The sequence below is a fragment of the Euprymna scolopes genome, chromosome 15 (assembly GCF_053919585.1).
Source record: "Euprymna scolopes isolate OS-2025 chromosome 15, ASM5391958v1, whole genome shotgun sequence".
Classification (NCBI taxonomy): domain Eukaryota; kingdom Metazoa; phylum Mollusca; class Cephalopoda; order Sepiida; family Sepiolidae; genus Euprymna; species Euprymna scolopes.
In genome coordinates, this window is record NC_136496.1 from 27,532,422 (window position 1) to 27,604,510 (window position 72,089).

A 72,089-nucleotide genomic window follows, 5' to 3' on the forward strand; every position below is an offset into this window, starting at 1 on the left:
ACTTGTCACTAAGAAAATCAAATTTTATGACGAAATGAGGTATAGGAATTTGATCAGTAATGTAGAATAAATAAAATGGAGACAACTCAATTCGAACTATCGAGATCAAAATCAGCCTTATAATTGATAAATTTAGTCTTAAAAATCACTAAAAATAGATTATCATATCTGAAATAGTATCCAAAAATGATAATAAACGATAAGGTAGGAAATGAATTATTTGTGAAAAACTGTTCCTATAAGGTTAAAAACAGTTCGATAAAGTTACATGTTGGATCAGACATATTGTGTCTCATGCTACTGGAAGTTACTCAGTTAAAACAATTTGTAGAATACAGAATTTATTCAGAAAACAAAAATAAACGTAACATATAATTTCAATTTTTTTTTAGAAATAACATTTAACTAGTAATTGTCTGTATTTTTGAGATGAGGTGTTTTCATCGATTGAGATTGTCGGACTGACTTCCTCATCTTGGTTGTTATTGTCACAACGTTTCGGCCGTTTTGCCCTCTGGCCTTCGTCAGGTGTTTTGTATCGAACTGGGGAACCGTTTGTTAGGAGTCTCGAACCCAACCCTTTATTATTATTACGGGGGTACCGTGTTCGGACTCGAGCTAGGCTTTGGGACATAGTTGCTGATTCTCTGTTTTCAATGTTACTTTTTCACTGCCTTCGTTCAGGATTGAACTCAGCACTGTAAACTTTTGATACAACGTCTAGGACCACTCGGCCATATGTCACTAGGAAATTTAACTATTTTTAAAACTTTTGAAATTACATTTCCGAAATTGGGACAAGATTTCTGAGAAATTGAAAACTTAATTACCTCCCCTATTAACTCTCCAATTCAAATTGGTAGATTTTGAAACCAAATCGCTAGATTTTACGATTGTCTTTTTCATGAAGAATTATTTTTCTGCCTTATTGTTTTTCATAATTTTTGGATATGCTACAATTTGAGACCCGACAATTATATAGGTATCATTTGCTTTACTTGAAATTCAATATTTTTTTTCATTATTATGATATAGAAGCACCTTTTTTATGAAGATTTCAAATAAATTCTCAAAGGAAGTGGAGTACTAAGAATTTGGTATATTAACTTAGCAGTAACAACTCGGTTCTTGTCTAGAATTCCCCCATATTAAACAAAGATAAAAAAAAATATGTATGATGTATGTACCCACAACAAAACGAAAATATCATATTCCAAAAATCATGTAAATTCATCAAGTTTTATTTTTATTTATTTACAGACTATTATCCTCATCTTCATTGTTGTTTCACCATGTTTTGACCAACTATTTCTCTGGCCTTCAGTTTTATTTTTATAAAAATCATTTTTAAGCAATTAATGAGAATTTGTAGACATAATTTTAGTAAGTTTGAATTATTGTTGAGTTATCGCCCCTTTTATATTTTTGTTATAAAAATGTCAGGCAAGATAATCATTTCTCACATACCTATAAGATTTTCTTTCCTTATTTAAAATTAACTATTTAATCAATTTAGGTGATTTTTGGAATATGATATTTTCACTCCGTTACAGGTGCATACATCATGCATTTGAGTTTTGCTTTGTAATATAGGGAGACTTTCAGATAAGAATCCAGAATTCTTGTTTTTCTTCTGATTGTCATATATTAGAAATATTGTATTTTTTCAAAATATGGATATTTCTAGGTGGTGAGAGATCTGCTACCTTGTGCTTGTTTATGCAAGGTTATTTTTCACACTAAATATATTCCATTAGAAAAATAATTTTCAAGGTGGGGGTCATATGGCACTCTAATGTGGTATGAAAAAAAAAAAAAAAAAATGTTTTCATTAATTTATGCTTGGGGGGGGGGGCAAAGGATTCATGGTATACTATTAATTTAACACAAATTGCTATTTTACATAAAGTTGTGTATGAAGATTAAGGGTTTATGCTTTTCCAAAGGCCATAAGCACATGAATTACCAAAACAGATTTAACAGAATCGAAACTATATACTAGACTCCACAGGCTGTTGCAGCATTCATCAGGTTATTCAGAACCTCAAGATATCTTGGTGGGATATTGGAATATTTAAAAAAATTAATTTATCATATTTTGCATGGATCGTCCATTTAAAAAAAAAAAAAAAATGTTAACATTTGCCAAAATACCACCAATAACAATGGCCAAGAACACATTGCCTGAAAGTACTTCTTTTAAACTCCTCGGCCTAACGTTTACAGGGAATATGAACTGGAATAGATACATTGAGAGCATTGCCAAGGCTGCTGCAAGGAAGGTTGGCTCCCTCTACCGTGCTAGTAAACTACTTACGCCTGACAGTATCCTATACCTCTATAAGGCAACCATTCGCCCATGTATGGAGTACTGTTGTCACATCTGGGCTGGTGCATCTGCTGCTTGTCTCTTGCTCCTGGACAGGGTTCAAAAGAGAGTCGCCAACCTGATAGGTCCTGAACTGTCATCTAGGCTTCAGCCTCTGTCCCATCGATGAGATGTTGCATCCCTCTGCCTGTTCTACAAATACTTTAATGGTGAATGCTCTGACGAACTGCAAACACTTGTACCTCCCCGACGTAACTACCCCCGACAAACCCGACAAGCTACTAAGTCTCATCCCTTTACAGTAGAGATCCCTAGATGCAAGAAAGCCTTTTACTCCAATAGTTTCTTCCCCAGAACTGCGGGTCTTTGGAACTCCCTTCCGGGATTCTGCTTTCCCAACTGCAATGATATGCAGAAGTTCAAGTGTAATGTTAACAAACATCTTTCTACTCATCTCCCTTCATAATGACCCCGCTAATTAAGTCCCTAATAGTAGCCCCCTGCTTCAAAGTAGCACTGTGCCTTGTTTGGGGTGAAAATTGAATTTTAAAAAAAAAAAAAAAAAAAAAAAAAAAAATGACGGACTGAATTATCTCCCCTGTTTTCAGCTAACTCTTCAAAATTACCCAAGATGATAAACCTGTAATTTATGATAAAATTGATTTTTAGTTTTACTTAAACTTCTACTCGATAGTTTTCCATAATTTTTGATAATTATTTTTGCCTGATATGTAAGTATATGAACGAGGGTTTTATTTGGAATGCGATTTTCATCGGTGTCTATATCTGATAAACACCAAATTCTCTACTCCTCTTTCATCTTCGATAAACTAATCATCGTTTGTTGTCACGTGATATTTTTAGAAGTTTCTATTCAATTATATGTTAATTAGAAACCCGTATCTTTTTTTATTCTTTGTGATTTTCGCTTTTGTACTGCTATGTAATATCTTCCTGCAAATAAATTCTAATGTTATAACTTGTGTTGACTTCCGTGATTACTTGACTGATGGGTTTATCAGTTGTTTTCTCAAGGAAAGAAAAAAATAAATTCAAACATTTCTAATCTTTACTTTGTCTGCATTTGGTGATTTTATCCTTGTGGGCACATCTCAAATCTAATATATAAAAAGGCTATATGTCTGTCTGTCTGTATTTTCAAACTCTTTCCTCAGAAACTAAAAGTCGCAGAGTGGCGCTAGGGGCCCCAAATGATTGGATTTTTTTATGGACCATTCTTTTATGGATCTTCAGCTGGTTAATAGATTTTAATGGGTTAAAATAGTTTTTAATGGGTTAAAATAGTTTTTAATGGGTTAAAATAGTTTTTAATGGGTTAAAATAGTTTTTAATGGGTTAAAATAGTTTTTAAGGGGTCAAAATTGGAAAAAAAAAAGAAAAAAAAACAATCATTATACATTTGTACATTTATCTTAGTTTATTTTTAATTTAATATGCGTGTCACGTTGGTACAGTGGTAACATCACCAGCTTTGAATGCTACAATTTTGCTTTCGGTTTCGATTCTAGCTGATGGCACCCAAATACTTTTGAAATCACGACTATTATAATATATACAAAATCTGGACAAATTCAAATATATTAAAGCATATTTTACGACCGAGCAAAGCCAGGCGCCTCCCCATAGTATATAAATATAAAACAAAACCTAACTTATTTGCAAGTTCAACGTTTCATCTTCACTCAAAATACTTTCACAGAATGATTGATCTGAAGCAATTAGATTAAAAGCACAAGTGCATCACTTGGAAATAAAATGACGTGAAAAGAATATTTTTGTTCCCCCTCGCAGACAAAACACGTCTTAAAATTGAAAATCTGGAATTTGTGTGGAGAGTTTATTTTATATCTTTTCGCACGGCACATAGTTGCTCAAAATCAAAAATGTGGCATGATTATGATGGCTTATACTCAACAAATTTTTGATCTACAGACTTGAAATTTCGTATATAAGGTATATACAAGTGGAAAACTAATTGGTTTTCATCCAGAAAAAAAAAAGGCTGTTAAGGGGGTCAAAATCAAAAAATTGGTATGTGAGGGTCATCAAATTTTTATCCGTTTGTTAACCGTTTCACGAATGTGCATGCATGAAGCATTCACATGACAGGTTACTTATGTTAAGAATAAGTAGTCTTGAAAACACTTAAAAGATCATGCCAAGCTGGCCTAATGGTTATCATACTTGACTTGCTGTTTTTAGGTTTTGATTTAAATCTCAGCTTGAGTATTTTTTTTTTTTTTGATTGCAAGAAGCGGGGACAAAGTGTGGACCCCAGCCTATAACCGGTAACTAAACATCCCCGGGGATCTCCACAACTTTCCACTTTTAATTAAAAACACAAGTATATCACTTAGAAATATTTTGTGTGTTCGTTCCCTCTTTTGGACAAAACAATTGAATATAGTGGGGCAGGTTATCTCAATATTCCATAAGAATCTTTCACTTAGTGATACGAGCACCAAGTGAAAGATTGTTTCAGCAGTCTACCCCATTAATATGTGCAATATGCACATGAAGACAAAACATTGATGCAAATAATTTAGATTTTACTTTTTTTTTATTTCCATTACATTGGAATAATTTCCATCATATATCTATAAGTAAAGATATTTAGGAATTTTTACTACCAAAGTTTTCAAAATCATAAAAATAAGATTTTTATTTTTTGTTAAACTTCTTAAAAAAAAAAAAAAAAAAAAAAAAAAAAAAAAGTATGAATATTGCATGAGTATTTTCTTTAAAAATAAACTTTCTAAAAACTAGAATATTTCAAAGAATATTATGAACATTTTTTTTTTTTTTTACAGGAATAATTATAGTTTTGAAAATCTTACAGGGAAAAACTTCCTTTAACTGCATTTTCCTGTTTTTTCTCATCACTACTGAGCATGATGCAATAGGTGACAATAATGGGCCGAATGCGGCAAGAAGTGATAGGAAGAGAGAAGATATTATTTATGCTCTGTTGTATTGTATCAAACATTGAGCTTCTGAATTAAGATTCAGATACGTGAAGAACAGAAAATATTTGCAAAGTCTACATATATTATTCAATTTAGGTAAACAAAATTACCATAACCCACTACAATAAATTAACTGTTTCAGTCTTAAAAGACATCGTCAAGTCATAAGAGACCTCTAGTCTTAGTCGAGGCTAGTCATTTAATGAAAACGGAAACCCGAATAAGACCAGAGATCTAATGTCGCCTAATGATGTCTTAAGACTGAAACAGTAAATTTATTGTAGTGGCTTATGGTAATTTTGTTTACCTAAATTGATTTAAATTATATCTTGCTCTTTTATAATTGAGCAGTATCAACAGCCTCATTGAAATTCAATGGATTTTATTTTGATTATGTTTAACCTGGAATAAATAATTTACTTTATATATATATATATATATATATATATATATATATATATAAAGCTGAACGTCTGAGTGTATGCCTGGTCACAAATAGGCTCCTATATGGTTGACTAATATAGAAAACTGATTACATACAATGATAGATGTATCGAGACACAGGAATGGGCATGTTTGATCTGGCATAATGATGATTCATTAAAATTGTGGGGTCTGCGTATGTGCTTGGTTCACAAAGTATGGAAATAAATAAACTTAAAAATTAAAAAAAAAAAAACGTTTACAACTGTTTTTGATATAGATGTACATAATACTTTGATAAGTATGTTTTAACTTAAATAGGGTTGGTATAATAAAATTGTGGGGTCTGCGTTCATGTCTGCCCTCCATAGAATGGAAATAGGCACAAACTTTAATAAAGACTTTTCATATCTATCTGCGTAAGTATACTTTGATAATTATGTTTCAGTTTGAAGAAATATGGTATAATAAAATTATGGGGTGTTCGTTCGCGCCTGACCTCCATAGAATGGAAATATGTCACAAAGTTTAACAAGGTTTTTTAATATAGATCCACAGAATATTGTGATAAGTGTTTCAGTGTGAACAGGTATGGTATAATAAATTATGGGGTGTATCTATTTTATTTTTACTTTCATCATATTTTGTTTTGGTTTCGATACCTCCGAATTCGAAGCTATCTCTTTACAACTCTTCCTTTTCATAACCTATCATACTTAAATAAATCAGAGTCCATTTTCTGTAGGCTGTTTTTGAACCCAGTCAATGACGGGTACTTTTGCTAGTATATATATATATTGGTTCTTGGCCTGAAGTCCCGCTATATTAAATACCCAAAAGTAAAGAAACATCTGATGTACATACCTGTCATAAAACGAAAATATCACATCCCAAAAATTATGTAAATTGATCAAATAGTTTTATTTTTATAAAGATCATTTTTTCAGCGATTAATAGGAATTTGTAGGCATTACAACATAAATCTGGTAAGTATGAATTATTGTTGAATTACCTCCCTTGTTTTTTTAAATTAATTTTTTTTTTCTTATAAAATAGCTGGTGAGTACCTATTTACAATGCCTCTCCACGGGACAGAGTTAGACACCAGGGTCGTTTTTTTAACGTGGAGAAAAATTGTCTCAGTCGTGAAGGATTTCTCCTCCACTGAAAGAGGACATAAAATAGTCGGTGAGAGTCACTTTTTGGATGCTCATAAAAATTTGATTCTCTTATTTAAAAAATAAAACTACCTGATCAATTTGTGATCTTTGAAATATTGTGTATTTTTTGTTATGGATAGGTACATCATACAGAATTTTCTTGACTGCTATATCGGGAGAATTCTGGACAAGAACCAACATTTTTATCTGAACTGCTAGCAACACCAAAAGAAAATGTAGGAATTCATCATCATACATTAAGTTCAAGAATGATAAATTGTAATTTATATAATTGTACATATTTCCGAATTGTTTTTAGTTACATGCTATAATTTGTTTATTACCGTTTTTGTGGTTGGTGTAGTAGTATTCTTAAAATCACATAAGAACTCATCTGAATTTACAGAGCGTGTATTAGTTAATAAATAGATACAAGCATATAAAATATATCATTTATACTATGCTAGCAGAATCTGTGTTCCGATGTTGCCTAAGAAAAATTTCCACAAAACTCCGGCTCACACCATAAACACCTCATTGCAAGTTTTATTCATGTTTTTTTATAATTCCTTAAATAACTATTGGCTTTAGTGATTACTTGATGGTTGTGTTTATTGGTTGTTTTCTTAGCCCAGAAGAGTCTCTAATAATAGGGACTAGTACCACTGTTGGTCTCCTCCCTTTCAAATATCTATCCAGAACTTTAAACACTTGGGTGACAACTACTATAGTGACTGGGTCTTCAGGTATGACTAAAGCATACATAGGAGTACCCCACATGATATGTAAGAATTAGTAGCTTTGTTTTTTTTTTGTTTTGTTTTAAATAAAATTTTAAACAAAAATAAAAGTTGATGAATAAGAGTTTTTGATCACTTTGTTTCTATCAAGGTGGGACGAACATTGAGGATTGTGACGTGTTAGTTGGTTGGCGTGCTGTGGCGTTCAGCGTCCCTGTACAGTTCGCTTTATATTCAAGTCCTACTCCGTTAATGTACAGGTTTCCACAAATACACAACATGACAATCGTGAACGTATTGAAGTAAATCATCTTTCGGAATGCCGGTTCCAGATTTCCTTCTCGGTACCAGATGATCTGGAAAAAAAAAATTAAATAAATAAATTTGCACGACTGTTCTCATCTTGAGTGTTATTTTCACAACATTTTGGTTGATACAACCAAATAATCTGAAAAAAAAAAAAAAAAAAAAAAAAAAAAAAATCGGATTATTCAGACCATTGATCTTATCTAGAGTGTTATTTTCACAACATTTCAGTCGATGTAACCTCCGACCTTCTTCAGGTGTTTCATGTCAAACTCTGGAATCTTTCCGACGACTTTGCAATCTGCACAAATTTCTGAATGTCACTATTTAATCCACTGGATTAGCATGCTCTTATTCTGTCAGCCATAATTAAGTAAAAGTCCTAAGTACTTGGTAATAGTATTTTATGTGTCGCCAGCACTTAAGATTGAGCATTTAACCTCCAGAACTTAAAACTGAATTTTACTTATCCACTATGCCACAGGTCCTTGTGGGAACAAAAAGTAAATTATTAAAAATTTTAATTTTTAAGATGGAGCATTTCTGAATACTTTTGGGATCTTTATCCTTATGGGACAAAGGATGTTGTCTTGTGTGTTGCACGGCATTTACTGTGGGTAGGCTGAAGGAGAAAGTGTCAAAGGAATATTAAATTCACAGGCGCTCTCTAGTTGCTTGTAATATTCGATGCATTTTCGGTCAGGTAGCCAGTGCCTTCAGACATCCTGATCTGGTAGTAGCAGAAGCATATGCCTAAAAGATACTGTCACTCTGGGCCAAAATGGATCTGGGAGCAATGATAACTGAGGAGCAACATTCCTAACAGCTCCAAAATGGGGGCTCGGCACGGAATGTCTTAAGGTCATGCTCAGGATCAATGGGACGAAGTAAAAATTAAAGAGACGAATAATAGAGAGCAAGACCACTCAAAGAAGCAGTGCATATACTTGGCCATGACCAGACCTAGTATAGAATTTAATACAATATGAGAACTAATAATTATAAATAACTAGCAGGACTCGTTAATTGGTGTTGCCCGGTTATCTGAACTACTAGCCACACCAAAAAAAAATGTAGGAATTCATTAAATATGAAATACAGTTTTACTAAATATGTATGACTGTTCATTTGGATAATCACCGGTTTCCATAATTATTGGCTAAAAAGAAACAAACTAGATATGGTAGTGATCTACAAAATTTTTTTTTATGCAATAATTTTTTTTTTTTTTTTTTTTTTTTAAATTGATTTTAATCTGGCGATGAAATAGCAGGCATTTATTATATATATATATATATATATATATATATATATATAGTGTTATAATGGAATAAATCCAGAGGAAATCCGGGTATGAGAGCTCAATGTGGTAAACAGAGCAATAAGATAAAAATTATAACACGGAAATTACATAATTGTCGATGCAATAATTTATTTCAACCTTATAGTATTTTCAAGCATCTAAATCAGACAATTACATTTTTGATACTGAAAAAGAAAAGAAAAGATCGGGCTTCGACCCTCAAAAAACCAAAGGTGGTGGTAGTAGCAATCCACTTAATACATTTATAGAGAGAGTGGTAGGGATTTAAAAAAATAAAAATTAAAAATAACAAATAAAAATATTAGATTAGACACTTATAAGCGGCAGCTCGATGTAACCATAGATACACACACACACACACACACTCACACACACGCAACACATACACCTACACCCACATACACACACACACGCCTCTAAGATGTACGTTCTGACATGCAAATGCCTTGACACGCGTTTACTAACCTAGGAAGAAGGGGCGAAAGTATACGGATATATAGTGAAAGAAATAGAACAGCGCGTAATGGAAAAAAGAAGAAAAAAAAGAGGAAGAAAAGAAGAGGATACAGTGATCTAATCTTAACTGTCATATTAGTCTAGAAACTCTGAGAAAAGTAAGGGAAATAAACTGGATGTTTGTACACGCGTCCTATAGTTAATTGAGTCATGGAAAGTAGGTCTATTAAAAGATAAATAAATTAATAAAAAAATAAATAAAAAAATAAATAAATAAAAATAAGAAAAAAAATAAAAAGAATATTATATATAAAGTTTTAAAACTATCTGTATGTTATTATGTAAAAATTAGTTAGAAATAAATATTATCTTATAATTCATTTAAATATTGTATTTGTAATATAATACTATGAATTTAAAAATTGAGTCTTATGTATTTAATATTTTATATATTTTCATGTAAATAATTTTATTGGTGATTATAGCGGTCGTTGTAATTAATATTTCAATTCTTAATTGATTAAGAAGTGGGAAATTGTAATATTGATCGCCCCCAATTCGATAGGACGTATCTAGTTTCGGTTAATATATACTTTTATTCACTCCGTACAACAAAATTATTCTCATGCACGCATAAAGAAATAAGTAAAATAATTATATTTTTGTGTTGATTTGTATCAAATCTAATAATATCTAGTTTTAGTATATATATATATAATTCAAATATATATAATTCAAATGACCTTGTAACATCCGGTTTACGACTTCCGGTTGCGCATGCGTACATAAAAAAAATAATCAACGCGACAATAAAACGCATTGTTTTACTGTATACGTTTTCAGCGTCCCAATTTGTTTTTCGCATTTAAATTATCCAAATAAACAATTGTCAATACTTTCTGCATTTTTATTTTGCATCGTTCATTTCCGTATTATGTTTAAGTTATTTTAACGCAATTTTCTTACAAATAAATCTACTTTAACCCATTGACAATCATAAGAGCATTTTATAACGGCGATTTACCCACCGCCTTAATTTTTTTATAAAAATTTTTTCTGACATTTTTTAATACACCTTTCTTAAAGAACATTCATACATTTTCTTCTACACTACCAACATGAATAAATAACCTCAAAAATGTTTTTTTTATTTGCGTTACAAATAAATAATCAATGCGACAATAAAACTGTACATTTTTAGCGCCCCAATTGTTTTTTTCGCGTTTAAATTAAAAGATATCAAAATTTGAATTTTACTTTTAATTATTATGGTATCTGTTCAGTGCACATTTACCTATAAGTATGGCAAACCACTTATAATTCAATGACTGTAAGTTTGTTTTTTTCAAAAATAAACAATTATAAACAGAGCAACTCATAGAAATCTATATTCTTTTTTCATTTTAATATACTTTCATAGAAATGTTTCTGTTATGTCACAAAAAACTTTTCTTTACATCACAAGTGTCATGCTCATACATTAATTCTATAGCTAATAGAACATACTGACCCAATGGTAGTCTAGTATATATAAGGATAATATAGGAACCATTAATTATCTATATAAATAAAACAGTAAATGTATGCATGTGTCTAAAAAATATTTAACTGATGAACTCTTAAATTACTAGTCACGTAACACTGAAATTAAGAAATAGTAATCATATCAGCATGTTGAAATCATGTCAGCAAGTTGAAATGAAAAATATTCATTTCAACTTGCCAACATATTTCTATTACTTTTGCGCATACACAAATTCATTCATGGCTTGAAGTGGTTTAATTTTAAATCATTTTTATCTCTCTGTTGATAGATAAAACAGTAGGCAATGCGGCTGGAGTGCTAAATGTTTTGGTTTCAATTCTAGCTGATGGCACCCAAGTCATTTTTTTTTAAAACTTGAAATCAGTACTATATATTAGTAGAGAATTGGCTCTTTAATAATGAATACGAAATATTCAAGAAGTAAAATATATTTAAGCATATTTTATGACTGGGCACTTTTAGAGGGTTGTTTCATATAAAGTTAATTTTACAAAGACGATAGAAAAAAACATTACTTTTCGGCAGATGACAAACGAAGACAAAAACTTATTACATGAAGACATTTATTCCAGCTGGTTGTGATCAGGGATTCGATTGCCTTACAGAATTGCATTGTCTTGTCTGGATCACTTCCAAAAAGGCTTAGCTAACTCAACTCTTCCCACTGTGACTCCCAGCTGTGTTTCTGAACTGATTCCAAACCCTCTTTAATGAATATATTGAACTATCTTTCTTTGTGACGTCAGAACGTGCTCAGACACGTGGATATTTTTTCACATGGGTTTTACATATTACATATGTCTCCAACACGCTTTTTGGCAACACAAAAAAAATTCCTAAATTTATTTCCATCGTCCTAACTCTGACCTCTGGTTGTATCATTATTCTAACAATGAACAATGCTCCACATTCCTCGGATTACATCTAAATTGCAATATGTATTCTTTTCAATTTTTGAATACTGGGTTCAATTCCATCCTTTTCCTTTTAATAAATAATATTTTCAAATTTATTTACGTTGTTTCTCTAATTACTGGGATCTGACCCCTTCCATATACAACAGACGGTTTAATCCTCAGTGCAGGAAATACTTGGAATACAATTGCAAATTAATTCTATCTGGTTATGGCTGACCGAACAAGAGTATCCTACCTCTTGGATTAAATAAAAGATTTTGTTTGAAATTCGATGCAGACGCATGAATTTGACACCAAAATTATAGAGTTCAGCAAGCTGGATTTGAAGAAGGTCAAAGGGTACAATAACCCTTATCCCTGAGTGGCCATTGGGCCTTGATAAGTGGTGAACTCCATGTAAAAAAAAAAAAAAAAAAAAAAAAAAAAAAGTTGAAACGTAAAAAAATAGAACTGTAGTCCAAGTAATATGACGATGGAAAACAATTGATTCAATGTGAACTTGTATTATTATATTATAAACCCATTTTAAGAATTCAAAACAACAACCATTGGTGTAAGCAACAGTCCGTTTTTTATTTCTCCTGTTGTTCTTGCTTATGGTAGCTAGAGAGAGAGAATGAGGGAGCGACAGAGAATTATCGTGGTGTCCACTCGATTGACAATCAAATCTCCAACTCAATCTTTTTCCTTCTGTCACTTTTTCTCTCAATCCTTTCAAAACATCCACATAACCAGATTCCTTTCTGTTACATTTTTCATAACAATAACAAGGTTTGTTTATATTTGTGAGAAATATTGAAACAATTCCCCGTTTAGCTTGTCAATTTCTGACATTTCATCCGCAGACGCGTGCCACATTTTAATTCTTGAACATACCTATATGTATATACCCCTATACACATATATATACTAGCATGTCAACCCGGCTTAGACCGGGTCATTTGTGTTACAGTATTAAAACTATTATGAAGATTGATTTTACAGGTTTTTTTTCTTCTTTAATTCAGCTTTGAATAAATCAAATTAATTCACTTCCTGCTCACATAACAGCATGCAGAAATTTAATAGGAGAGGGATGAGGTCACAGGAATGCTGAGAACAGATATTTACAAAATTTATACAAAAAGGTGTGTATATATATATATATAAATAAATTAGACACAAGGCCATCCAAAAGTGTGAGGTGGGTGGGTCTAAGTTCTCCTTGTTACCTACTTTTTAAATTGTCCAAACTATACCTAACTAGAGTCTTCAATCACTATATTACCACATTCACTTCGGGGGGGGGGGGGGGGGGGAGTCATCCGACCTAAGATTCCTGAATCAATTTTTTTAGACTACATTTTGATCTAGGCCAAAAGAACCATAAAATTATTAGGTTGCTGGAATGCTGGAAACTACACTTTGAAATATTTATTTCCACAAAATATAATACAATGAACAAATTAGGTACAAAGTCATTCAAAAGTATGGAGATAATGGGCGTTGTTCATCCTTGGACTCAAATACTTAAAATCGCCTATACTACTCTTAACTAGAAATATCTCGGTCACTACAATACCACATTCACTCTAGCCAAGGAGCCATAAAAGTGATGAGGCTGCTGGAATGCTGAAATACATTTTTTCAGTGCAGTAAAACAAGAGAGGAAGGAGTTTGTCGAAAAATAAAGAGAGAGTTATGTAGAAGGATGGTAGGGGGAGAAAAAAAAAGAGAGAAAGAAACAAATGACTGGAGAGAGGAGGGAAAGAGAAATTTTCAAAATAAGATGTTCCTACTTACTTGTCTCCCCATGAGGGCAGAGTAAGACACAAGGTCAGTTTTTAATGCGAGGAAAATTCAGCTCCCAAAAAGGAGCACTCTGGATAAAAACAAACATAAAAAATATCTCAGTCATGAAGTATTTCTCTTCCACTGACCGAGAACAGAAAAGGTGAAGTGTAGCATCAGAACAGATGGTATTTATTTGCTCCCCCACCGAGCAAATTAGGCACAAGGCCGATTTTTAATGTGAGGAGTGAAGGGAGGGGGAAGGGGAAATGGGGACCAGCGCCCGAGAGGTGAGAAATGGGAGCTGGTTAAAGGTCAGGCATGTGGGGTTGCCCCCACATCTGGTCTTTGCTAGTCATAGCTAGTCATAGCTTGCAGTATCTGCCGGAACAGTTACTACACTTTGATCTTGGCCAGAAGGCCAAATGTTACACACATTTCACTTCTATTTAATTGTATGTGGTCCCATGCAATGTCGGGTAGCTCTGCTAGTTAATTATAAATACGAGATACGTTCCAAAAGTACTGTCTCCTAAGAGCTTGTCAGGCTAAAATATAATCAGATTCATTGTTATTCTCACTAACAAGTTAATGTTCCGATTAGCCAGGCTCAACATCATTTTGTGAATATATCGAATTAATAGCTCTACTCATGTATTTAGCACTGCTGAAGTAAAAACTGAAAATTGATACATTTATCTTATATACTACATAATATATACATGAAATCTATATATATATAAAAAAGGCAAAATGTGTGTGACATTTTATGTATGTCTCGCAAAGGCTTTTTTCGCTGACGGTCCCAGGTGGGGGTGGGGGGTTACCATCGCTTAGAACTGTTTATATACCCCTTAGATAATAATATCTAGGATTTGGGAACGTGGGTTGCCTCTAGATCTATTTACATCGATTTTTACAAAATTATTGCTATTTCAGCCAGTTTTGTGTTCGTTCAGCTTTTTCGTATAAAAAGTGAAACTAATTCCAAACTAAGGCACTGTTCCCCAGCAATCACACAGGGAAACGTCCAGAAGCAATCAACTTTGATCAATGTGGGGCCAAACTCCTTATATCAGACAACTGCTATTCAATCTGGACAATGAGGAGCTAAAAAGCCAGTCAAAGTTGGGTAAGGGTAAGCAAACCCAAACGCTGCCCCGCAGCAAAAGTTAACTCCGTGACTTCTATTTGACCTCATTAATGAGGTCAAATAGAAGCAGCAGAGTTAACTTTTATTGCGGACACGTGTCAATTCTGTTTTTAATACTTAAATAAATAAATTCAAGCGCGTTTCCATTAGTATTTTGCGGTGGCCCAATGGTTAACGTCGCATGTTTTTTTTTCACACTTTAATTTCCAACTTTGCCTCAAGGGTTCGAGTTCGAACCTCATACTTACCTACCAAAACTTTTTATCTTTTATTTTACCCCCCACCCCCAGTTTTGATTTACCCCAAAAAATCAAACACCTCCAAACACCCGGGCAATGCCGGGTACCTCCGCTAGTTCTATATATTTCTCAAATGAGTTTCAAAAAATATATTTTGTGACAGTATTAGGATTTAGCCAAATACATGGTTAATAAATATAATGATTTAATAGGCATTGATAAAAAAAAAATTGAGATTTTCAGTCTGAGATTCTACTAACTGAGCTATCTGCACTTATAAATAAAGCTTAAAGCATTACCTTTACAAAACTTTAGCTTTGGTGTGAAGTCTTTACTTTATTTCATATATATTTTTACGACCTTTTCTTTTTAATTTCTCTTTATATAATTGTGAAAGCAAGTGGAGGGAATGGAATTACTTTTATTCAAGAAAGTCATTGTTTTGTTCTATGAAGTAATAAACACAGAAGCAATAAATATGAGTATGCATTATATTTGTAAAAAGTAGCTCCAGTATGTTGATTACATGTTTTTGTTTTTTTTAGCACAGTAAAACAAAAGAATAAGAGGCAAAAGATACTAAAAGATTTACGGATAAAGACGGTAAAAAGAGCAGAGGAAAAGAGAGAAACAAACATATGGCTCTAGAGACGGAGAGACAGAAATAATAATAATAATGTAATAAAGATATTACACATAATTTCAGTTCTATTTAAATTTATATGACCCTGAGCAACACCGGATACTCCGTTAGTAGATTTATAAGTTATAACGCGTTTCAAAACCTGAATCCAAAGATAAGCAACAACAAGGAATAAATAAAGAGGTAAACATTACCAACAGTGTTGGAAATTATTTTGATAGTCCAAAACAAGTTATTTTGCTTTTCAACTACAAAAAGTTGAAAAAAAAACAAAAAACATTTAAAATAAGTATTAATAGGGAAATATGTGACTGGAGGTAGCATATTTTTGATTGTAAATAAAAATGTTTTTTTTTTACTTACCAGCATTATGTGCGAACCACAGATCATGAGAATAATTACAGAGAAGAAGATATTCACAGCGTCATGTAAGCTTGGGAAAGTACAAGGTCGAAAGAATGCCATGATCAGGGTAATCTGAAAGAAATCAAATTGACGGGAAAAATTAAGTACAACAAATAAAAAGGTTATTTAGTGTTGAAAGGGTAAAAACATACTTGTTTAGTTATTATAAACTAACAGGCGAAGGGCGCCCGACCTTGCTGGGTCATAGGATATATTTAAATATATTTTAATCCATGCAGATTTTGTATTTATTATTACTGAGCCAATTCTGTTGAATATTATACCTAATATGTAGTACTGATTCCAAAAGTTATATATAAAAAAAAAAAAAAAAAATGACTTGGTTGCCATCAGCTAAAATTGAAACTAAAACATTTAACACTACAATGTATGAGAGAGAGAGAGTAAACAAAGTTTTTGGTTCAGCTAAAGAGTTGTTCGCTTGGCGATAGCATTGGCTCTTTTAAATCTGGGATGCTAAGGGACATTACAACATTATGTAAAAACAAACAAGAAGAACTTGGCATTACAACACGGTGTCAATGAAAAAAAAAAAAAAAAAAAAAAAAAAAAACGACGCCCATTTATTATTGTTTAACGAACCATACTCTTAATATTTACTCGCTTTTAATTGTTCATATGTTTTGCAGAATGGAGTTAGTAGCCCGTTTGAAAAAAAAAATAAAACGGCTCATGCTCATCTGTTTATTGAACGTGTTAAACACTCACCCATGCACATACATTGATGAACGTTTATTTTATCTCCTAATGACAATTAAGCATGTACTTTATACATTTATTTAAGAACATAAATTGGTGTTAGTATATAACGCAGTTGGTAACATTCTCACCTCGTTTTGTTCGATGTAATATCTGACTTTCTTTAAGTGTGTCTTGTCAGAACTCTGGAATCTGCACGGAATTTCGAAGGGAAGCCTCTATTTAATCCATGAAAGTTGAATGTTCTTATTTTCTCAGCCATAACTGTATTTTAGCGTCATCTGCACTGAAGATCGAACCTTCAAACATACAACTAAATGTACCAAGTACTTTATCCCCTATGTCAAAGATTTTTACGGATAATTTTATTATGGATTTTAGAAGCATTAAACTTATTTTGCTTTTAGATATACATTCTTACTAATATATATATATATATATATATATATATATATATATACTAGCAAAAGTACCCATCGTTGACTGGGTTCAAAAACATCCTTCAGAAAATAGACTGATTTATGAAAGTATGATAGGTTATGAAAAGGAGAGGTTGTAAAGAGATAGCTTCGAATTTGGGAGTATCAAAACCAAAGCAAAATATGATGAAAGTAAAAATAAAATAGATAAACCCTATAATTTATTTATACCATACCTGTTCACACTGAAACACTTATCACAATATTCTGTGGATCTATATTAAAAAAACCTTGTTAAACTTTGTGACATATTTCCATTCTACGGAGGTCAGGCGCGAACGAACACACCATAATTTTATTATACCATATTTCTTCAAACTGAAACATAATTATCAAAGTATACTTACGCAGATAGATATAAAAAGTCTTTATTAAAGTTTGTGCCTATTTCCATTCTATGGAGGCCAGGCATGAACGCAGACCCCACAATTTTATTATACCAACCCTATTTAAGTTAAAACATACTTATCAAAGTATTCTTATGTACATCTATATCAGAAACACTTGTAAACCTTTTTTTTTTTTAATTTTTAAGTTTTTTCCATACTTTGTGGACCAGGCACGTATGCAGACCACACATACCCATTCCTGTGTCTCAATACATCCATCATTATATGTGATCAGTTTTCTATAATAGTCAACCATATAGGAGCCTATTCGTGACCAGACACACACACAGACGTTCAGGTTTATATATACATACATATATATACATACATATATATATATATGGCAGCTTCCTTCAGTTTTGATAGACTATGAATACCCATTGTAAGGGTGCCTGCTTGTGGAATTTTTCAGGCAAGAGTTGACCAATCTCCAACCACACCTCTCCTGAGTTGGCGTTGTTAAATACCAGTGGCAAGTGAAGGTTCAGGACGACTGGAAACCAAGATAAGTGGAGAGCGCATACAGTGACTAGAATTCCCAAATGGTCACCCATTTGATACTAGCCAGACTCAATGTTGCTTAACATACAGCAATAAGTTTCCAGACTTTTTTTGTATGAGCACTTTTATTGATAGTACACACATGAAATTCTAGTCCCCTTCGCAGTAATCTTCTCCGGCTGCAATGCTCTTGTACTGTTCCAACAACTTCTAGAAGGCCACAGGAAAGTCCTTGTGTGAATATGTCAACGATCCTTGTCACAGCCTCTTTCATCTCAATACTCATAATGAGAGCCTCTAAGGTTTTCTTTGAGCTTAAGAAATAACTAAAAGTTCAGGGAGAGTGAGGAACTGTCATGATGCCCATCTTGGTCAAATAGTCTGTGACAAGGATGGAGATGTGGACTGGTGCATTATTAATTTTAGTTATAAATCGGTTAATAATTCTTTTATTTTTTTTATGGAAATCACCCCCAAACAGGGCATGGAGCCACTGGATGTGAGGAGTGGAAAAAAAAAAAAAAAAAAAAAAAAAAAAATGAACAAATTCAGGAGATTCCTATTGATCTTAATCTAGAAAAGACCAGGGCTATAAGTAGGAGGAAAACAGTCAGCGTTAAGAGAGTTTACAATTCTTGAAAAGAAGCTACTGGATTCTGAAACTTTGTGAAAATAAAACTAAGATGAGAAAAGTAGTACAAATAATTTAAATTAGATTTTTTTTGTTTAAGTTTATCTCTTATAAAAAGTAACAATGGTGTAGATTATAATAAAATGGTGTAGATTATAATAAAATGGTGTAGATTATAATAAAATGGTGTAGATTATAATAAAATGGTGTAGATTATAATAAAATGGTGTAGATTATAATAAACCGTATTTCTGTCTGTAATATACGTCACTTGGTGTATTTTGTTCCGACCTAGCAACGGGTATATGCAGTTAGTATATCTATAAAGTTTTTTTTATGACTATGATATTTCTATGCAAGTTGCTTCCCCTGGAAACTTTTTTTTTTAGGGAGTTATCTCCCTTACATCCTAGGATCTCCATATTCTTGGGACGTGTTCGATTTTTTTCTTTTTTACTTTACACACAGGAATCACCACTTATCAAGGGCCAGAGGTCACTCAAGGATAAAGGTTAATGGGTATGCATTAGCGTAGTAAACATAAGTAGTGGAAATTTTGTATATTGGATTACTTAGAGGGACGGTTCATCAAGAATTTGTTTACATTGGACTTGAAGGCAATCAGATTGTAGTCAGCTGGAAAGCAGGCAAACGGAAGAGAATTCCACAGATGTGCAGTTCTAAGAAAGAAGCTTTGTTCATGGAATCCACATTCAGGTTTAGGCACAGATAAAGAGTGCGTGAAATTATTGATCGTGGTTTTGGCTAGACGAGTGTTTTTCGTGAAAGTTTGATGAAGGGGGGGGGCATAGATTGAAGCTCAGATGAGCACTTGCCATAAAAATACCGATAAAGCAGAGACAGCCTCGCAACGTTTCTGTGGAAAAGAGTTTGCAGGGAAGAGAAAAGGGCATCCGCTACTAAGTTACGAAGTCTACTTTGAACTCTGTCAAGGCAGGATAAGCTGCTTCTAGCAGTTCCTGCCCAGATGTGGCAACAGTATTCCATTAACCATGCCTGGCTTTTATATAGGTAGAGAATTAAAATTGCATCAGGAGGGAGATATCTTCTGCAGCAGTAGAAAGATGCTACCATTTTTTCAGCAACCTTGGCAATGGATTTGATATACGTGTTCCATTTCAGATCGGGAATAAAGGTCAAGCCCAGAAGCTTGTCAAAACATGAAGCCTCCCTAAGAAGAGAACCATTCATTTCAATTGATGCCAGGTGGGCATCAGAGCGTTGATGATGTAAAGATAGAAGCTTGGTTTTAGATGCATTAAAAGTAACCAGTCACCTCTTTCCCCATTGTACCACATGCTCAAGATCGGAGGAGAGAGAATCAGAGAGAACTTGGTCGTTTACAGTCTTTGATGTGCTTCCAGAGATAGTGTTGTCAGCATAAATATCAACGAATGATTAAAGGATGTGATTTGGAAGATCATTAATGTAGATCAGGAAGAGAGTTGGGCCCAGGGTGTATTTTACTTAATTATCTTTATAATATAAATCTCACCTGTCTGTTTAAATGTATGTATGTATGTCTGCCGAAACTTTCGACAGAGGCAACGGATTTTCATAAGATCGGTATTGTTTTGAAGCTTGACTCTTCGGACAACAGATATCGAAAAATTGGCTAAAAAAATTAATTCCCTCACCCTCAACCGGGCATTTTTCTACAGGGAGAGGGAGGGGTCGCTTTTTTTCCCTAATATTTTCCAAAGTCACCCCCTCTTTTCGATTGACTAGCCTTAATTTAATCCTTTGATACTTCTGGTTAGTGATGGGTGCAACAGCAAAGAAGTCAATTTTTTTTTTCATGTTTTTTTCCTCTTTTGCGATACGGGTTTGGGCCTGCCTATTACCACTTTGGTTTTGCTCAACACACCTCCAAACATCTGAGTAATGCCGGGCATCAGGCTAGTCTATAACATAAATCTCACTCGTCTGTTTAAATGTATGTATGTTTGCCTAAAACCTGACAGACGCATTGGAACGTGACGAAACTGATATCGTTTTAAACTTCGAACTTTCAGATGACAAATATCAAAAAAATTGGCTAAAAACATTCATTTCTACACCCTCAATGGGGCAGTTTTCTACAAGGAGGGGGGGGTGTCGCTTTTTTCGCAGATATTTTCGAAAGTCATCCACTCTTTTCGACTGATAGCCTTAATTTTGACATTCATTACTTCCGGTTTTGCGATAAACACAACAGCAAAGACGTCACATTTTTTTCTTGTTCCTTTCTGGTACGGGTTCGAGCCATCATGCATACTACCATTTATTTTTTATTTTTTTTTTTTTTGCTCAACACACACCTTCAAATACCCGGGCAACGCTGGGCACCCAGGCTAGTTATAGATAAAATAGTTATTTCAACTGATTATATATATATATATATATATATATATTTATTAAACAACACGTCCCATTCAGGATTCAACATGCAAATTATGCACCATCAGATGTTTTGCATAATACCTATGGTTAGGCTATTTGTGAACACGTAATAAGCGTATCTGTGTCTTGAACTTCGGTGTTGACTTGTTTTCTGTCTTGAGCAGGTCACACTCTCCCTATCACCTAAAAATTTTATTTAAAAAAAAAAAAATCTATAAATCCTTGAGACTTTCTCTTTTCAAACCAAGGGAAAAATCTCTTGGAACTTAATGTAGTTTCTTTCTGATTCTCACCACCCCGAACCCCTCCCCTCCATTTATCTCCCCGCCATATTTCCACCCCACATATATTTTTTCTTGGTCATTATTCACATCCACTTTGGGAATGATAGCATTAAAAACGAGCAACCTTTTGTGCTCCAGAGTTTATTTTCTACATAGTCACCACCATTCTCATACACTTTTGCAAGGAATTTAATGATGCTTCTATTTCTGATGCACATATACATAACAGAGGTTGTTTCTTAAAAGTCTCAAACTGTCAATATGTGCAACAGAGAGGAAACTGAATGCATCAATGTTCAGGAATGCATAAGATCAGTCATCATAACAATGCATTGATCTATTTAGGCAGAATAAAAAAAAAAATAGGAGGAATAACTTTCGGAATGCTCCTTATACTATTGATGACTATATGCTAATATATAAAGTTTGTATGCTTGTAGGTTCCTATATATGCTGAAACTCATGTGTTTATCAAAAAGTGCCCAATGAGCAAACAGAGCATAATTATAGTATATTTATTTATACAAAAGATTATTAGTTACATATGTGCACACATGTTTCTGCTGTGACATTTTTGCAAAATCCTGTAATCAATGAGCAACAAAGATTATAATGGGACAAGAGAGGACCCGAGAAGACATGACCAACTAGCAAGACTAGAAGAAGAGATAATCTTAGATGTCAAAAAGAGATGCGGAGTTGGAAGTTGGAAACATCCGGAGTCAAATTTCTTTTCCTCTACAGACTCCTCATCTCTGGATCTAGAGTCAACAATTTTAATTCTGGAATCAGATTCCTTTCAGCAGCCTTTGAGGCAAAAAAAAAAAAATTTTTTTTTTTTTTTTGCATTAGTTGAGTCAAGATCTGGAGTCAAAATGTTTTGCAACATTCAAGTCAGATCATTGGTGTTTTTTTTTTTTAAAACCAATTCTGGAATCAAATTCTGTTCAGCAGATTTTAAAACAAATTTTTTTTTTCTTTTTTACTAGTCGAGTTGAGAATCAGGAATGAATTGAGCTTTTTTTAAAACTTACTCAAAACGGAGAGATCATTTTTTTTTTTTTAACCGAATTCCTCACTTCTCTGTCCATACCAGTTCTAGGAGTGCCAAATTAATATAATTTATAAAACTGCAAACAGGAAACTCACCATGACCAACATTCCGGTTAAAATACCAACGACCAAATTCCGTAGTCTGTCCTGAAAACGAAAGAGTAAGTTATTAATCATTTAAAAACTAAAAAATCAGAAAACAAATAAATAAACCATGAATGAACATATATTACATTTCCCCCAACAAAAGGAGGAGGTAATGCATGGGAGGATGGTTTCATGACAACAAGACAGATACTACACTACTCCATCCTTCATGAATTGAGCATTGAAAGATAGTAAATTAGTCTGAAATTTGTTTTGTTGGAATTTACAGCATGTTAACCATTTGGGATATTTTAAGACAATTATCTGTGGGTTTAAGAGGCGTTTACCGAGGCTACCAAAAGAAGGCCAGTTAACTGAAAAATGATGTCACATTTATGTAGAGGCATGTAGGCAATCATGTTTCTGTTGGAGTTGAAAAATGGTTTTTCGTTGTTGTTCCAAACAGTTCATTCATTATAGACGGTTTGACCATTCGACAGATCTTGATTACTTGTGACATCATTTTTCAGTTAACTGGCCTTCTCTCTCGGTAGCCTAGCCTTTACTCCATACTCTAACTGACATACAAGTGATATGTTCTGTTTAATTTTTTAATAAAGGTATTTTTTTTAAAAAGGTATTTTTGGAGGAAAACATGATTGGGATTTTTTTTTTTTTAATTAGATCCTTAAGGTTTTTTTTTCTTTGTATAAATTATCCCTCATTGCTGCAAAATCAGTGCAATCAATTAGAATGCATTTAATTTTGAGTGGCGTTTGACATGGTACACAAATGGGTTGATTTTTTCAGGAGATACAAGTGATTTTAGTAAACAAAAACGAACAGTAAAATGATTGTAATAGTATAGATCGGCCTTCAGATACCAAATCCTTTCTATACTCCTTTGATCTTTTCGTGTGTCGATATCCAGATATGTATTTCGTGTGTCGATATCCAGATATGTATTTCGTGTGTCGATATCCAGATATGTATTTCGTGTGTCGATATCCAGATATGTATTTCGTGTGTCGATATCCAGATATGTATTTCGTGTGTCGATATCCAGATATGTATTTCGTGTGTCGATATCCAGATATGTATTTCGTGTGTCGATATCCAGATATGTATTTCGTGTGTCGATATCCAGATATGTATTTCGTGTGTCGATATCCAGATATGTATTTCGTGTGTCGATATCCATTTATGTATTTCGTGTGTCGATATTCATTTATGTATTTCGTGTGTCGATATTCATTTATGTATTTCGTGTGTCGATATTCATTTATGTATTTCGTGTGTCGATATTCATTTATGTATTTCGTGTGTCGATATTCATTTATGTATTTCGTGTGTCGATATTCATTTATGTATTTCGTGTGTCGATATTCATTTATGTATTTCGTGTGTCGATATTCATTTATGTATTTCGTGTGTCGATATTCATTTATGTATTTCGTGTGTCGATATTCATTTATGTATTTCGTGTGTCGATATTCATTTATGTATTTCGTGTGTCGATATTCATTTATGTATTTCGTGTATTGATATTCATTTCTGTATTTTGTGTATTGATATTCATTTCTGTATTTTGTGTATTGATATTCATTTATGTATTTTGTGTATTGATATTCATTTATGTATTTTCTGTATTGATATCCATATTAAAATCCCTTTTTTCTATTTAAGAAAATACAACTGTATCGGTTGGGGAATTGCATTCATCTGCAAAAGATCTGGCTAATTAGCATATTCTTTTAAGCATCTATTTTAATTAATCCCCTTTAAACTTTTTCCTTTTTTCAGATTTCTCATGGGATGATCATCTTTATTCAACTATTATGTGTAATTATATTTATGCACATATAATACATGATTTATAATTGAGTAATATTTGCATCAAAAGCTTATAGTAAACACAAAACATATATATATATATATATATATATATATATATATATATTTGTATGCGTATATATATTTGTTTAAAATATTTTACCTACCAAACTCCTGTCAGTTTTTGGTCTACAGACATGAAACACCCACATATATACAGGGTATTTGAACCCATGCAAAAACTTTATATTTGGGTTTTAACCAGGGAAAACTACTACAAAAGTGCGAAAATTAAAACATGGAATTTGCCAGGTGAAGGTCGAACAACGGCATTACGAATATGCATGTGTAATGTAATAGCTATTGGCTCATGTTTTAATTTTTAGCCTTGCAGCAAACATGCCTTCATAATTCAGGCATTAACATCAAAGGAAAACATAAATCATAAGCAAAACTTTTGGGGTTTGATTCTTGGTGGTTGCACACAAGTCATTTTTTTTTAAATTTAAATCATTACTACATATAAAGTCGAATATAATATAATAAATACGAAATTTACATTAATCAAAATATCATATTTAAGTTTATTTTATGACCGGGCAATGCCGAGCAGCCTGCTAGTTATAGGTAAAAGGAATAGTATAAGTTTGGAAACATGGTCGTTAATCTTTAACAAGGTTGTTAAATTTTAACAATTGGAGCCACACGTTATATCTGAGGGTAGTAAATAATCAGATTCAGCTTTTTCAGTTGAACTGAAATGTATTTATTCATGGTTCATACAAAATAACCGATTGCCCCTTGTTTTAAAAGTTCTCTTAGTTTATGTCGTCTGCCATGTAGTTCAGGGCTTTATGGACAAATTTATCTTCAGTTGACCTTTGATAACTGATAGAAAAGTTACTAACAAAACCCATATGATTTTTAGAATATGACATCTTCGTTCTGTGACGAGTATGTACATCAAAGATTTTTCTGTATATTTTTAAATAAGTGTAATTCTAAATATACAGCAAATTTTATGTTGATACTTTCAGGTATAAACATTCCGACTTCTTCAGATATTTTTTTTTAACCAGCCTTCGTTAAAAAAAAAAAAAATGTACATTGTTCTATTAAACTTTTATTGTTTAAATAATTAAACTTTGTTTGTTTTATAAAAAAAAAAAAAAAAAAAAAAAAATGAATAAATATTTTTCACTCAGTGAGCTTTGGACGATTGTCAATGAAAGAAATACAATCGCCAAAAGGTAAATGTTTCATTATCTCTAGTTGCCATTTTGAAAAATCACTTGCAAATGTGACTGTTTCACGAGCAGTGTAGAGCCCTGTAGTTAAAAATCTCTCACCACCATGGGCCAAATGCTTATCTTCCCCGGCACGCAATTTCTTCTCCAGCCCGTGCCACCAGGTGTATTTTTCTTCTTTCTTCGCCATGACATTACTTTGCACACTGGCTTGGTCATTTGCATATGTATTATGCAGCTGCTGCTGCTACCAGCTCTGTTACATTTGGACAAATACTAAATCTCCATTATTAATAGATTTAGTGTTGCTTTCTATGTATATATACATCCATATATGAATTCAAATATTTTATACGAAAGTGCATTTTTACCTAAATGCAAGTTGGGAAAATTTTTTCCCTTTGACTAATTTGGTACCCTCAAATGAGCGACATATGTATTGCTGAATTCGTTTAAAAAGTATCACAAAAACAAAATAACATCAACGTAAATCGCGATATATTCAATAGTCGTGCAAGATGGCCTAGTCGTAGAGGTTTACACTTCTTACAATGGGGGTCTCGTTTTCGAATCTTGCTAGATTCAGCCACTCTGAGGAGTCGTAGATGATGAAACAGGTGTCAGTGGATAATTAGATTTTAAGAACAATACATATGTCGCTCCCCATTTGGGGGTACCAAATTGGCCAAAGGGAAAATTATTCCCAACTTGCATTTAGGTAAAAATGCACTTTCATATAAAATAATTAAATTTGTTCAAAAAGTATTGCAAAAACAAATAAATAACATCTGCATAAATTGCGATATATTCAACAGTCGCGTGAGATAGCCTAGTGGTAGAGGTTTACGCTTCTTACGACGGTATCCCCGATTTCGAATCTTGCTAGATTCAGTCACTCTGATGAATCGTAGATGGCGAAACACCTGTCAGTGGATAATTATATCTTAAAAACAGTACATCTCTATATAAGATACAAGAATACTCGTCCCAGAACAGACAAAATTAATTCCTGAACAACAAAAGTTCTGCAGGACTTGTTTACGAAGATTAAAGTAAATATGCAGAGACAGTACCATGCTAGTTTTTTTACATTATTTTCAAGTTATATTTAAGTTTTACAGTGTCTTTTTTATTAAATTACTAACGAGGGTGCCTGGCACTGTTTAGGTGATATAGTAAGGACCCACCCTGAGGGGGGGGGGGTCAAAACGACAGTAGTGAGGTTGCCCGGGTGTAGTAAGAAACCCAGGAAGAAAAAGTGGTAGAAGCCAGGCAGGCTCAAACCCATAACGCGAAGGAAAAAAAGAAAAGACCTGACTTCTTAGTCGATGTTTCTATCGTCCAACTGGAAGTTGAGAACGTTGAAATTAGAGTTAGTCAATCAAAACGAGCATGACTTGCAAAAAAAAAAAAAAAAAAAAAAAAAAAAAACCCTCTTTGTATAAAACGGCAAAGTTTAGGGTGAAGGAATTAATGCTTTAGGGCAATTTTTTTTATATTTGTCGTCCAAAGGATGGAGGTTTAAAATAATACCAGTTTCGCCAGGTTCCGTTGCAATTGTCCAACGTTTTTGCGAGAGACAGACAGACACACAGACACACACATTGCCTTTTATATATTAGATTTTTTTTTTTTTTTTTTTTTTTACACAGTGATCACCACTTATCAAGGCCCGGAAGCCACTGAGGGATAAGGGTTATTGCAAGTACATTTCGTTAGTGTGGAGATTTGATGAAGTGTTTACTTAAGGGGGCGGTTCATCAGGAATTTGTTAACGTTGGACTTGAAGACATCCAAGTTGTAGTCCGGTGGGAAGCAGGCAGACGGAACAGAGTTCAACAGGCGTGCAGTTCTAAGGAAGAAGCTTTGTTCATGGAATCCGTGTTTTGATTTAGGCACAGATATAGAGTGGGGGAAATTTTTCACTGTGGATTCAGCTAAACGGGTGTTTTTCGTGAAAGATTGGCGAGGGGGGACCAGAGATTGGAGTTCAGACGAGCATCTGCCATGGAAATAACGATAAAACAAGGATAGGCTCACAATGTCTCTTCTGTGGGAGAGAGGTTGCAGAGTAGAGAAAAGGGCATCCCCCACTAAGCCACGAAGTCTATTTTGTACTCTGTCAAGGCAGGATAGGCTGTTTTTAGCAGCTCCTGCCCAGATATGGCAACAGTATTCCATCCTTGGACGTACTTGGCTTTTATATAGATAGAGAATTGCATCAGTAGTGAGATATCTTCTGGAGCGGTAGAAGGATCCCACCATCTTTCCAGCGATTAGGTGAAAATACATAAATTATAAAACCCTCTCCGTTTCAATGTTAAGAATAGTTTTCTAAATAATAGCGTTATTTCAGCATGGTAACTTCTCTGCATAAATACTAGGATTAAAATTACGATATGTCTAGAATCTGTACTCTAATTGTGATCAAAACCCATTACATGATTCTGATACTAGAAAAATATCTAAAATTTAAAGCTTAAGGGGTCTTAAGAAGAAAATGAAATTTACGTAATTTTGCTTGATTGGTGTTAAATAACTATGGATCAAATTTAATGCAACTATTTGAATTTTCAAATGGGGGGGGGTTATGCTCATAAAATCTCTTTAAAATGTTCCAAAGATATTGTCGTAATTCAGGCAGCAATAAGAGTAACAAGCGGGTGGAATTCGCTGCTTTATTCTCAATCCACAAATAGGGCTCAATTTTAATTTTCTTAAGGGACTATACTTTTTCAATAAATATGAATTTTTGTTTTATACCTACAAACACTAGCGTTTCATGCTTAGGCAATTATCAGTGTAAGTGATAATTACTGCTGGTAATAACCATTCTTTTCTCTATATATATATATATATGTGCAATAGTTTTGTCAAAAGTACAGCACCTGATGTTCTTGGGAATACTACACTTTGATCTTTGGCAAGAAACTATTAAAATAATGTTTTTAAGGTTAGGGACTTTTTAAATGAATAAGACAAAAATGATTTAATCTATTATTGTATTACTTTTTAACGAGGGAGAGTAGTGTAGAAACAGTTGCACTATCATAAGATGATTTTCCCAGGGAAAATCATCTTATTTTCAAGGGGATGGGGGTAATCCTCCCAAGTATTCTGCTGTCATAAGGTCAATCTTCCTAGGGATTACTTTCTGCTTGTTTTATGTGTGGGAGGGTAGTGTAGTATCTTATTCTCATGATACCATACTCACAGGCATTACCATGTCCTTTTATGGGAGGGATGCTCACAAAAATTACCTCTATTTGGGAGATGGTATTGTGGTATCTGTTCTGTTATAATACAATTCTACCAGGCATCGTATCCTCTTTTGGGAGTGGTGGGTAGTGTAATATGTTAGTTACATCATCCTCCCAGGCATTATCAATTTTTTTTTTTTTAAGGGAGTGGAGATAGGATAAGATTCTTACTTCCTTCTTTGAGGAGTAATATAGTATATTTTCATTTGTCATGATATATTCCTCTAGTAGAGTTGGGTTTACTTTTGTCAGCCTCGTAACTCCTTTTCCTAATTTTGGGTGGGGGTCAGCTCTTTGCATCAAGTGGTTTTATGTTTTGTCTGGAGCAATTAAAAAATTAATAAAATTAAGAGGAATTACGTTCGGATTGAGAAGGTAGGTATTATAGCATATGTTCGTTGATCATGATACCCTGAAACCAGGATTACCTTCTTTGCTTTTAAAGGGAGTGGGCGTGTCATATCATGCCCTCATACATTACCTCCTCCTTTGGGGGGGGGGGATTATGTATGTAGTTCTTTCATCATCCTCACAGCTTTGCAAACATGCGATTGGAAAGAATATATACACATCCATATTATAGACATTTTTATGTGTGTTACTAAAGATCAGAACACCATTGATACCGTCCGTTTCAATTGTAAACAAAGTGAGCGTATAGTTGGTCGCCTATGTCAGATTCTTTTATGCCTCTGTTTATGTCAAACAGAGGATGAAAATGGTCTAGGGGTTCTCTTCCACTAACCTTACATAAAGATGTATTATAGATAAAGAGATAAATATATTTATAATCTAAAAAAAAAAAAAAAAATTTCACAGCACTCCTTTGCACTGATGCCGCAATTCACACCACCTTTTTACTCCGATGTACTATCAGCTACAAAACTCATTGTACTCCACACGGTCTTTAATGCAGCAACTCTCATATGCAAATTAATGCTTTCATATTTTAAACGGCAGCATCAGAGAGAGATACACATGCATGTATCACACAAGTGAGTGACATGTATCACACAGAGGTGCATGTATCACACAGAGAGGTGCATGTCTGCATCATAGATGTGTCTTTCTGTTTAATACATATGTGCTATGAACAGAAGTGTACCAGAGAGAGAGAGAGAGAGAGAGAGAGAGATAGCTAGCTAGCTAGTTGTATCAGAGAGATCTGTTAGGGAGATAGAGAGATTGAGATTTTTTCAAAAGAGGAATATTTCAACTCACCCTTGGCCTGGGTATCCCAAACAATGGCCGTAAAGGATTGTCATCGTAGTTATTCATCATGAGTACAGTATCACTAAATCCTTAAATCTTTGGGTTGGAGGGAAAAAGTAAAGCGAGAAAGCGCAGCGATTGTTCGACACAAAAGACCTGCTGGCCGTCCACTGGGTCTTGGGACTCGTCCTCATCTCACGTCTATCATTAAAACAAAAAACACTTTCTTAGTTTTTCTTCTGTCAACGTCGATAACGTCTAGATATCAAGTGAACGACTGACATTGTTCAAACAATTTTCTGTCTTTTTTAAGTTTTGTTCAGTTGAAAGTTTATAAGACGAAAAGGTGGAAATCCTTTTTCCAATTTTGTTTTGGTGGCAAAGTTTTCTTCAAGTTGCAGGAAAGGAATCGGTAATTTTTTTTTTTTTTACCTACAAAATAAAAGATAGAAACGCATAAATACATTTTTATTTTTTTTTTAACTTGTAAATTTGAAAAATTTTAATGCAAAACAATTTAATTTCTACAAATTGCATATCTATTGTACTAGCAGGCTGTCCGGTGTTGCTCGGTCGTAAAATATGCATAAATATTATACTTTAATTCATGCAAATTTCTTACTAGAGAGTCAACTATCAATTATTATCGAATATATAGCAATGATTTCAAAAGTTGTATAAAAAGAAAAAAATTAATAGGGTACCATCAGCTAGAATCAAAACCAGAACGTTTAGCACTTCAGCCTTAGTAGTTATTTATCTCTCCAGCATCGCTACCATTTGAGCTACCGATAGAGGGATATAGGAGGTTAAAAATGAAGTGAATTTGAGCTTTAAAAGTTTAATTTTGCGCATGTGCAAAAGTAACAGCAGGAGTAAGGATTTATTCAACTATGGTCAATTATTTAGTTTTCAATTTTGACCCCTTAGAAGCAATTTTTGCCGGCTAAAAATCAAATCGAAAGTGTGCTACAGGTTCAAACACCCTATATATATCAAATTTCAACCCTATAGATCAAATATTCAGCAAGGAGTTTGTTAGAGTTTTCGCACACATCAACAAAGTCATATATATACTAGAAGTTTGTCTTAAATTCTAAGCAATTATACAGAATGTAGAAACTATGCATAAATAGAATTCAGCGTAATAGTGAAATGAAACCAATCATCTAACAAGAAACCATAAAAAATGAATTAACGTTCGTTTTTTCAAAGGAATATGCAAATTAACATTCATGTAGTTGCGTCCATATTAATAATTTTTTTTTTTTTAAAGTACAAAAAGTAGGCTTTTAATGTGAATGTCAGAGCATGGAGAAAAAAAAAACATCAACTTTAGATATAGATTTCTTTTAGTCTGTGTTTGCAAGGTGTAGAGGATAGAGTACTTAATAAAATTCAGCCGTAAAGTTAGTCTTTTGGAGGTTGAAGGTTCAATTCTTAGTGCGGGTGGCACAAAAGATACAATTGCGAATTACTCAGGACTGCCATGGCTGACAGAATGAAAGCATACTATCCCCATAATAAAAGGTAGCATTCAAAAGTCCATGCAAATTCCCATTCGACAGGATGATTTTTCCAATTAAACGTCCCAACGCTAGTATGAGACAATTCCAATATTTCTGATTCCAAGACTTGAAAATCTAAATATTTACCTATAGCATTTGTTTTTAAATTTTCAAATTGCCACAAAAACCCATGTATTATATGCATATACAGGGTGGAACGGTAAAAACTGTTGTCCGAGAAAAGCATTTTCATTTATTTGATGCAATCAGGTGGCCACTGGCAAACTCTGGGTTTGGCAGCAGGACTGTGCTGGCCCACAAGTCCAAAGAACCTAGGCTTTGCTTCAGAACAAGTGCTATGACTTTGTACCTTTCTCTCACTAGCCCTCCTGACCCCACTGGACTACTTCATTTTGTCATATGTCGAGAACATCACCAACATGACCTCCCACAACACCAAAGCCAGCCCGATTACCGCCATCCGACAAGTATTCACTAAGCTCCCGCCAGCACTTGTGGAAAAGGCATGCTCACAGTTCTGGACCTGTAGTAAGGTGATAATTGAGGCTGAAGGCGGCTATATTAAATAGATGTCAGCTCTACTACATAATGAAGTTACTGGAATTGATTTTTTTTTTTCAATAAAAATTTTAAAATAAAGCTGTAGTGTTGTTTTCTTTAGGGCAACACTTATTGTTCCACTCTGTATTTTCGCAAACATAAAAAAATACACTTGTGAGTGAGGGTAAAAAAAATTGTCCTAAACAAAAAAATAAATAAATAAAAAAAATGAATAAAAAATAAATAAATAAAAAAATAAAAATAAAGTAGAATCGGTCTTGGCATCAGAAAATAGGCACAATTTTTCTCAGATTCCAATACCTCAAAACGCTCCAATCGTTCCAAACACTAGTATATATGGTTTTATTCATAATACAATCAGAATTTAAAAAAAAAAAAAAAAAAAAAAAAAAAATGAAGTGTGTGTGTGTGGGTGAGAGGGAGAGCAGGTTAAAATATTTGAGCATTGCACTAATCAACCGGTTCCATTACTTCCTTATCAAACTATAAGCTCAGATTACCAACGAGACAGACTAAGAAGATTATTTCTTGATTGTTTTCTTTACTTAAAAAAATAAAAATAAAAGTAAATAAATAAAATAAACAAAAAAAGCCGACCTCATTTTGTTGTAGCCGAAAATACCTTCCATTTTTTTTTTTTTTTTTTTTTTTTTTTTACAAGGTCATCACATTATGAAGGCTCGATGGTCACTCAGGGATAAGGGTTAATGGGTGTATGCTAGTCATCAGGACAAAAACATAATCGTTAGTGGTGGACCGGGACAGCTCAGCAAGAACTTGTTTACATTGGACTTGAAGATAATCATATTGTAGCCAGCTGGAAAGCAGGCCAGCGACCGTTTCTTGGTTACTGTTCTTATGTAAGTGTTATTCTTACAACGTTTCGGCTGATGTAACCTTCAACTTTCTTCAGGTGTATCTTGTTGAATTACGGAATCTGCACAGAATTTTGAACGGAACTCTTCTTTGAATCCACGGAGGTAGCATGTTCTTGCTCCGTCAGTCATGAGTGGGTAGAAGTCTTAAGTGAATTGTAATCGCAATCTTCGTATCATGCAAACTGATTATTACATCTTCAACCTAAAGAAAAGTTGAACTTGGAACTGAATTTTGTTCACTTTATCCGTTATGCCATGGGTCCTTGTAGTCAGAAGTTATATCAATCGAAATGTGAAAATAACACTCAAGATGAGAAGAACCCAAATAATTGATCTTCATCTCAAAAATTAAGATAAATTGTTTCTCCTCAGGTTTCCTGTGATTTTTTTTTGTTTGTTTGTTTTAGAAGGTCAAGGAAAACCTGGCAAGAAGTGATAAGGATGGATTTGAGAGAAAGCAGGATAAATAAAGACCTGGTCAGAGATAGGTTAGTTTTATTTCTAAAAGCCACCAAACACATGCCAGCATGTAAAATTTGATGTTAACCTGATTATGATAGTTTACAAACCAATTTGATTTTTTAATAGATCCCATGGCAAAAAAAAAAAAAAAAAAAAAAATACTGGATTGATAAAATTCACTAACAAGTTATGACAGCAGTAGCAACCATACGAAATGAAAACCAGGTTCTTGTAAACATAAAATCTGTTAGTGATTTATTTACATTTTTTTCTGTAATCTGTAGCAACATACTTGACTAAATCCATCCGGCAGAAAATTTTTTTTGACAGACTCCTTTATCCCCATGCTATCTCAGATATCTATATAATATTAGAAATTAAAAAAAATTTATAAAATATATTTTTTTTCTAAAAATAGAAAGAAAAAAAACAGAAAAGAAAAGAAAAAGAAAAGAAAAGAAAAGAAAAAGAAAAAAAAAGAAAAAGAAAAAAAAAGAAAAAGAAAAAAAAGAAAAAGAAAAAAAAAGAAAAAGAAAAAAAAAGAAAAAGAAAAAAAAAGAAAAAGAAAAAAAAAAAGAAAAAAAAAGAAAAAGAAAAAAAAGAAAAGAAAAAAAAAGAAAAGAAAAAAAAGAAAAGAAAAAAAAAGAAAAGAAAAAAAAGAAAAAAAAAAAAAGAAAGGAAAAAAAAAGAAAGGAAAAAAAAAGAAAGGAAAAAAAAAGAAACGAAAAAAAAAGAAACGAAAAAAAAAGAAACGAAAAAAAAAGAAACGAAAAAAAAGAAACGAAAAAAAAAGAAACGAAAAAAAAGAAACGAAAAAAAAAAGAAACGAAAAAAAAAGAAACGAAAAAAAAGAAACGAAAAAAAAAGAAACGAAAAAAAAGAAACGAAAAAAAAAGAAACGAAAAAAAAAGAAACGAAAAAAAAGAAACGAAAAAAAAGAAACGAAAAAAAGAAAAAAAAAAAAAGAAAAAAAAAAAGAAACGAAAAAAAAGAAAAAAAAAAGAAAAGAAAAAAAGAAAAAAAAAAGAAAAGAAAAAAAAGAAAAAAAAAAGAAAAAAAAAAAGAAAAAAAAAAGAAAAGAAAAAAAGAAAAGAAAAAAAAGAAAAAAAAAAAAAGAAAAAGAAAAGAAAAAGAAAAGAAAAAAAAGAAAAGAAAAGAAAGAAAGAAAAAGAAAAGAAAGAAAGAAAAGAAAGAAAAGAAAAAAAAGAAAAAAAAAAGAAAAGAAAGAAAAGAAAAAAAAGAAAAGAAAAAAGAAAAGAAAAAGAAAAAAGAAAAGAAAAAGAAAAAAGAAAAGAAAAAGAAAAAAGAAAAGAAAGAAAAGAAAAAAGAAAAAGAAGAAAAGAAAAGAAAAAAGAAAAAGAAGAAAAGAAAAGAAAAAAGAAAAGAAAAAAGAAAAGTAAAAAAATAAAAAAGTAAAAAAATAAAAAAAGAAAAGAAAAAACAAAAAAAGAAAAAAGAAAAAAGAGAAAAAAGAGGAAAAAAGATAAAAAAGAAAGAAAAAGAAAAAAGAGAAAAAAGAAAAGAGAAAAAAGAAAAAAAAGAATATAAATTAATAAATAATTTTTCAAAATTCTTTTTAAAAATTACAAAAAAAAAATTAACAAACTTTCAACCATAAAAGCGTTTTTCTCTCTTTTTTTTTTTTTCTTTTGTTAATCGTATTTCCACTGGATGTTGAGGTGTTGATCCTGAATGATTTGATTGTCCAAGTGCCAAATGTGACTTAAGTTCATAAAATAATATCGTTTTTTGCTCTTAAATTTCAATTATCTGAAATTTTAAACGATTTCTCAAAAAAATGCCAATATTATTTCAAATATCTATCATGTTAGATCGCCAAAGTTAAGCAACGTTGTACCTGACTAGTACCAGATGGGTGATTGTTTGAAATTACCAAATGCTGTATGTAGGAGGACGTCAAAATTTTCTTGCAAGAACTACAAAAACTTAATATTATCTCCTCTGACTAGGATATACAAGCAACTGGCGATTGCTTGTGAATTAGGTATTATTATGGAGGAAGCCAGGTGAACCGCTGGCTATCTTACTAAATAAGTATGTGGGTAGGTTTGCTGGTAGATATATAAGCTAATACATATTATCTAATGGACCAGATGTGTTGTTGACGCAAAGGTCAACAGGGATCAAAGAATTAATTCTGCGAAAATGAGAAATGGAAGTTGATGTTTAGCCAGAGATAACATCAAGGGGAGTGGCAGGTGTAACTTTCGTCAGCTTGAAAGAAGCAGCTGAACTGAGAACATATTTTAAAATGATCCAACAAAACGACGATATAATTATGCAATGCACTTAACATATAATTAACTCTCTCCCACCATTGATCTTTCAGCCACAATGGGGATCAATTAGTTTAACAAGTCTTTCATCTAAGAATGGTTTGATAACTTTTCTTTATTTTTTTGGCAAGGATGTTTATTTTTGCTCGATACGCAACTATATCTAAGAATTTTTATTTGAATACGATTTTCATTCATGTCCAATCTATAATATAATCTAGCCTTTCCTTTAAATCTATATATGTATGTTTGTATGTCAGTCTTAAACTTTCGACAGAAGCGACGGATTTTCTCAAGATCAGTATCGTTTTGAAGCTTGACCCTTCAGACGACAAATATGGAAAAATTAGCTAAAAGCATTAATTCCTTCACCCTCAACTAAGCAATTTTCTACAAGGTGGGGGGTCGCTTTTTTCACCGATATTTTTTAAAGTCCTCTCTTTTCGATTGGCAATGGACGCAATGCCAAAGATGTCACATCATTTTTCACGTTCTTTCCCTCTTTCGCGGTACGGGTTCGAGCTTGCTTGCCTACTACCACTTTTGTTTTTTTGTTTTTGCTCAACACACACTTCCAAACACCCGGGCAACGCCAGGCATCCAGGCTAATCTATCTATATATATAAAAGGCAAAATGTGTGTGATCATTTATGTATGTCTCGCAAAGGCTTTTTTTGCCGATGCTCGGGGGTGGGGGTACTATCGCTTAAAACTGTTTATATACACCCTAGATAATAATATCTAGGATTTGGGAATGCGGGTCGCCTCTAGATTTATTTACATCGATTTTTACAAAATTATTGCTATTTCAGCCAGTCTTGTGTTCATTCAGCTTTTTTGTATAAAACCAAAACTAATTCAAAGCTAAAGCTCTGTTCCCGGCATTCACACCGGGAAACGTCCAGAAGCAATCAGCTGTGATCAATGTGGGGCCAAATTCCTTATATCAGACAATTGCTATTCAATCTGGACAATGGGGAGCTGGTTTCCCCCTCCAACATCTTGGGGAAAAAATACTAGTCAAACTTGGATAAACAAACCCCAAAACTGCCCTGCAGCAAAAGTTAACTGCACGACTTCTATTTGACCTCATTAATGAGGTCAAATACAAGCAGCAGAGTTAACTTTTATTGCAACCACGTGTCAATTCTGTTTTTAATACTTAAATAAATTCAAATGTGTTTCCGTTAGTATTTCACGGTGGCCCAATGGTTAACGTCGCATGTTTTTTTTTCACACTTTAATTTCCAACTTTGCCTCAAGGGTTCGATCCTCATACTCACCTACCAAAACTTTTTTTTATTTTACCCCCCCCCCCCCCGAGCTTTGATTTACCTCAAAACACCCGGGCATCGCCGGGTACCCCCCTCCCCGCTAGTATATATATATATATATATATATATATATATAAGCGAAAATGTGTGTATGTATGTTCGCCTTTTATGTATGTCCAAGAAAGGCTTTTTTCAGAGAAGCGCTCGGTCGACTCACAACTTAAAACTTTTATATCACATATAAATCATAATATCTCCGAGTTAATAATGGAGGTCGCCTGTCTATTTAATTTGCTCGACTTCGGGATGATTAATATTCAACATTTTTCGCTTGCCGCATGTGGATTAGGCTTTTTCGTATAATAAAAGCGACACTAATTCTGGCGGTATTTTTCCGGTCGTGATCGCCGGAAATGTCCGAAAACAATCAGCTTTGATCAATGTGGAAATATTTTCCTTATATCAAACAATTGCTCTTCAATTTGGACAAGGGGAGCTGGTCCCCCCCCCAACACCGTGGAAAAATAAAAATAAAAGCGTTCCCGCATTAAATAAAATACTACCCTGCAGTCAAAGTTGACCTCATTAAGTCATTAAAACGTGCACCTGTTAATTCTAAGTAATTAAATAAATTCAAACGTGTATCCATTAGTATTTCGCAGTGACCCAGTGGTTAACGTCGCATGTTTTTTTTTTTCACACTTTAATTTCCAACTTTGCCTCAAGGGTTCGGCCTACCAAAACTTTTTTTTTTTATTTTACCCCCCCCCCCCCCATCCCGGAGTTTTGATTTACCCAAAACCACACACACCTCCAAACACCCAGGCAACACCGGGTACCCCCAGCTAGTACTCTATAAACGCCAATTTTATTTCAACCTTTATTTTCTCAATGTAAAACTTTCACCACTGTAAAGAACTTTCCTTTCTTCCTTAGTGTGCCTAACATCAAACAAAATTTTCAAACATCAAACAAAATTTTCATGAACACAGTTTGGTTCTAAGAACCTTTCATTTGTTGAACACATCACAAGATTGCTTCTCTGAGGGCTACAACAATCATCTTCAAATACAATGTCAAACATTTGTTATAAACCATCCAACGTTATCGAATTTTACTCATTTTCAATCCTCTCACAGTATTCATTATCAGCGAATTGCAAACAAAATAAGACGAACAGGCAAAGATGGGACACAACTGAATTTTTATTTTTTGTTTGAAAAATTTTAAATGAAAAATAACAACTTAGAAATTTATAGGAGTGAAAAATTGTTAATGCTTAACAAGGTATCAATTATTGCTATAGTGTGGAACATATTTACGCATTAAATAATGTGAAACTACAGATGTCGTAATTAGTCTCCATGTACAGGGTGGAACGATAGAAAAGACGACATGATTCCACTTCTGCTTGAGGAAAACCAGTTTTCTTTTTTCTGTTGCAGACCATTTACTAGTTGGTCAGTTGTGTACAAATCCCAAGAGCGATAGCAGCCTTCTATGATGTTTAAAAGTGACACAATGTTCAATGAGCTGGACCAGAGGAGCATCGCTATACAACTTATGCTCTCTACCGATCCAAGTTATGACAACAGGACCATTGCCAGCACCTTAAAAATGCAAATCCGGATGGTTCAACCCTTGAGGGTATAACTCAAAGTATCCGGCCACGGTTATGGTCTTTGGTGTGGTTTCATCATGCCACCTCACATCTTCAAAGTCTGCTTGAATGTCAACATCAAAGTGTACCTGGATGTGCTGAAGAGTGTGGTGATCCCCTGGTGCAAATCAGGTGGTCTATGGTAGACCCTAGATATTACAGCAGGACTCAGCACCAGCCCACAACTCCAAAGAGACCCAGGCTTGGCTTCAGGAGTGCTACGACTTTGCACCCTTCTCTCACTTGCCTCCCCCAATCTGGACTACTTTGTTTCGTCATACGTTGAGATCATCAGCATGACCTCCCACAGCCTGATCGCCACCATCTGCCAAGTATTCGCTGAGCTCCTGCCGGCGGTTGTGGAAAAGGCATGCTCCCAATTCCGGACTGTATCGAGGCGGTGATGAAGTGGAGGGCGGCTACATTAAATAGGTCATCTCACATAATCAAGTAACTTGAATTAATTTTTTGAATAAAAGTTTTAAAATAAAGCTATAGCGTTATTTTCTTCAGGGCGAACAATACGGTTTTTGTATTATTCAATATTTATAACTGATCTGTCCAGGAAGGCAACAAATTAAACTCAAGGCAAGTTTTTAATGGGAGAAAACAGATTCCACCCCCAAGAAAGGGAGCACTCAATTGGTAGATATTAGTGTTGAAATGATTAACCGAAATCTGAAAGCAGAAGAAAAATTTTTAAATTTATTTTGGAATAGTGGAATCTGAAAAATTTGTGTTCGATGCCCAATACGATTCTTATTGTTTTTATTTCTTTATTTTAAAAATCATTTTCCATGACTCGTATTAATAACGAAATCAAATATTTCATTTTAAACTACCTATAGAACCAAAATGTATAGATCACACCCCAAAGTGTATTTTTTTTTTTTACATTTTTCGAAACTATATGCACATAATCAGATAATTCAACATCCCCCCCCAACACACAAAAAACAACTGCTTTTAGAAATTTAAAAAAAAGGACAGAATCGGTAATGGTATCAGAATCAAGAAAAATATAGGAATAATCCCATCACTAGTAGATCAAAAAAAAAAAAAAAATTACCAGTCTAGATGGATTTCTCTTTTTCTAACAAAAGAGGGAAAAGATACTCCATTTTAATGTCAGTCCAGAGAATTGTAGCTTTTCTTTTAATTTAAACTTCAATTACAACTTTTTATTTTTGTACCTTTTCTCCACGTTAAAAAACGACCCTGGTGTCTAACTCTGTCCCGTGGGGAGGGATAGTAAATAGGTACAACTTTAATGAAAAAAAAAAAAAAAAAAATCCATTCTACTAATGAGTCACCACTTATCAAGGCTCGACAATCATAGGTTGACGTCAGAAAACAATGTGATAAAAAAAAAAAAAAAAAAAAATTATAGGCGATAAAAATGGTTGTCTAAGTGTTTGGCGGTGTGTGTTTAGCAAAAAAAAAAAAAAAAAAAAAAAAAAAATTGGTAGTAGGCAGGCGGGTTTGAAATGTACCAAGGAGGAAAAGAACGTGAAAAAAATGTGACGTCTTTGCTGTTGCATCCATCGCAAAACCAGAAGTGGTGAACGTCAAAATTACGGCTAGTCACAAAAAAAAAGTGGATGACTTGCGAAAATATCTGCGAAAAAAAGCGATGCCTCCTTGTAGAAAACTGCCCAATTCAGGGTGAAGGAATTAATCTTTTTGGCCAATTTTTCGATATTTGTCGTCCAAAAGTTTGAAGTTTAAAACATTACCGGTTTCATCACGTTCCAACATGTCTGTCAAAAGTTTTTAGCAGACATACAAGCACACAGATTTTTGCCCTTTATATTATAGACTAGCGGGGGTACCCTGCGTTGCCCGGGTGTTTGTAGGTGTGTGTGGTGTTAAATAAAAAAGAACTCGGGGGGAGGGGAGGGGTAGGATCGACCCCGAAGCCCTGAGGCGAAGTTTGAAAATAACATTGGCCAGCCAGAATGAGTTAGTGAAAGATGTTTGAATTTATTTAAGAACGAAATTGACAGGTGCGCGCCCGGAAGTCGAACGCTACGACGACGATGACGACGACGTATGTTTGTATGTTTGTTTGTTATAAGTGAAGTAAAAAAAGAAAACAACGTTAACACTTAAGTGGGGAAAAAAAAAAAAAAAAAAAAAACTAACGTTCTGAAAACAGAAAAACGAACATGTGAAAAATGGCTTCAATAAGCCTGTTTCGATATTAAAATTAAAAAAAAAAAAAAGAAAAAAAAAAAAAAAATCGGTGGGTACCCGGGTGTTTTTGGGTGTCGCTAAGTAAAAAGAAAAAAAAAAAGCAGAAAAACGAAACACTGGTTCAATATTTAAATTTAAAAAAAAAAAATCTCACACCATGATTCGAACCTAAAACGTTTAGATAATGAACCAAGGCCTTAACCAACTGAGCTAAAGCCATGTACATGAAATTTTTTCGGTTTTTCAACTATTTAAAGTAAATCAGGTCACGACGTCATCTGACGCATGCGTAGAATCGGTCATTGTCACGAGAAGACCGTTTTTGTTAACAGGGGAGGGGGCTGTAAAAAATTGTCAATTTCGGGGTGAAAAAGTTAACGTTTTTGGTCAATTTTTCTATACTTTTCGAGCAAAGGATGGAGCTTCGATGTGATACAGAGTTTGTGAATTTTCGTCGCGTCTGTCGAAAGTTTTTAGCAGACATTCAAACATACATTTTCGCTTTTATATATATAGATTAGTGGGGGTACCCGGCGTTGCTCGGGTGTTTAGAGGTATGTGTCAATCAAAACAAAAGAATAAGTAAAGTAAAAACCCTGTTTAAATAAAAAAAAAATAAACAAACAAAAAAACTATATTAAAACTTCTTTTCGTTGCTCGGGTGTTTGTGTTGGGGGGGGGCTTAAAAAAAAACAGTTTTGGTAAGTAGTTAGGATCGAACCTGAAGCCTTGAGCGAAGGTGGAAAAGAAAGTGTGCAAAAAACCTGACACCCGCTCGGCCAACAAAGAGCAACTGAAATACGTTTGAATTTATTTAAGTATCAAAAACAGAATTGACACGTGCCTGCAATAAAAGTGAACTTCGCTACTTCTATTTGACCTCAATAATGAGGTCAAATAGAAGTAGCGAAGTTAACTTTTGCTGCAGGGCAGCTTTTGGGTTTGTTTACCCAACTTTGGCTGCCCCAAGATGTTGAAGAGGGGGAAACCAGCTCCCCATTATCCAGATTGAATAGCAATTGTCTGATATATATATAGAAATTAGGCACAAGGCTGATTTTTAAAGTGAGGAGTGAAGGGGAAATGGGGACCAACTCCCCGGGGAGTAGGGGAGCTGGATAGTGACAATTGGTATGAAGGGTTGCCCCTACATTGACCAAGGTCTTATATGTGGGGTTGCCCCCACATATGGTCTTTGCTTGCAGTATCTGCCGGAACAGATACTACACTTTCAAGCCAAGCCAGCGATTGCCAGGAACAATTCTTAGCTTTGAATTAGTTTTGGTTTTATACAAAAAAGCTGAACGAACACAAGACAGGCTGAAATAGCAATAATTTTGTAAAAAATCGATGTAAATAAATCTAGATGCAACGCACGTTCGCAAATCGTACATATTATGATCTAGGGACTATATAAACAGTTTTAGGCGATAGTAATGCCCCAGGGACCGTCGGCGAAAAAAAGCCTTTTCGAGACATACAAAAAATCCATGCGCATTTGCCCTTTATATTATAGACTAGCGAGGGGTACTCGGCGTTGCCCGGGTGTTTGGAGGTGTGTGTGGAAACTCCGGTGGGGGGGGGGTTAAAAAAATGTTTCGGTAGGTAAGTATGAGGATCGAACCCGAACCCGAACCCGAACTCTTGAGGCAAAGTTGTAAAAGTGTGAGAGAAAAAAAAAAAGAAAAAAAAGTGCGACGTTAACCATTGGACCACCGCAAGATGCTAACGGAAACACATTTGAATTTATTTAATTACTTAGATTTGGCAGGTGCCCGTTTTAATGAGTTACTGAGGTCAAGTTTGACTACGGGATAGTATTTCATTTACTGCGGGAACGCTTTTTTTTAATTTTTATTTTCCCAAGATGTTATAGGAAAAAGACTAACCCATATGCAGCGAGCGACAAATGTTGAATATTTATCTTCCCGAAATCGAGCAAATTAAATAGACAGGCGAGCTTTGTTGTTAACTCCAAGATATTACGATTTATATGTGATATAAAAAGTTTTAAAAAGTTGTGAACCGACCGACCGCTTCTCTGATAAAAGCCTTTTGTAGGCATACAGAAAAAGCGAACACACATACATACATACATTTTCGCTTTTATATTTATAGAAGATAAAACAAGCTAGGTTTTTTTTTTATTTATTTTTTTTGCTGACTCTTTCACCCCAAACAAGGCATATTGCCGCTTAGAATGTAAGAATTGAGAACTGCATTGTAATGAGTAGTGATATGTCTTATTTAAACTTCTGCAAGTTAGTATAGTCAGCAAAGGAAGGGGGGGATTCCCAAGTCTAGCAATACAACGAAATAAACTGTTAGAGTAGGAGGCTTTCTGGCATCCAGCGATCTCAGTGAAGAGGTGGGATTTTGCTGTTTGTTGAGTTAGTCTGGATTATATAAGTTAAGAGAGCGCAAGTGCTATGAATATAATCTATATATTAATAGGATAGCATGCGTGTTATTTATTTTGCGTGTCATGCTTACATCCGAGTGACTGGCGTTTAATCATTACGGACTTCCATTTCTAAATAAATAATTTTACCAAGAATTCTTCATAAGTTTTGGTTTCGGTTATGGCTGAAGGAACTCAAGTTATACATAAGTTTTGGTTTTGATTCAAGCCGATGCACCCAAGTCATATGGAAATATTTTTTTTATTTTTGAAATCGCAAGTTTATAATATATTAAAAAAAAAAAAAAATCGATAAAACATTAACTATAATAATATATACAAAATTTGTAAGAATTAAAATATCATATTTAAGCATACTTTACGACTGGCATCCCTGCTAGCTTAGAAAAATACTTTTGCAGTTTGAACAAAGGAGCTACATGTCAGAGCGTTTCCATTTACACATATACAAAATGCCAACATCAATATATTACATATGAAGGAATCCGCTATGGAATTTCCACAGGTCCTGCTAGTTATGTAATAATAGGGAAACATATGGATACATTTTTTGTCAAAAACAGAAAATGGCAGTATCTTGCATACAAAAAAAACCTGTATTGGAAACCATTAATATTGAAATGAAACAAAGTCTTGTATTGAATTATAAAAAGAATTTACAAAAGAGAAAATGTGTCACAAGAGGGAAAATGTTAATCCTGCTGCCCCAAGATTACTTGATTGATTAGACAACAGACAGCTGCATGTGTAAGTCACTATTTTGTTTGTTTACACTGCACCTGGTGGTGGTAGATTCTTATTTTCTACAGGGTGGAATGATAAAATTGTCGCCCTAGAAAAGATCACCTGATTCCATTTCCATCCAATGAAAACCAGTTTCCTTTTTTTGTTGCAGACCATTTACTAGTTGGTCAGTTGTGTACAAATCCCAAGAGCAATAGAGGTCTTCTATCATGTCTAAAAGTGACAATGTTCAACGAGCGAGATCGGAGAGGCACTGCTGTACAACTCCTGCTCTCTACTGATCCAAGTTATGACAACAGGACGATTGCCAGCAGTCTCAAAATGCATTGCTGGATTGCCATGAATAACAGACATGCCCAGGGTGATGAAAACAGTTTCCGGCCACGGTTATAGTCATTGGTGTGGTTTCAAGTGAGTGCCCCATCATGCCACCTCACTTCTTCGAAGTCAGCTTGAAAGTCAACACCAAAGTGTACCTGGATATGTTGAAAAATGCGGTGATCCCTTGAGACAATCAGGTGGCTGCTGACAGACCCTGGGTATGGCAGCAGGACTCTGCGCTGACCCACAACTCCAAAGAAAGCCAGGCTTGGCTTCAGGAGAGCTACAACTTTGTAGCCTTCTCTCACTGCCCCCCTCCTCCCGAGTTGTGACTCTTCCTCTCCAGAGTTTCCTGTCTTCCATCAGCTGCCTCAGATCTTCAGGTTCACAGTTGGCGTCGTGTACTATTTGTTATATGTACGTGGATCTAGGTCGTCCCTTGCTTGCAAATCGTAGGCATCTCTCCCTGATGGTATTAGATATGGCAGGTCGGTTGCCATAAAGTTGCTTCGCTGGATGATTTTGCCAGGATACATTTAATACTGTTCATAGCATACCAGTTAAATAGCAAACTTGTAAACTAAGATTTCAATCCGACCAAATGAAAACAAATTCAATCAACACAATCCTTTAGCTAAGAGCTCCAAGAGACCATCCTGCTTGGAAAGGACACGCAAATCCCATTTCTTTAATTTCTCTCTCTCCTGTTGATAGGTTGGAATATATTTCCTATGGACTGGAAATCTTTGATTCCGGTCTTTCTCAGCCATCCCAGTTGGATCATTCAAAGACTGACTACCCAGAATCTTACTTATAAAACTCTGGACCGTCCGGGCGTCCTTGCTTGCTGGACTATTGTAACTTTTGGTTTCGATTATAGCTGATATCATCCAAGTCATTTTTTTTTTTTTTTTGTACTTTTGAAATTACGACTACATATTGGGTACAATATAATATGAAATAATCGATAGAGAATTGACTCTTTAATAATAAATCCGAAATCTGCACAAATCAAAACTTTCTATTTAAGCATATTTTACAATCGAGCAATGTCAGGCGATCTCTGCCAGTATCGACTAAAGATAATAGCTAGCCAATGTCCATTTAAAAGGGCCTATCTCTGAACAAATACACGTACATAATGGATTGTTATACAGGCAAAAGTCTGAAGAAAAAGAGCAACAAGCAATCCCAACTTGAATTTCAATTTTCTTTTCTAATTCTAATCTTGATCCTAACCAATTTTCAATATATGCTATTCTGCATGCGCTCTTGGTGAGTGTCTAAAGTGAAAATAAAATGGCAACCATTGAAAACCATTAGAGAATACATTTTTCCCCTTTATAGTAAAAACCGTTGAAAATAGATAAGCTACCAAGCAAATAAGGGAATGCATAAAACTTAGGAATATCACAATAGTTAGCCAATACCGAACTCTGAAAATGTGACAATAATACATGTTCATTCACACAATTCTGAGGCAGTACGATCAGGACTGCAGAACACAATGAAATAAGAATAAAGCTTTTAACATAAAATAGTTATATATATTATATATCATATATATATATTATATATCATATTATATATCATATATAATATATCATATATAATATATAATATATATCATATATATATCATATATATAATATATAATATATATAATATATATATCATATATATAATATATAAAATATATATCATATATCATATATATCATATATATATCATATATATAATATATATCATATATCATATATATCATATATCATATATAATATATATCATATATATATCATATATCATATATAATATATATCATATATATATCATATATCATATATAATATATATCATATATATATCATATATCATATATAATATATATCATATATATATCATATATATAATATATATCATATATCATATATATATCATATATATATCATATATATAATATATATCATATATCATATATAATATATATCATATATAATATATATCATATATAATATATATCATATATAATATATATCATATATAATATATATCATATATAATATATATCATATATAATATATATCATATATAATATATATCATATATAATATATATCATATATAATATATATCATATATAATATATATCATATATCATATATATCATATATCATATATATCATATATCATATATATCATATATCATATATATAATATATATCATATATATAATATATATCATATATAATATATCATATATAATATATATCATATATATATCATATATATAATATATAATATATATAATATATATATCATATATATAATATATAATATATATCATATATAATATATATCATATATATATCATATATATAATATATATCATATATAATATATATCATATATATCATATATCATATATTATATCATATATATCATATATAATATATATCATATATAATATATATCATATATAATATATATCATATATATCATATATATCATATATCATATATAATATATATCATATATAATATATATCATATATAATATATATCATATATAATATATATCATATATAATATATATCATATATAATATATATCATATATCATATATATCATATATCATATAATATATATCATATATAATATATATCATATATAATATATATCATATATCATATATATCATATATCATATATATAATATATATCATATATAATATATACCATATATAATATATATCATAATATATATCATATACATTATATATCATATATACATTATATATCATATACATTATATATCATATATAATATACATTATATATCATATATAATATACATTATATATCATATATAATATACATTATATATCATATATAATATACATTATATATCATATATAATATACATTATATATCATATATAATATACATTATATATCATATATAATATACATTATATATCATATATAATATACATTATATATAATATACATTATATATAATATACATTATATATCATATACATTATATATCATATACATTATATATCATATACATTATATATCATATACATTATATATCATATACATTATATATCATATACATTATATATCATATACATTATATATCATATACATTATATATCATATACATTATATATCATATACATTATATATCATATACATTATATATCATATACATTATATATCATATACATTATATATCATATACATTATATATCATATATAATATACATTATATATCATATATAATATACATTATATATCATATATAATATACATTATATATCATATATAATATACATTATATATCATATATCATATACATTATATATCATATATCATATACATTATATATCATATACATTATATATCATATATCATATACATTATATATCATATATCATATACATTATATATCATATATCATATACATTATATATCATATATCATATACATTATATATCATATATCATATACATTATATATCATATATCATATACATTATATATCATATATCATATACATTATATATCATATATCATATACATTATATATCATATATCATATACATTATATATCATATATCATATACATTATATATCATATATCATATACATTATATATCATATATCATATACATTATATATCATATATCATATACATTATATATCATATATCATATACATTATATATCATATATCATATACATTATATATCATATATCATATACATTATATATCATATATCATATACATTATATATCATATATCATATACATTATATATCATATATCATATACATTATATATCATATATCATATACATTATATATCATATATCATATACATTATATATCATATATCATATACATTATATATCATATATCATATACATTATATATCATATATCATATACATTATATATCATATATCATATACATTATATATCATATATAATATACATTATATATCATATATAATATACATTATATATCATATATAATATACATTATATATCATATATAATATACATTATATATCATATATAATATACATTATATATCATATATCATATACATTATATATCATATATCATATACATTATATATCATATACATTATATATCATATATCATATATCATATACATTATATATCATATATCATATACATTATATATCATATATCATATACATTATATATCATATATCATATACATTATATATCATATATCATATATCATATACATCATATATCATATACATTATATGTAATATACATTATATGTAATATACATTATATGTAATATACATTATATGTAATATACATTATATGTAATATACATTATATGTAATATACATTATATGTAATATACATTATATGTAATATACATTATATGTAATATACATTATATGTAATATACATTATATGTAATATACATTATATGTAATATACATTATATGTAATATACATTATATGTAATATACATTATATGTAATATACATTATATGTAATATACATTATATGTAATATACATTATATATAATATACATTATATATAATATACATTATATATAATATACATTATATATAATATACATTATATATAATATATATTATATATTATATATATTATATATAATATATATTATATTATATATATTATATATTATATTATATATTATATTATATATTATATTATATATTATATTATATATTATATTATATATATATATTATATTATATATTATATTATATATATATATTATATATATATATTATATTATATATATATATTATATTATATATATATATATATTATATTATATATATATATTATATTATATATATATATTATATTATATATATATATTATATTATATATATATTATATTATATATATATTATATTATATATATTATATTATATATATTATATTATATATATTATATTATATATATATATTATATTATATATATTATATTATATATATTATATTATATATATTATATTATATATATTATATTATATATATTATATTATATATATTATATTATATATATTATATTATATATATTATATTATAAATATTATATTATATATATTATATTATAAATATTATTTTATATATATTATATTATATATATTATATTATATATATTATATTATATATATTATATTATATATATTATATTATATATATTATATTATATATATTATATTATATATATTATATTATATATAATATATATAATATTATATATAATATATATAATATTATATATAATATATATAATATTATATATAATATATATAATATTATATATAATATATATAATATTATATATAATATATATAATATTATATATAATATATATAATATTATATATAATATATATAATATATATTATATATAATATATATTATATATAATGAAACTTTGGTCATAACTAGTTTATTATAATAAAACCATCACATCAAATACTAGGGTCTTTGGCCTTTTTTTTCTTTTCTTCGTTGACTGTAAAGTGCTAAAAAAAAAAAAGAAAAAAGTCCTGTGTTTGGGGGTCACCCTGTATACAATGTGTGCGTGTGTGTTCAAAATATAATTAGCCACTGGCACGTGTTTTGTCGTCTACGACTAATCAGAATGGCTTAATTTAACGAGATTCGAAATCGGGACCCCATGGTAACAAGCCCAACCTCTTACCACTCGCCCAACTCGCTGACTGTTGGGATATATCGCGATTTACGTAGATGTTATTTGTTTTTGCGATACGTTTTGAATGAATTCAATTATTTACGAAAGTGCATTTTTACCTAAATGCGAGTTGGGAATACTTTTCCTTTTAACCAATTTATAGAAATTAAACCGTTAGATGAAAGTACAGAATGATTCCAAAACACCCCCATGCTAAGGATGGCTTTCAATATAACATTATTTCAGCACGGTACAGTAGATGCATAAGTATATATATATATATATATATATATATATATATATATATACACACACACACACACACACACCTCATCATGACATCAGATAAAAAAAGCTAACAAATATATCAAAGTGTCAGAATATGCACTTAGTGAACTTACAAGATAAACAAATTAAATTGCTTTTATTATTAACGATGTAAATAAATCTAGTTTCAATAATTTTTTTTTAGTTAACGAATTGTTGGAAAAAAACTACGTCATTACACGGACGGAGGTGGTATAAGCAGGAAGTTAGAAAATAAAAAATATCCCTATTTTCATTCATTAAAACGTACACATATATGACTGGCGTGTTCGCGCGTGGCTCGGTATTTTGGTATTTATGCAGAATACGGATCGTGCTGAAATGGGGATGGGAGGCTTTTTAACTATTCAGTTATCTTTACGATTATTACTTCCATTTCACTTCCGTTTGCTCCTTTGTTTTGAACAGATTTTTTTGCGATATTTTTTTGGGGGTTAATTAAATTGTTATGTGAAAATACAGAATAGGTTCTAACGTTATTTAAAAAAAAAAAAAATCTTAACGTGGGGAGGGGTAATCGGAAATGAAATGGAAACAGTAATCATAAAGTGTACTTTCACAGTAAGATAAAAAAAAAAAAAATTCACTTGAAATTCCAATTTAAAAAGTAGCACGGTTCGTAAACAGCATTCTTTGATTTCATTTGTTTTATTTTTAAATTATTTTTCTTTTTAAGTAGAATTTTAACTATCTTGAACTTTTCAGCTTCAAGAATGCCGCCATTAATTTTATAACCATTTGGTTTCCAGTACATTTTTTTTTTATCGTTTGGTCATTAAAATTGAATTATTAACTGAACAAAATTGTTTTTAATCGCTATTGGAAGCAAATAACTTCCCAAACATTTTAAACATTAAAACTTTTAATTAAATGCAAAAAAATGTCGGAAAAGCCACTAAATCATGGCTTGAGTTTTTTTTTTTTTTTTTAATAATTATAGGGAAATATTTTCGAGTTAAAATCTATTGAAAAACATCGAAAGCCGTTCTTAACATGAGTGGTAGGGGGGATGTTTATACTACGCTGAGGCAGATCGTAAAAAAACTTTTACAGAATACACAATTTCGACAAAAATCACTAAATCACGGTGTGAGTTTGTTGCGATTTAAATTGTTTTGCCTTATTAATTTTAAATATTATGAGGATGAGCGAGCTTTTAGAGTTAAAATCTATTGAGAAATACACATTTTGTATGGAGAAACACACTTTAACTATGTAAACATTACGTGAAGTTTGCAATATGGCTAAAATGGACGGCCGTTTTGAATAATTTATTTTTTTAAACCAATGTTTACGTATTTTAAAGTGTGCAATGGTATTTTTTACGACCTGCCTCAGAGTATAAACACCTCCAACCACCACATGTTAAGAATGGCGTTCGGAATACACCCCCCCCCCATGTTAAGAACGACTTTCGAGATTGGGGTGTGTTTATGGCGAAAGCCGTTCTTGGGTGTTTATAATACGCTGGGGCACGTCATAAAAATTTACCTACAAAAGTTTCACTTTTAAAATGTATACTTTTAAGTGCTCATGCAGAGAGTGATCCGTGGTGAAATAACGTTATTATTTAAAAAGCCATTCTTAACATGGGGAGGGTGTTTTGTACCTATTTTGTACTTCAACCTTACAATTGAATAATAAAAAAAAACATAAAACTTTAATTAAACGTGGAAATATGACCTAAAAAAATAGCGTTGGATCAGTGAGTCCTAATGTAATTAAAGGGTCCTAATGCAGAGAGTGATCCAATGGATCACTCTCTGCATTAGGACCCTTTTTTAAAATTGAGACCCAACTCAGAAGTTTATTAAGCACGAAATGAAATAAGAAAAAAAAAAAGGTATTCTAAATTAAAGACAACAGTAAATTAAAATAAATAAGTAAGAAAAAACTTAAAGTTGAAATTAAAAACAAAAAAATATATTTAAATTGAAATTGTCATAAACATAAGCGAAATTAAAAAGGGTAATACTTGCCGAAAGGAAAACAATTCGATAAAATAATGAGATATAAAAATGTTTTTAAATCCGATTAAGCAAGGAATCGAAATCGATGCTGTTTACGATTTAACTGTTAAGAAATTTAAAACTTTGAACTGCATTTGTAGATTAACGTAGGGTTTCTTTCTAAAAATGATAAACAAATTCCCTTAAATCTCGGTTTTTATACTCGAGAGTAATTGACATCGACTGCCACCTGGCGGACAAATTCAGAATTATTAAAGAGAGATAATTCAGTGCTTAAACCTAGATCACGGCCACCGAGAGTAAGAAAAAGGCCTGTTAACTGAAAAATGTCTGCAGGCAATGTAGGTAAGATTTGTCAGACTGTCAGTACTATATGTGGACCATTTGAAAAAGAGCAATAAAACATTTTTAAAAAGAAAAAAGAACACAGTTCGATTAATACTTAAACTGAACTTTATTCAATATAAAATATAAATATTATCTATGTGAAATTAAGTAATTTTAAAGCAATTTACAATTTAATACTGATAAAACTGAATTATGAAGTTAGGAAACAAAGAATTAAAGAAACATTAAACAAATATTTTTTGGCCTTCGGAACAAGATCAGTGTAGTATCTGTTTTGATGCTACACTTTACCTTTTCTGTCCTCGGTCGGTGGAGGAGAAATCTTTCATGACTGAGATTATTTTTGTTCCTATCCAGAGTGCCTCTTATTGGTAAGCTGGATTTTGCCCACAAGATTATATATTGAAATATTTAAATAACTATTACTTTAAATACAGAAATTATATTTAAAATTTTGATTTTCTGTTCTCCTATGTCCATTTTTCCCCGATGTTTTTCATCAAAATGTGTAGCGTATTAGTTGTCTCACAGGCCATCATCAGTGATCGCTCACTGGCAGTAACCTATGGCGTTTCCTAGAGACCAAGTGACAACAAGTCTCCCCAGATTTCCAGTGTTCTCCACCTCTTGACTACTTGTGCAGATGATTGGATGTTATTGCAACAGCCATTGCCACTGATTTCTCGTTGGCATTGGCCATTGGTATTTCCTGGGGTTTGGGTGACAAAATGCCTGCCCAAGGTACCAGATTTGAACTGCACACTTTCAGTGGAGACTTGATCAGTACTCTCTCACCTCGGTCTTTCCATCCTCCCTGACCCTTCACAACTAGTTGGTGTGGTGTGGCACCAGTCGATGTCATCTACACCAATTTTTTATTATTATTACTATTATTATTATGATAATAATAAGGGTGCTTGTGCAGTGTATACACGTGTATTTTAAATATTATTTTCAAGCTAAATTAAATTTTGTGTTTGTATTACTGTAAACATAGATTGGAAAAAGTTGTCAATAAACAAATATATAACAAATAAATATTATCAAAGGCAAGACAAGTTACTTTTATACCTAACTGGATATGTTTTTAGGGTTTTGTATTATTGTACACATAGATTCGAAAAAGTGGTCAAAAATCAAATATAAAAAAAAAAATAAATAAATAGTGAAATATTCGACTTTCTCCAATAAAAATAAAAGTTCAAACACAAATCCACTTACGATATTTTGATTAAAATTATCCCAAATGTGCAATTATAATAATTATTATCTGAATGACGAATTGTTCTTTTTCTTTAGAACATACATGGACAATCGATGCCTGTTAGCATGACCACGTGGTTGAATACTGGAAGCTGTCTATACCTACAACTTAATCAGGAAGTGACGTTACGCTGTCATACGCATCGACCTTCTTTACTCTCGGTGGCCACACCTAGACACGGCCAAAACCTAGAAAATCCATTTGATGTTTTGTTTTTAACTTATTAAAATCCAATATCTTTGCAAACTTTTAGATTTTTCAGAAAGATAAAACTCTGCATTTAAACACATTAAAAGCAGAATCATATATTTTTTTAAATAATTTTTAGCAGACGTTTAAATTTAAAATTTTTCCAAAAAAAAAAAATAAAAAAAACACTTAAAAAAGAAACAGCCAAGTACATATTTTTTCACCGAAGAAAGTAAAGAATAAACAAAAGCTAAATATATTAATTGTATTCATCAGACCATTGTTCTCGTCTTGAGTGTTATCCAATCAATATCAGAATTTAAACAATCAGCCATCATCTAAAAAATTCAAAACTTTAAAACTTAAATATATTTTTGTTAAATAACTTTTAACCAATTAAACTAATTTTTTAATATCTAAATGAGATAAAGGATGGTTTGCTATAAGAATATGAAAGAATATTAGACTAATATCTGAATTTCAAATAAATTCAAATAATTCCATTTTTTTTTTATCTTTAGCAAATCTTAAAGGTGGTAAGTGTGATGATGATGATGATGATGATGATGATGATGATGATGATGATGATGATGACTAAATTAACTTGATATTTGTTCAAATGAGATAAATTTGGATGAGACACAGACAATGAAGGCGTCTTTGAATATACCAAAACCCATGCTAACATTTAATCTTTTTCTATCTATGATATAAATCTCACATGTCTGTTTAAATGTATCTATGTATGTATGTATGTAGGTATGTATGTATAGTCTCCGTGAAGGATTAAAAACAAGATCTACCAAAGGGCGAATGAACACTTTTTCAGGGTCAACGGCCAGCTAGCACCGTGTGTGTTTGTGTGTATGTCTGTGTGTGTTGGGGTGGAGAGAGCTCCTGTAAGCCATGGTGAAGGCAACCTTTCTAGGAGAAGCAAATCTCTGATTTAAAATACTTTAGATACTCCCCTCAGGCATTTGTCTATTAAAATAGTCCTGTGGCGATGGAAGTCATTTTTGGGCTCATGGACTTTAAGTGTCTGAGGGAGTGGAACTCGTCTGACAAGACGTTACAATCATCATGTATGTATGTATGTATGTATGTATACGGCGTAATCATGTTGATACACCGGTTCTCATCAGATCACCGAAGTTAAGCAATGTTGAGCCTGACTATTACCAGATGGGTGACTGTTTGGAAATTCTAGGCGCTGTGCATGCTTTCTGCATTGTTTCCAGTCGTCCTGAACCTGTACTTGTCACTGGTATTCAACAATGTTGACTTAGAAAAGGTGTGGTTGAAGATTGTACAACTCTCGCCACAGTAATTTCACATGCAGGAACTCTTTCAAGAGTATCCATAGTCTGTCAAGACTGAAGGAAGCCATTTTTTTATGTATGTATGTATGTATGTATGTATGTATGTATACCTAAAACTTTCGACAGAGGCGACGGATTTTCATGAGATTGGTATCATTTTGAAGCTTAACATCTTGGACGACAAATATCGAAAAATTGGCCCAAAACATTAATTCTTTCATCCTCAACTGGGCAGTTTTCTACAAGAAGGGGTCGATTTTTTGCAAGTCATCGTATCGGTTGGATTGACTTTGCCAAATTTCAACGTTCTGAGCTTCCAACCACATCATGGAGTAGAGGTAAGACGTCAGATTTTCTTTCACCTTCTTTTCCGCCTTTGCGTCACAGGTTCGAGCCTACCTGCCTGCCCACCACCACTTTTTTTTTTCTTTTGCTCAACACACACCTTTGAACACCCGGGCAACGCCGGGCAACACCAAGCAACGCCGAGCACCCAGGCTAGTATGTAATAAATGGGTTAATGGACGAAATAAGTTATTGTAAATGAACGAGATAAAAGCATGGTTAATGAAGGAAAGATATTTTATATATTTACAGATTAACAAGGGCATTTTGAACTTCAGCTAACAAAACAATAAAAGTCTTGAACCAAACAAACAAACAAACAAACAAACAGACAAACAAACAGACAAACAAATATACAATGTTACCAAAGGCAAGATAAGTTATGTAGTAACTGAATCGAGATCCGGTTTGAATGAATGTTTAAAAAACCAATGGCTCTGCTTGCCACCCTCTTTCTTTCTCACACTTCGTTTGGATTCGCTCTCTTCCAACCAATGAAAATCGTTTCAAATCTCAAAAGTAACAAATATATGTCAAATTAACAAGCCAAAGCAAACTTAGAAACTACTATAAAACAAGGAAATAAACAGTCAAAAGTTAATGAGAGGCTTTATCAACCTAAGAACATATGCTATGAAAATGCATCCCCTCCATGCCTTTAGCCAAGGAAGTCGAAATGGAATCTTCAATGACTCACATACAAGCCTTCATAAGCTTGCAACTATCTAGACATTCACTAACAAGAACAAAATAAACCAACACACATACAACCTGCCATGCTGCTAATTACATACGAGCAACAGATCTAATATATGAACTCAAAGAAAGATTTTATGATGAAGAAAGAAGTTTCAGAGTTAATTAATGAGAGGCTTTAGCCAGGGAAGTCGAAATGGAATCTTCAATGACTCACATACAAGCCTTCATAAGCTTGCAACTATCTATTTTTAACAAGAATAAAATAAACCAACACACATACAAACTGCCATCCTGCTAATTACATACGAGCAACGGATCTAATATATGAACTCAAAGAAAGATTTTATGATGAAGAAAGAAGTTTCAGAGTCAATTCTATATGTACAGGACGGAACGATAAAAGTGTCGCCCTAAAAAAGACCATATGATTCCATTTCCGTTTGATAAAAACCAGTTTTCTTATTTTGTTGCAGACCATCTACTAGTTGACCGGCTGTGTACAAATCCCAAGAGCGATAAGAGCCTTCTATTATGTTTGAAAGTGACACAATGTTCAACGAGCGAGATCAGAGATGCGATGCTGTCCAACTTATGCTCTCTGCAGATCCAAGTTATTAGAACAGGACCATTGCCAGCACTCTCAAAATGCATCACTGGATTATCATGAATAACAGGGACATACCCAGGGTGTTGAAAACAAAGTTTTCGGCCATGGTTATGGTCTTTGGTGTGGTTTCAAGTGACGGCTGGATCAAAAGAAGCAGAGAATACATGTCACCTTACATCTTCAACTTCAGCTTGAAAGCCAACACCAAATTGTATCTGGATATGCTGAAGAGTGTGGTGATCCTCTGGCACAATCAGGTGGCCGCTGGTAGATCCTAGGTGTGGCAGCAGGACTCAGCGTCAGCCCACAACTCCAAAGAAACCCAGGCTTTGTACCCTTCTCTCACTGGCCCCCTTCCTCCCCTGACCTGAATCCGATGGACTACTTCATTTCATATGTCGAGAACATCACCAACATGACCTCCTATAATACTAAAGCCAGCTTGATCGTAGCCATTTGATCGAGTATTCGCCAAGCTCCTGTTGGTATTTGTGGAAAAGGCTTGCTCCCAGTTCCAGACCCGTATTAAGACGGTGAGCGAGGCTGAAGGCGGCTGCATTGAATAGATGTCAGCTTTTTTACATAATAAAGTTACCGGAATTGATTTTTTTCAATAAAAGTTTTAAAATAAAGCTGTAGTGTTGTTCACTTTAGGGCGACACTTTTATCATTCCACCCTGTACTATAGAAATATAATTGAGTTCATGAGTTACACATCTTGCTATATTGACATCTCAAATTTTACTCATTTCCTGTCTAAGCCAAAAGGTAAGGTAATATAACACTTGTTTATGTGACACATCATAATGTTTTGGCTGCCCCATACCAAGTGTCTCAATCTTCAAAGGAAGAAAATTAAACAAAACAAAAAAAAACAGTTGGAAATGACTTATATACCATACAGTACGACCATGTAATCCCTACAGTAACCTATCTTGAAAATGCTGCTGTGAAACGTGACATAGTTATATGGAGTAAGTCAGAGAGAATAGCAACCTTGGTTGAAGTGAGTGTCCCTAATGATGGAGGTCTGAACAAAGCTGAAAAAGAGAAACAGAGCAAATATCAAGGTCTCATGTATGATATGAAAAGAAACTGGAATTTAGGGAGATATCAATCATACCAGTTATTATAGGTGCCACAGAGCTTATGTAGAAGCACCTGAAGTCCTACCTAACTAATATTCCTGGTGAACCAAGTGCAAAAGAGATCCAGACAATTACACTTAAGAGAACACCGAGGATACTAAAAAGAGCTCTCGGTTGGTTTCAATAAAAAGTAGGGGAATGTTGGCAGCTGGTTTGGCTGCCCCATACCCAGCGTTACAATCTTCAAAGGAAGAAAATTTAAAAAAAAATTAAAAAAAAAAAGAATCATATCCATGTTCCTATTTACAATGTCTCCCCACGGGACAGAGTTAGACACCACAGTCGTTTTTTTAATGTGGAGAAAAGGAACAAAAATAAAAATTGTCTCAGTCGTGAAGGATTTCTCCTCCACTGACAGAGAACAAGAAATTGAAGTGCAGCATCTGAAGAACAGATACTACACTTTGAGGTATTTATTTGCTCCCCCACTGAGCAAATTAGGCACAAGGCCGATTTTTAAAGTGAGGAGTGAAGGGGAAATGGGGACCAACTCCCCGGGGAGTAGTGGAGCTGGATAGTGACAATTGGTATGAAGGGTTGACCCTTCATTGACCAAGGTCTTATATGTGGGGTTGCCACATACGGTCTTTGCTTGCAGTATCTGCCGGAACAGATACTACACTTTGATCTTGTTTATATATTTTATTGCTTTTAAAATTTTGTAAATACAAAAAAAAAAAAAAAAAGATTATCAAACAACAAAATTAGGCACAAGGCCCTACAAGAAATTGGGGAGGGGAAGGGTTCAGGGTCTTTGTGACTAAAGTGATTAAAAAGTAATAATTTGATCTTGACCCGAAGGCCAAGGAAAAAAAATAATCGTATCCATGTTTAATCTGCATAATTTTTTTAAAGGCATACAAGATTTTGTTTTGTTGGTATACATGATCTTTGACGCACTCAAATTTTCAGCTTCAAGATTAATCGTGTGTCGTTACAAAAGGTAAACAGTAATGAAAATTGTAAAAAGCGATGAAAGAAAAAAGATTACCAGAAAACGGACAAATACACCGTTGAACAAGCTAGCACATCTAAGAAGCTGATCTGACAATTGTACAGGGAAATATCGAAGATTACAGCTATTTTCAAATACCTACTTTCACATCTTTAAATACCTACTTCCATACATTTGCAAATACCTACATTTTCAAATACCTACTTTCTCATCTGTAAAATCGTTTTTTATTGATTTTGTTTTTACAAAAGAGTCACCACTTATCAAGGCCCGGAAGCCACTCGGGTATAAGGGTTATTGTGTGTACAGTAATCAATGAGATAGTATCGTAGTAGTCGTTAGTATTGGAGATTTGATAAAGTGTCTTACTTAAGGGGGCGGCTCATCAGGAATTTGTTTATGTTGGACTTGAAGACATCCAAGTTGTAGTCAGGTGGGAAACAGGCAAATGGAAGAGAGTTCCACAGGCGTGCACTTCTAAGAAAGAAACTTTGTTCATGGAATCTACGTTTTGATTTAGGCACAGATAAAGAATGGGGAAAATTATTGACAGTGGTTTCAGCTAGACAGGTGTTTATCATGAAAGATTGACGAGGGGGGGGACGAGAGATTGGAGCTCAGACGAGCACTTGCCATGGAAGTAACGATAAAACAAAGACAGGCTCGCAACGTCTCTTTTGTGGGAGTGAAGTTGCAGGGAAGAGAAAAGGGCATCCCCCACTAAGCTATGAAGTCTATTTTGTCAAGGCAGGATAGGCTGTTTTTAGCAGCTCTTGCCCAGATGTGGCAGTAATACTCAATCCTTGGATGTACTTAGCTTTTATAAAGATAGAGAATTGCATCAGCAGTGAGATATCTTCTGGAGTGGTAGAAGGATCCTACTATTTTTCCAGCGACCTTGGTAACAGATTTGATGTACGTGTTCCATTTCAGATCAGGAGTAAAGGTTAATCCCAGAAGCTTGTTAAAACATGGAGCCTCCCCAAGACGTGAGCCATCCATTTCAATTGATGCCAGATGTGGATCAGAGCGTTGATGATGTAAAGATAGGAGTTGGGTTTTAGATGCATTAAAAGTAACCAGCCACCTCTTCCCTCATTGTACCATGCGCTCAAGATCAGAGGAGAGAGAATCAGAGAGAACTTTGTCATTTACGGCCTTTGATGTGTTGCCGTAGATGGTCGTGTCATCAGCATAGATGTCAACGAATGATTTAAGTATGTGTTTTGGGAGATCATTGATGTAGATCAGGAAGAGAGTTGGGCCCAGGATAATCAAACTGGGAAACAGTGAGTGGTCCATTTTACTATATATTACTTTTGTCTATAAATTAGAATTCAGAGGATTTTACTGATCATTTTGGTTTTTTGTTTGCTTCCTCACTTCACCACTTTCTTGATATAAACACTAGAAGATGTACCCAGTGTTGCCTGGTATTAAACATAAGGCTAAATTCTTAAAAAAAACTGAGACATACATGTGCATATTACTTTTTTCTAAACAGTTCAGTTCCTTTGAAAAAAAAATACTCGAGCTGAGATTGAAACAAAACCTAAACACAGCGAGTCAAGTATGATAACCATTAGGCCAGCTTGACACGGTCTATAAAAAAATGTTTTTAAACCTACTTATTCTTAACATGAGGAAGCTGTTATGTGAACGATTTGTGTACGTGCAGTCGTGAAGAGTCTGACAGATAAAAATTTGATGACCCCCCCCCCCACCAAATCAAATTTTTTTCAATTTTTACCACTTAGCAGCCGGTTTTTTTTTTCTAGATGAGAACTGATTAAAAATTTTTTCCACATGTCTGAATACTCTATATACCAAATTTAAAGTCTGTTGATCAAAAATCCATTGAGTATATAGGTTGAGACGTGTTCTCACACACACACACACACACGCTTTTATAGATATATAGGTATATTTATAGAAGAATAAATTGTTAAAAATCTTTTTAAATTTCAAGCGTCTTAGGTATGTTTTAAGTAGAATGTGGTATTGAGGTGATTGCAATGATTCTAGCCAAGAATAGGATAGTCAAACAAGTTAAGTTATAATAGACTAAGGATGATTAACAATCCTCATTTTTCCCACATTTTTGATGGTCTTGTATCTGATTTGTTACATTATATATATATATTACAATAGAAAAATGCGAGGACTGATTAAAAATTTTTCCACATGTCTGAATACTCTATATACCAAATTTAAAGTCTGTACATCAAAAATCCGTTGAGTATATAGGTTGAGACGTATCCTCACACACACACACACACACACACACACACACACACACACACACACACACACACTTTTATAGATATATATGTATATTTATAGAAGAAGAAATTTTTAAAAATCTTTTTAAATTTCAAACGTCTTAGATATGTTTTAAGTAGAATGTCACCTAGAGTAAATGTGGTATTGTGGTGATTGCAATGTATCTAGCCAATTTCCCCACACTTTTGATGGCCTTATGCCTAATTTGTTACATTATATATATATATTACAATAGAAAAATGTGAGTATCAAAAGTAATATGGTTAAGCTTAAACATGGAAAAGTAAAGGAGTAGTTGTAAAACTGGAAAAGAAAAGGACAAGATATTCTAGTAAAAGATATAAATTTATAACTTAAAATATTGCAGCATTAAGAATTTTTTTAAATTCAATTTATGACATTATATAATCAATTTTAATGCTGCAATATTTTAAGTTATAAATTTATTATATTTTGACTAGAATATCTTGTCCTTTTCTTTTCCAGTTTTAACAATTAGTCCTTTATATTTCCATGTTTAAGCTTAACCATATTACTTTTCATGCTCCCATTTTTCTATTGTAATCCATGATCTTTCCAGGCTTCCAATAAATTCACTTGTTCTTTGTTTAATTTCAGTCTTATTTTTTTGCCCCCATGAACATATATGTAATAATAATGTACGACATGTGTCTGCTTCCAATAAAATCCCCCCAATTATCTCCCTTTCATTCTTTCATTCTCTCTGTTTCACTCTTTTTGCAAGAGCGGTGAATTGATAGCAACAGTAGTTGCTGAAGCGATGTGGTTGCTATGGAAACCAATTATAAAAAACGTCGCTCACCTCCTTACTTTTTTTTTGACGATTTTGAACACCAGTAAATTTATCATAAATTTATTTTACTGAACGAAAATTTAACATTTTTTTTTACAATATAACTGAGAAGATGATCTATAAACTGTAATAATTGTTTGAAACTTAGTCGAAAAATGAGTGAACGGTGAAGCTTAAAAGCAGTTCTAAATGACTAAAACTGCCACTTAACCATATATTCAAACACTACCGTGTTTGAATGGTATATATATATATATATATATATATATAAGAGCAAATAAAAAACACCTTGAAAAAGAGTTAAAAACATATTTAATCTGAAAAGGAAATACTTAATAAGTGGATAGTCCTTAATCCGCGGAGTTTCGAAAAAATACTTTCCTTCTCATCAGAGGGTAGGAAGATAGCAAAATGCAGGATCGGATTTTGCATACAAAAGTAATTGATGAAACTGCAAGTAAGTCAAAGATCTTACTTGATAACAAAATGTGAAGCAGAGAGAATATGGCGAAGAAGAAGGTGATTTCACGTGAATGGATATATATATATATATATATATATATATATATATATAGTCATCCACATACAGTACTGTTTCGCTGTTTAACAGCTAATCAGTGTAGCTAGACAAGCAACTACCTCAAACTAGGATCGAAATCCAATCGCCCAAACGACAGTCGGAGCTTCTAACTGTTGCGCTTTACAGCTGCTGCTATGTGGGCAGTGAATTAACAATATTTTGACATTGTCCAAAGTACCTAAGCTTACTTTGTTTACACAAAGAGCATCGCTTCATATGCTAATGGTAATTTGTATATCACTTCCCAAATGCTCAACCTGAGATAGGGAGCATTATATTCATCATCCACATATGCTGTTTTGTTGCTTCACAGCTCATCAGTGCGGCTAGACAAACAACTACCTCAAGCCAGGATCGAAAACCGATCGCCCAAACGACAGTCGGAGCACCCTTTTTTTAACCAAGTAAGATCTGTGACTTACTTGTGGTTTCATTAAATACTTTTACACGCAAAATCCGATCCCGCATTTTGCTAATTCCTGCCCTCTGACGAGAAGGAGAGTATTTCTTCGAAACTCCGCGGATTAAGGACTATCCACTTATCTTGTGCTTCCTTTTTAAAATTAAATATGTTTTTAACTCTTTTTCAAGATGTTTTTTAACATGTTTTATCAATCATTTGTTCATATATTCAGATTATGGCCTAACGGTTAAGGCACCGGACTGTGGTAAACATGGTCTGAGGTTCGATCCCTAGAAACAGTTGAACTACGCTAACGAGAGGTAACGACTTTGAAACACGCGTGTACGTAGATTACTGTTTTTAAAAATAATAAATAAATAAAAATGTTATATACGTCCAAATTAAAAAGGGCGACTTTCTAAGTAAATAAAAAAATGAGCTCCGAGGCGGAGCCAATATTAACCGTATGTATCGCTTGAAAAAACAACAATAACAAAATCTATATATTTTTTTTTTTTTTTTTTTACACAGTGATCACCACTTATCAAGGCCCGGAAGCCACTCAGGGATAAGGGTTATTGCAAGTACATTACGTTAGTGTGGAGATTTGATGAAGTGTTTACTTAAGGGGGCGGTTCATTAGGAATTTGTTAACATTAGACTTGAAGACATCCAAGTTGTAGTCCGGAGGGAAGCAGGCAGACGGAACAGAGTTCCACAGGCGTGCAGTTCTAAGAAAGAAGCTTTGCTCATGGAATCCGCGTTTTGATTTAGGCACAGATATAGAGTGGGGGAAATTTTTCACAGTGGATTCAGCTAGACGGGTGTTTTTCGTGAAAGATTTTTTTCGTGAATATATATATATATATCTTAGAGCAAATAACTATTTGAAGTGGTGGTATATTTTCTTTCCTTGGTCAGTAACAGATAACTCCTTCTAGACTTTCGCAATTTTAATTTTTATCCAAATACAGTGGCAATCTTGTATTATGACCAGCTGTCCCTCTAAAAATAGAAATAAACTCTCCATTAGTCAGATAGATTTCCACTTGCCTGGTAAAGCCTTACTAGTTTAAACCAGAATCTATTCAATGATGTTCATCAAAATTCTTCATTTGCAGTGATTTGCATGTGATTTCTTTTATAGAATTGAAAAGATAAAAGAGACGCGTTTTTGCGTTGGCGGATGAATGTTGTACAGCAATAAATAGAAGTCTTTCAAATATGGAATCACATGATAAAAGACGCCACAAAAGTTGTTTGTTATTCCTTTGCAAACTTTATGATAAATAAGAACAATAAACCCCAAAAAAACAAAACAAAAAACCAAAAAATTATTTCTTTATATGCGGACTTTTATTCTCATGTTCATAGTTGTTGTTACAAGAGGCTTCGATCAACTATTCCTCTGGCCTTCGTCAGGTGGTTAACTGCAACGGGATAGGAATGCTGAGTCTTAACTGTATCCTCAGCAATTACAGCCTTCCATAGTTATTGTCATCTCATCAGTTGTTGTCGTCAGTCTGCAAATAAATAAATAACTATACAAATTACTCATCTAAAAAGATGCCGATCTATATATCGATAAAAGTGAAATTGCCTGTGTGTCTGTCTGTGTGTGTACATTTCTGTGACATTGGCGTGAATTAATTTGATTTATTCAGTTTCTAGCAGCAGCGTTTATAAATAGAAACTCCCAACTGTGGGGGACCATACCCCATTATGAATCTCTTGTGATGGGTTGAGTCTCCTAGCAGCTTCGGTGGCTGGGACACTGGGTAGAGTACTTATCAAGGATCCGTTCTTGACACTCAGCCTAAGGTACACTCAGGAGGTCCACCCTCCTAGGCCTTGCTACTTGGCTTTCGGGTGGGGCAAGTTTATTTATTGTTGCTTGAGGGATACTCAGGCAATTTTTGTAATTGCTAGAGTGCCCCTCCTTTAAGGGAGCTTGCTTAGCTCCGCACTTTCTGACCTTGTGTCACATATTGGTGATGTGGGCACCAATTAAATATCTACCCAATTATGACTCAAAAATATTGCACTCCCACCTATGTTTTTATATAATGGGGGAATCCTCTTGATTCATTTTTAATTCTATTCCAAAATAAACATATATTTTTATATTCACTTATCCATCTATATAGCTGTAAAAGTGAAATTGTCTGTGTGTGCGTGTGTGCGTGTCTGTGTGTGTGTGTGTGTGTGTGCCTATGTGTGCGTGTGTGTGTCTGTGTATGTACATTTCCCTACCAAACTACTCTGTCAGACTCGAGATTTGACATAAGCAGTATTGAGATTTGAGAAAATCTTTTTAATTGGTTTTCGGCCAGAAATTTGGCTGACAAAGGGTCAAAGTTCAACGATTTGACCTTCGAAAACTTTACCTAACTCCACTGTCACTTTTGGCTCTAAAAACTTGAAATTTTAGATGTAGGTTCCTTGGACATGGATTAAATTTTTTAATTTGATTTTAGCCCAAAACAATAAATGTTAAGGGGTACAAAATTAAGGGTCAAAGTTAAAAAAAAGATTGACCTCTGTGGTCTATACCAAATTACTCAGCTAATTTTTGGTCTAAACATTTGAAATTTTACATAAAGTGTATTCAGATATAGGGCAAGCTTTTTAATCGGATTTTGGTCGAAAATTTGGCTACCGAGGGGTCAAAGTTTAAAAGATTTGACCTTTGCAGTGTCTAGCCAATTTCAGGTCTAAGCATTTGAAATTTTGCATTAAGGGTATTCAGACATGCATTAAATTATAGAAAATTTATAAGATAAGCATAGAAAAAAATTATAGGATAATTATAAGAAATTTATGATTATAAGATTATTATAGGCAATTTATAGGACAATAATTAGCATTTATAGGATGACTATAGGATTATTACAGGCAATTTATAGGATCATAGGCAATTTAAAGGATGATCATAGGTAATTTAAAGGATGAGCATAGGCAATTTATAGAACGATCATAGGCAATTTATAGAACAATTATAGGTAATTCATAGGATGATTATAGGACAATTATAGGCAATTTATAGGATGATCTAGGAATGTTATAGGATGGCTAGGAAACTTATATTCCTATAAATTGCAATCATTAGTCATAGCTAGGGTTATTATAGGCAAGTTTATGAGATCATTATAAGAAATTTATAAGATAAGCATAGAAAAAATTATAGGATAATTAAAGGCAATTTATAAGATAATCATAGGCAATTCATAGGACAATCATAGAGAATTTATAGGAAAATCATAGGCAATTTATATGAAAATAATAGGCAAATTATGGTATTACTATAAGCAATTTATCGAACTATCTTATGTAACTTATGATTATTGGCAAATTTATAGAATAATTATAGGCAATTCATAGGGTTATTACAGAGGATTTTTATAAAGTTGATCATATGCAATTCATAGCATAATAGGCAATATTTAGGATAATATTTAGGATGATTATAGGCAAGTAAAAACTTGTAAAATAAGGATTTTTATAGATAACTTATTGGATAATAATTCATAGGATGATCATTGGTAATTAGAGGCAATTTATAGGATACTTATAAGATAATAGTAAGCTATTTTAATAAAAGTTATGTAGATTTGAAAAATGCTGACCTCGAAAAAATTACTGATTTAAATAAAAATAATTTAAAATATCCAAAAATAACAAAATCGTTGAGGTAAAAAATATTCCAGATATAGTTTGCAAATTATTTGTGTAAAAGTTGAAAAAATACTGAGTCATCTTACTTTATATTAAGATTGCCTATCTTTCATTTATTTAGGGGATAAGCAGTTTATAGAATAACCAGAGTAAAATTTATAGGATAATCATAGGATCATCATATGCAAATTTATAAATGATTCATAGGATAATTATAGAACGTTTATAGGAAAATCATAGGTAGTTTATAAGATAATTATAGACAGTTCATAATATAATTATAGTCTAAAATATTTTAGGCTATTTATATGATAATTATAGGTAATTCATAGAATGCTTATAAGCAATTTATAGGATAATTATAGGCAAATTTATCACATGATTTCTTTATAAATTTTCTACTTATTATTCTATCATTATTCTATTATTTATCTATAATTATCCTATGATCATCCTATAAATTGCCTATGATTCTCCTATAACTTTCCTATAATTATCCTATGAGCATGCATTTGATTTATAAGATAATTGTAGGAAATTTATAGAATAATTACAGTCAAATTTATAGGATAATTATCGATTTATTTGATAATTATTTTTGCAATTTTAAGGATAATTATATGCAAATTTATAGAATAATTAAAAATAACCTTCTTAGTGACAGGCAATATGGTTTCCATTCTGCTATATCTACAGTAGATGTACTACAGTTATATCTGATAGGATTAGCGAATCTCTCAACAGAGGCTTCTTTTCTAAGGCTATTGTTCTCGCCATATCAAAGGCCTTTGATAGGGTATGGCAAAAATGTTTACTTCACAAGATCTCCCGCTACAGTATAGCTGGAAATGTTGTCTCAATTATCAAATCATTACTCTGTGATAGGTTCATAAGAGTAGTGGTTAGTGCTCAGAAGCTCACAATATTAATGCTGGAGTCCCTCAGGGGTCCACCCTGGGCCCAACTCTCTTCCTGATCTACATCAATGATCTTCCAAATCACATCCTAAGATCATTCGTAGGCATTTATGCTGACGACACTACCATCTATGGTAGCACATCAAAGACCATAAACGACCAAGTTTTCTCTGATTCTCTCTCCTCTGATCTTGAGCATGTGGTACAATGGGGAAAAGTGACTGGTTACTTTTAATGCATCTAAAACCAAGCTTTTATCTTTACATCATCAACATTCTGATCCACATCTGGTATCAATTAAAATGAATGGCTCTCGTCTTTGGGGGGGGGGGCTCCATGTTTTGACAAGCTTCTGGGCTTGATCTTTACACCTGATCTGAAGTGGAACATGTACATCAAGTCTGTTGCCAAAAGTCATTGGAAAAATGGTGGGATTATTCTACTGCTTCAGTAGATATCTCACTGCCGATGCCTATATAAGAGTCAGATACGTCTAAAGATGGAGTACTGTTGCCACATCTGGGCAGGAACTGCTAGAAAGACCTCATCCTGCTTTGACAGAGTTCAAAATAGACTTCGTAGCCTAGTAGGGGATGCTCTTTTCTCTTCCCTGAAACCCCCTTCCCACAGAAGAAACGTTGCAAGCCTGTCTCTGCTTTATCGTTATTTTCATGGCAAGTGTTCGTTTGAGCTCCAATCTAAGGTTCCCCCCTCACCAAAATTTCACGAAAAACACGTATCTAGCTGAAACCACTATCAATAATTCCCCCCACTCTTTATCTGTGCCTAACCCTAAACGTAGATTCCATGAACAAAGTTTCTTTCTTAGAACTGCATGCCTGTGGAACTCTCTTCCGTTTGCTTGTTTTCCATCTGACTACAATTTGGTCATCTTCAAGTCCAACGTAAACAAATTTTTGATGAGCCATCCCCTTAAGTAATCCAATTTAGCAAATTTCCACTACTAATGTATACTACGATATTGTCCCATTAACTACTGTACACTCATTAATCCTTATCCTTGAGTAGCCTCCAGTCCTTGATAAGTGGTGACTCCTATATAAAAAAAAACAAACTATTAGATGTTTTCCAGAGTGCTGAAAATGAAAATAACATTTAAAATCACAGGAAATGAGTAGTTTCCAAGATAAGAACAAATTATAGTTTTAAAAAGTGGGGAATCACTTTTCTATATAAATGTAATGTAAAATGAACATCCATTTTACAGCCATTTTTTTGGGGGGGGGGTCGGGGGGGGTCAGGGGGGTTGTTATTTTTTGTAGTGGTGGTGTTTATTTAGTAATTGCGGCTTGGTAGACCAACACCAAACCAACCTTAAAAAAACCCTTAGGTTTTCAGGTATGTTGAAAACGAATATCACATTAAAATTTTCCCCAAATAAGTATTTTTCCGGGTATCAAGCAATGTAGTATTTTATGTTGTATGCACACAAGCGTGCATATTGTTGCTTAATACCTGGAAAAATACAGAAAATTTAAATTCTTTATTTGTTTATAGCACACTCGAAAACCTATAGAAAACAAGTTTTTAAGGTAGGTTTCGTGACAATCTACCAGGTAACAATAAACACCACCCCTAAAAAAGTAACAGACTTCCCCCAAAAAAGGTAACCATAAAATGAGTACTCATTTTATGTTAAATTAATATGGCTAAGTGATCCCCACATTTTTTAAACAATAATGTGCGATCTTAAGGACACATATCATATAGCCCACTACAAAATTCAGGTTATTAGCTTTCTAACGAGCCTTCATTCATTCAATTCTGATCAATAGTCGCCGAGATTTCGAACTTATAAAATTGCTTCAAAAATGTTCCTCTATCTATCTATCTATCTATCTATCTATCTATCTATCTATCTATCTATATGGATATATCTATACTCGTAGCCAAATTGAATATTAAAATGTTCATATATTTTTGTTCTATGGGATGACATGAAAATTTGCAGGTTTTTTTTAAAGATTATAATACTATTCTATGTTTAAAATTTTATGACAATTGGTAAAAAAGAACCTATATTTTCAAATCAATAAAATATGCCCAAATTTGCCTACATTTTTATATATGGTTTCTGGCAGACAGCTTCGGTTTTAGTGCTTTGGTTGTCTCCCCTACATTTGTTAGTTTTGGTGCTTCGGTTGTCTCCTTTGTGTACATATACGAGCAGAAGACCTACATTTGCTCAGGATGTAATAAAAATACACAAATGTTCCACACCACTAAAGAGACAACATTTTTTGACGATGAACACTAAATCACGATTATATATACGTGCATATATGTTTCTGTAATCAACCGTTATTGGGCCAAGAATTTCCCTCAAAAACTGAAACTCAAGATACAAAAACATTATATATATATATATATATATATATATATATACACCGTGCTGTTGTTCTTTCCATTCTTCTTTATGGGTCTGAGTCATGGACCCCCATACAGACATCACATTAATCAGCTGGACGTTTTCCACAAAAGCTGTCTACGCTCCATATGTGGTCTTAGCCTCCGCGACAGGGTATCAAATGCCGAATTATTCACAAAATCCAAAATATCTGGCATTGAATCATTCCTTATTCAATCGCAATTGCGGTGGGCTGGTCATGTATTGAGAATGCTCGATGACAGAATTCCAAAAATTGCGATGTACAGTCAATTTGAGGGTGGTAAAAGAATTGCCCGACGTCCTTGGCTTAGGTACAAGGACAAGTTGAAGAGTAACTTGTCTGCAGTGAACATACCATACAGGAGTCTTGAAGATGAGGTGAATGACCAAAAAGGATGGAGATCAAGGTGTTTTGAAGGTCTCCAGAGGTTTCAATCTGAAAGCTTAAGGCAACTGAAAGAAAACAGAGTAAGAGCAAAACGACTAGCAGCCGCACCAATATCTGCAGTGTTAAATCCACATTCATGTTCTATTTGTGGCCTTGTTTGCAAGTCCCTTGCTGGACTAAAAAGTCATCAGAGGCAAAAGCATAAATGAGTTTTATAAATATGGGTTGTCCGAACCTCATACGTCGAAATCGACGGGAGAGAGTCCAGCATATATATATATAGTTATATTTTAGGGAAAGATAATTCCAGCAAAATGCTCTATTATAAGGAAAATAAATTTCAAAATAAGAGTGTAATATTTATTTATTTTTTTCAGAAGTTTAGATATGATAAGCCATCTGCGTATAGATTTTAAATAGACAGATGATCGTCTGAAGAGAGCTTGATATTTGGGAACTTTAAACTGATGGTAACGATGGCTTATCTTGTCGAAACCATTGATCATCATTCAATCCTAAATAAAGCTGAGTAATGCGTAAAAGTACACAGTAATTATGGGTGTTTATTTGTCACATTCTAAAAATCACATACATTGATCAAGTAATGCTGAATGTTTATTTTTTTTTTATTTAACTATTGTGTTCTTTCATCTAACAATTTAATAAATAAAAGACTGGCTTATACAGAATACGGACCGTGCTGAAATAATAGTTTTTTATTATTTAAAAAGCCATATAAGAGGGGATATTTTAAAAAATTATTCTGTACTTTCATCTTTTTCGTGTTCCATCTAACAATTTAATATACAAAAAAACTGACTTATACAGAATATGGACCGTGCTGAAATAATAACGTTATTATTTAAAAAGTTATTCC

At 32.5% G+C, this 72,089-nt stretch overlaps 1 protein-coding gene across 1 annotated transcript; it reads right to left on the bottom strand.

Annotated features, from left to right (window-relative positions):
- Nucleotides 1–7,418: 7,418 nt before the first annotated feature.
- Nucleotides 7,419–53,100, bottom strand: LOC145293756 (transmembrane protein 243-like). The gene is made up of 5 exons (XM_080140247.1): nt 52,878–53,100; nt 30,507–30,929; nt 22,955–23,005; nt 16,357–16,470; nt 7,419–7,995 (listed from the first exon to the last, which is right to left on the bottom strand). Exons 2-5 carry the CDS (start codon nt 30,564–30,566, stop codon nt 7,786–7,788), a joined length of 435 nt encoding a protein of 144 aa, XP_079996373.1. The 5' UTR covers nt 30,567–30,929; nt 52,878–53,100; the 3' UTR covers nt 7,419–7,785.
- Nucleotides 53,101–72,089: the final 18,989 nt, after the last annotated feature.

Coding starts and splice junctions, on each gene's coding strand:
- LOC145293756 (XM_080140247.1), bottom strand. CDS start 30,566: ATGATGAATAACTACGATGACAATCCTTTACGGCCATTGTTTGGGATA. Junction 16,471..22,954: donor TAACCGGAATGTTGGTCATG/GTGAGTTTCCTG, acceptor GATTTCTTTCAG/ATTACCCTGATCATGGCATT. Junction 7,996..16,356: donor GTGGTTCGCACATAATGCTG/GTAAGTAAAAAA, acceptor TTTTTTTTCCAG/ATCATCTGGTACCGAGAAGG.